Genomic DNA, 72,089 nt, shown 5'->3' on the forward strand with positions numbered 1-72,089 from the left:
CTTTGAGAGATAAAGTGTGCATTTTATAGGAGAAGACATCAATTCGTGCAAGCTCTTGGTATCCATCATTTTTGGTGTGGCTTTCCACTGAGCAGGTACCATTTTAATCTCTGATTTTGTTTTGAGTTCTCCTATGAAAGATGGCAAAGTCTTTAGAGAGCGTTGTTTACTCTCTTGATATGCGACAGACGCAGCATCCACATATAAAGATCCTATATTATTAGGTAAATTTCGGACTCACAAAGGGGCGTTTTAAGGAGTTTGACTTTACCTCTCTATACCAAAATGGGTGCATGGATAAATTTTTGCAAACAAACTCCAAAGTTGGCGGAGGTTTGACAGCTAGAATGTCCTCTTCAAGCTCTATCTACTACTGATATATAGCACGCCATGAAATTCCTCATATTTTAGAAGATTCTTTTTTTAATTCATTAGATTCTGACAGAGGTTGTCACATCATAGATCAATAAAAAAAGAATCTTCTAAAATATGAGGAATCTCATGGCATGCTATATATCAGTACATATAGCTTGAAGAGGAAATTTTAACTGACAAACCTCCGCCAACTTTGGAGTTTGTTTGCAAAAATTTATCCATGCACCCATTTTGGTAGAGAGAGGTAAAGTCAAACTCCTTAAAGGGCCCCTTTGTGAGTCTAAATTTTGCCTAATGTTCCCTGGGAAAAATTCATGATCCATGTTTATCTCAAAGATAGCTCCTGTCTTTAGTGTTACACTTCTATCTTTTTTGTTTCTGATCGATTCCCACAAGGATTGTGGCCACGGTCCTTTTACCTCTGGAATAGCCATCACTGCTTGTGAACCCACCCCATCTATGGTATTGGCTACTTCCCTTGTATTGATAGCCGTTTTTCGGCTCTCCGTAATCACCATAGTGAGTTACCTCACCCTACCAAAATCACCTAAATACTGTGGCTATTCTTACCTTTTCACTGTACATAGGCGTGTGTGAGTTATGGAATTTTTCCCATATCTCTTTAAAACCCCCAGCTAACTAGTAATTTGGGCTAGTTGAGCCAAAAAAATTTAAATAAATTCAAAAAATAAAATATATTATGGTCTAATTGTGTGTAAATATTGCATTGTATATAGGGCCTAAATATAAGGAATTTTCATAATTATTTTGGTATTTATTTAAATATTTCTACCTAGGTGTGCGTTATTTACCTATGTATGCTATATATATTGACTCAGCATTACCACAAATTTCTTACCATTTTGCATACTATTTATTCCATATAAAAATATCTTCACAAAAGCTTCTCTTATTTTTGGTGTGAATCCACTCCAAGGCAAAACTTCAAAAATACCTTTATTTCTATTTCCTAGAGGTATTTTTTCTTATCTCTTGTAAATAATATACTTCAATAAAAACAAATGAGGGTCCCCTCTGTTGGGGTATAAAGCCCAATGTGGTCGCCCAGGTAAGTGGACGGGCCGCCAGGTATGTACACATATTCTTTTGTAAAAACCTAATAAGAACTCACTATGCTCTACACATTACAGTAGAGCGAGTTCACCATATCGTCGTGCTCTTCTTCTCGCACTCTCTCTCGCGTCGCACTTCCGCTCGTACTCCTTCAACTGGTATCAGAGCTCAGATCGAGGCTCGGGGCAGCACTGCAGGAGGCTAGAGTCATCAACTCAGATTGGAGTGAAATTCGACAGGCAAAGACACGGCCCCAAATCCTGTGGACGAGCCCGAAGGGCTCGGTGTTCTCAGAATTTCATTCTGAGGTCATCTCGGCCACCATTCGGCTTCAACAAAGGTCTGTGCAGGCCATTTTCAACTACGTGGTCTCGGCGGGTGCAGATCCGACTCTGCAAATTTGGGGTTTTCGGCCTACGACTGCAGGTGCTGAGGATATCGACACTCCCAGAGTGTTGATTTGTGGCTGTCTACACATCGAAGGACGGCTCACAATTCTTGGAGGCGTGTCACATACGACACGGGCGCATCTACACACAGACTGTAGGTGACATCCACTAGTTCATCAGGTTGATATTGGTTCAGAGGTCAGTTTACAGGGGAAACTCTGCCAAATTTTTCCCAGAAAAGTAAACTACTATGAAGCGTAGCTATGGCTGGATCATAGGACACTGCTCTTTACAATATCCAGAAGCTGGATGGAACCAATTTCCCATTGTGGAAGAAGCAGATTTGGCACGTGTTGGTACAAAAGAAGCAAATAAAACCTATAAAGCTCAAGGGGATAAAACCAGAAGATATGGACGAAGATGAATGGAGCGAAATGGATGAATTGGCACTTTCTACCATTCTGCTGACTTTGGCAGAAAGCGTTTACTTCAATGTAGCAGACGAGATGTCGGCTTATCAAGCATGGTTAAAGCTGAGTGATCTTTATGAGAAGCAGAGTGCAGCTTCACAGGTATACTGGCTTAAGAAGCTTGTTGACTTGAATATGAAAGAAGGGACACCTATGTCCAATCATCTGAATGAATTCAACACAATCTACAGTCAGTTGTCAACTCAAGGTGTCAAGTTTGATGAACTTGTTAGAGCTATGTTCCTGTTGATCACATTGTCGGAAAGTTGGGACACTTTTCGCACAGCTTTGAGTAATTCTGCACCTCCAGATGGTTTGAACATAGCAGGTGTAGAAGGAATTCTGCTTACTGAAGAAACCAATAGAAAGAAAATGGACAAAGGCAAAGGAACAGCCTTAGTTGTCAGGGGAAGGACCAAAGAAAAGTACAAAGGTGGAAAGAGGAATCAGTCTCGTTGCAAGTCCCGCAGTGCTAAAGGCAAGAGTGACATAGAATGCTACCATTGTGGCAAGAAGGGTCACATGAAAAGAGACTGCAGAGAATGGAAAGTAGAAAAAGGCAAAGAGAAAGCTGAAGACCATGGTGAGAAGAACAAGTCCTCAGTGAAGATTCAAGAAATAAATGTGACAAACACTGTTGCAGAGGATGACAGTCTATTATCAGGAGACATCTACTGCTTCCCTCTTATGTGCCCACTAAAGATCATGTTTGTCTAGGCAATGGGCAGACATGTGAGATCTTAGGTGTTGGAGATGCTCAATTGAAGTTTCAGAATGGCTCTTCTTTCACGCTGAAGAATGTGAGACATGTTCCCGCAATTACAAAGAGCTTGATCAGCACAGGTTTACTTGATGATGCTGGCTACGTCACCACTTTTGGTCAGAACATGTGGAAGATATCCAAGGGTTCTATGATAGTAGCACATGGAGTAAAGTCTGGAGGACTTTACATGATTTATGTATCAAATGTCTCTAAAAATGTAATCAATGTAACCGAGCAGCCGAACGTTTCTTTGTGGCATAGCCAGTTAGGACATATGTCCAAGAAGGGAATGGAAATCTTGTCTCGTTTTGGTTATTTGCCTGGCTTTTCATTTAATGATTTTGAATTCTGTGAACATTGTCTGTATGGTAAGCAAACACAACAGCCACATAAGCATAGAAGCAGTAGAAGAGATACACAGTTGGCACTTCTTCATAGTGATTTGTGTGGACCTATGCCTAACCTATCTCTAGGGGGAGCTTCTTGCTTTATGACATTTATAGATGATTACTCGAGGAAAGTATGGGTTTACTTTCTCAAGCACAAGGATGAAGCGTTTAGTGTTTTCAAAACGTTTGTGACACTTGTGGAGAATCAGAGTGGCAAGAAGCTTAAATGCTTACGCACTGACAATGGTGGAGAGTATGTTTCAAAGGCCTTTCAGGACTTTTGTGAGTCAAAAGGTATAAAACGTGAACTTACTGCTCCTTACAATCCTCCTCAAAATGGTGTTGCTGAGAGGATGAATAGGACCATACCAGAGAAGGTTAGAAGTATGTTGTCTAATGCACAGCTGCCAAATGGGTTTTGGGCTGAAGCTGTATCAACAGCTGTTCATCTTGTAAATAGATCTCCTAGCAAGGTTTTGCAGAAGGATTCAGTGCCAGAGATGGTATGGTCAGGCAAAATGCGCTCATACAAGCATCTCAGAGTCTTTGGCTGTGAGGCATATACTCACGTTCCAAAGGAATTTAGGAACAAACTTGAGCCAAAGAGTAGAAAGTGCATCTTTCTAGGCTATGGTAATTCTGGTGAGATGGGGTACAGACTTTGGGATCCCGAATCCAGAAAGGTTGTCCGCAGCAATGATGTTCACTTTAATGAATCCAAATATCATTCTAAACCAGAGAGGGTTGAGGAGATTAGAAGAGTTGTCTTCCAAGAAGATGGACCTGCACGTGCAAGACAAAATGTCAGAGCTCAAGAGGAGCAAGGACAGGATAGAGTGGAACCACAGGTTGTGGCTGAGCCTGAGCCACCTATTGTGCGTAGATCTGGATGTGTCACGCGACCTCCTGATAGGTTTGTTCCATCTATGAATTATGTCATGTTGACTGATTCCAATGAGCCTTCATGTTACAAGGAAGCAGTGCTGTCAAGGCTAGGGACTTGCTACGCGCCGTGTGCGAGCCACAAAGGCTCCTAGCACACAGTCATACAACAGACAAGCTCACAAGGAAGAACGGTGTGTCACTCACCTTCCTGCGTAGTTGCGAATGAAGGATTCCCGCGCCGCGAAGAAGAGGGAGACGCCGCTACGCCACGCTCAACCGCCTCGCTGCCGTCGTGCCGCCGCAACGCTCGATCGCACACACACTCTCACACACACTCTCTCTCTCTCTCTCACACGCACACACACAAGGAGATGGTGAAGGAGAAGGTGGAGATGGAGCAAGAGAAGCTTCTATTGCACAATGAGAGAATGACTCAACTTTAGGTTTAATTGGCTTTTATGTGAGCTCACCCCATTCACACTTGGGCGCCCATGCTTAGCCAACTAACCCTAGCATGTTCGTGTTAGAGTGCGCCTCTCATCGGCGATCACTCTACCTTTCCCTATTGGACCGACAAGCCCGGTGCCTGACTCTACTTAAATAAATAATACGGTTACGGTGTCCGTCGTAGTCGATAGGGTGTCCGTGAGCCACGAGGGTTAACATTGCCCCCCTTCCTGATGTAGATTCCGTCCTCGGAAGCTATTGAGTTGAAGCTTGGTATGTCCATGTTGTAGAGCATCTAGATTTGAATCTGCAAGGCAAAGTCACTGTTTTAGCAAGCGGAATTATATTGCCATAAATCATGAGGGGAATGTAAAGTACATGTGGAAATGAGTAAATGCAAGATTTATGAAATGTTAGACTGCCATTAAGGACAAATAAATTGCGCTTTGAGTAGATTAATTAATCAAGAGTTTTGAGCTTATGGGTGAGTCTATCAATTAGTTAGCTATGACTAAGGTTAAAACAACTACTCTAGTACTAGCTAAGCTAAGAAGATTATCTAAATGCAAGATTCCCTAATTATGCTTTTCAACTTTGATTAGCCAACTCACTCTCACAACTGCAAACAAAAGCTTGAAATGTTAACTGTAAGCTCAATGGAAGTCTTTTAATTTTTCTTTTTTTGTTTTTACTTTGGGTCACAATCATGTGACGTGTGTGCTTATTTTGTATGTCCGGGGTTTTTTGCTTCTCAAGGAAAAGCGCCCACACTGGGAACCTCTAGGGCTCTAGTACCATAGACAATACATGTGAGTGAAGTACCAATTCCAGCGAGGATTTCTCTTCCAGCGTAAGATTTTTCATTTGTGGCACTTATGTTGTTTTTTTTTTTTTTTTGCTTCCATTTCTTTGGTATTCGCACTAGTGTTTTTTGTTGTTTAAGTGAGCAAGCCTTTCTCTGCCTAAAACATTCCTAAGGTCTCAAATACTCGGATAATTTTATTAGCTAGGCCTAGTGGTCAAGTAAATGAGTTAACCTAAAGTCACGGTCTCCTAATCTCCAGGCTCATCCAAAAGATTAAACTGGAGTTCAATCAGCTTAAGCAAAGACAAATTTATACATCTATAATGGCAGATAACAATCATAACTATTGCACTCAAACAAAGAATGAAAAATCATTATTAGCAATTACACATATCCACCAACATGAATCATGGAAAGTAGTACACCTGGAGGTATGGAGTGGCTCATTTTGTTGAAGCAGATGTCCTCAGCCATGTGGATGGAGATCCATATAAGTCCTACCTAACACATCCAAAAACAGGCACTATACCTCTAGGAGGCATGTCAGTGTGAAAAATTAAAACTCCTAAAAAACAAACTCAAAACACAATCTAGGCACAAACTCAATGAGAGCACCATAACCTACCTATCTGTCACCCCTTTTAGAATCAAGGAAAGAGGATATTATATAAACCGGGTGGCCACCCTAAGGCTAGGCCTCTATCCTCATCATCTAGATAAATAAAATCGTTGTCCGTGAGGCCATAGTCTTCCTCGGTCTCTATTAGTTCCTCTTCATCATCCTCTTGTACAAGCATGCTAATCAAGAACCTCGCAATGCGTGGATACTCATCTTGTGCAAAAGAATAAGCATGTGCCATTGGAGACACATTCGCTACTGGGTAGGGATCACTAGTTAGCCATAGACGTATCAGCCATTCTAACTCCTCAAAATTTCTCTCACATGCAAGGCTCTCTATCAAATCCCATTCGCAAGAAAGTATAGGGTAGCATACGTAGAACACTTGAGGAAAAGACAAAGGGTACCTTTCATCAAAAATAGAAGTGCATGCCTCTGGTGAAGTAGCCATTTCTGACAAGACAGATAGATTTGGTTAGGCCTTTAAAACATAAGAGTTGTTTTTGTGTGTTGCTTGAATTGACACGGTGAATTTGGACTTATATGTAAGATCTGATAGGGTGCTCTCTCGTTGCTAGTCGCTCTTGCTCTTTACTATTTTTGTTTTTTGTGAGTATAAGGCTATATATATACATTCCCTAAGATTGGAATTGAGAGGTCAGGGACGAAGGTTGAGAGGGGAGCGAGTGAATGATTGATGTTAGCAAACACTCCCCCCTTCCTTGGGTAGATCATACCTTTTGGAATGAGGTCGTCACCTTTTGAAACCAATTGTTCCAAGTTGTTATGGGTGAAGGTTTTAACCAATAGTTTTTGACCGCCCTATGCGTTTCATCTAGTTGCAAGGGTGGTAAGGTACTCTCCCATGATTTTATTTGCAACGTTGTTGTAGGTGGTGAACTTACCCCGGGAGGTGCAAACTGTTTTGTGCTTGTATGGATATGTACAGTGGTAGGTGGAGGTTGTGTCGAAGCTTCTATTTGCGTATAGGAACTACATGAAGAGCAAGAAGCTTCATTTGATTTCCCTGTTCCTGAGCTAGGTGGAACAAATCGTTCTTTCTTTGGTACCCAAACTAGCTCTAGAGCGGGTGTGTAACATTCCATGATTTTTTCCTTTCCGCGATTTTCAATTTGTTTTGGAGCCACAGGATTGGGTTTACATGGGCCAGGTGACAGGTAAGAGTACACTTTACGTTTGGGAACCCAGATTTGATCATTTCCTTCATAGTATCCTTGGGCTTCCAATAGTTGTTTAGGAATCCAACGCAACGTTTCTTTACATTTCTTGGAGTGAGTGGGACGGTTCTTACGAGGTTTCCGTTTTTTTGCATCAACCATGCTCACTACAGAAGCTTTAGGGACCCACTTGTATGTTTTCTCTGTTATATTAGGATGGTTCTTGTGTGTCTCAAGCTTTCTTTCAACTGAATCAGTTGAAGCTCTAGAGAGTTGGGCTATGGGGACGTATGGTTCAACCTCCTGGACATGCAATGTCTTGGGTTTTATTTCCTTAGGCAATATCTCAGGGACTATGGCTTGAGTGGTAGGGCTAAGAGTTGGCTTTTGCATTGTAACACCCCTAGTCCCCCAATCAATAGTGCATTTGGTGGCTATCATCCACGTGCGGCCTAGGTTTATATTACCCTCCATAGTTCCAGTAGGCATGACCAAAAAGTCTTGAGCTACAATTCCATTGTCATAACTGACAGAAGTGTGCCAGATTCCAAAAACCGTAGTTTTTTTCTTGTTGACACCCTTGACTTGGATAATACTCTCAGATAGAGGTGGCTTCCCTAACTGACACCACACCCCATAGGATAGCAGATTATATTTAGCACCCGTGTCCAATAAGGCGTTATATAGCACTTTTCCATAGGCACTATTTAACTCAATAGGGTATCGTAGAGGTGTGTTAGAGTCCAACCCATCCTCTTCGATTTCCACGTGGAATGCATTTGTGACTCCAAGGTTAGCCTCTTGTTTTTGTCTTATTCGTTGTTGTCGCTCCTTAGCCTCAGCTTGAGCTTGTATCTTGTTTAACTCGGTTTGTGCTTTGGCGGCCTTCTTTTGATGAATGGCCCGTAGTTCTTCTTGGCTTAAAGGATCATAATATCTTTTGAATTTACTCCCATTGAGGAATCCAATGGTTTCAACTCCATCAAGAGTTTCCACACGAAGGGTACCTTGTGGGGTAATTTCATGGTCCTTTACCAACATATTTCAACTTTTTCTTCTCTTTACATACTCCATACATAAGGACTTTATCACCAACTTTGATGTCCTTGTCCTTCACATGGCGATCAAACCACTTCTTTCTCCTATCCTTTTCCACAAGAGCATTTTGCACAGCCAACTGTCTCTCTTTGTCTAGTTTTTCTAAGATATACAAACGCTCGGTTAAGGGGTTAACATTCCATCCTTCTTGCGATGCTACCCTAAGACTAGGAATGACAAACTCCCAACAAAATTGGCATTTGAACGGGTTCAATGAGATACGATATAACCTACACTTTTCAAACACCTTTCGCAAACATGATAGATGTTCTTTCCAAGAAGAGTAAACACAAAGGTCGTCTAAGAAAGCTTCACAAAACTCTCTCAAATATTCTTTAAAAGCAGTGTTTATTAATCGTTGGAATGTAGCAGGGGCATTTGTTAAGCCAAAAGCCATCACACGAAATGCAAACATGCCAAATTCCGTGATGAAGGCAGTTTTAGCTTGGTCCTCTAGCGCTATCGTGATTTGGTTGTAGCCTGAGTACCCATCTAGAAAGCTATAAGCTTCCTTGCCTGCAACTCTTTCGAGTACATGTTCGGAATATGGTAGGGGGTAATGGTCTCTTATAGTAGCTGCATTAACTTTTTTGAGGTCCACGCACACCCTGAGTTTCCCATTCTTTTTTGGCACGATAACTATTGGAGACACCCATTCAGAGTGTTCAATAGGATATATGAACCCACATTTGATAAGCTTTTCTAGTTCTTCTTGAATGATCTTTGCGTACTTAGGATTCATCGGGTAGGGTCTTTGTTGTACGGGCTTCGCAGTGCTAATCATAGGGATTGTATGTTGGACCACAGAAGGTGGAACACCTTTCATATCATGGTATGTCCAAGCGAATATGTCCTTGAATTCCTTGAGAAGATCTTTGAGGGCCGCCTCTTCAACTTCTGTGAGGTCTTGGGCAATAAAAACAGGTTTTGATTCTTCACCGGGGTCGGCTAATTCTATTTCTTTAACTATTGCCGGACCATCATAGATTCCATTATTCCCATCGATAGGTATTCTTTGGGCTTTTGTGTACACAACCTTTGCTTCCCCTATGGTGTAAGATTTGAAATGTTCTGGTGCAGGATGCAAGTCTGTGGATTCTGGTTGTGCTTTGGTTTGTGCTTCCATTTCTGCTTTCTTGTGTTGTTGAGCTAACTCTTGGTTTTGACGCCTCCTTGCAGTGCGGCTCAACTTTGGCTTGTCTATGATCTCTAATTGGGCTATGTCATGGGGTCGTGGTCTACACCACATAACATTTTGGAGATATTCACCCCAATTGTCTACCAATTTTTGATGAGCATCACATGCTCCTATATAACTGAGCCATTCTGCTGAGGATCTCTTCTTTTTTATCCTAGCACGTACATTGGCTCGATATCGACGCCTCTTAAGGTTTTTCTTTTTCTTATTTGAGACCTGCTTTTGATTTGCATTTAGATCTGGCTCACTAAAGGAGTCCTCGTTGGTGTCCTCTTCACTCTCGGAGGAGCTATCATGGGTTGATGTGCTCGGTCCTTCCGAATGTTTTGACTTTGAACTTGCTCCACTCTTTAATTCATGAGATTCCGAATCCGTTTCACTCTGGAAGTCAGTGTCTGAGTCGTGTTGGTTAAAGTCTTCTATTGAGCTATCGGTGTCACTGTCAGATTGGTCCACAATTGCCTTGCCCTTAGAAGATGCATGTATGGCACTTATCATGTTCAAAGGTGCAATTTGTGGTACCTCTTCCCCCTCTGGTGTGACCCAAGTGGTTCCTCTATTTCCCCAGGTATCTATGGTTGCAGCTAGGTGTACCCAGTTACGTTGTCTGATTCCGTCATACCCGGTAACACATCCATGTAAGGAGAATCTTGGCCAATGTCTGTATCCTTCTTACAAGTGTAACAATATTGTAGTGGGGCCGAGTGAACTGTGGTGTCAGAGCGATGATCAATAATGGTTTTACTCCCTAAGGGGTGTACCTTACCAGTCACCAAATCCACTCTAAGGACAGAGTCTTGGAATTGCAAATAGACATGATTTTTAGACCAATCATGAACCATTTGTGCTTCCCTCATGAATGGTCGTCCTAAAATCATTTCATATGACATAAGGTGTTTAGAGAAATCCATTACAATGAACGTATGTCGTACCTTGTGTCCTAGAACTTTGATCCTAAGATCCTTGAGCATCCCCATAGGTTTGGCTATGGTACCATTTGCAATCTTTACCACAATGTTAGTAACACTGAGGCGGGGTTTTCCCATGGATTCCAAACAATCTTTTGTAACGATGCTAACTCCCGCACCACCATCAAGAATTCCCTTTATAGTTAATCCCTTGGTAGTGATGGGTAGGGTCGCATTAGACTCGTCGCCTTCAAAATACTGCCCTAATTCGTTAATGGGTACCTCGATCACAGACTCGTGTCCATCTAAGTCAAGTGATTGCACATGATTTTCCTCATCAATCATAATCGAGTCATGCCTATTTGGTTGCGCAAACTGCGGTAATCCCGTTCGTAGCTCTCCGTTAAGGAATGCTCGAAGTGCAAGGAATAACTCATGATCTCCATACAGCTTTGCTATGATCGTGGTTCGGACCTCAGAAGACATGAAGTCCACTAGTTTGGCAACATTCATTGGCATTTTGCAGGGTGTAGGTCCTTGACTAGGAACTGGTGAGGATGGAATCTCATATTCCTCAATGGGATCAGGTATTCCTTCGTTAAACATCCTTTCCAACAAGAAAGGTGTATGCTCACTTTCTGATGTCCCGTCCTCACTCCCTTCTTGGATGATACTAGATATGGCTAACGGTCTATGGTTCATGTGGGGTGGATGAACTTGCATGGGAAACACTGTGTCATGAATTTTGACATGCATGGGTTCTGGTCCTAGTTCCCCTTGAGTCTCCTCCACTAAACCTCTTAGATGTTTCACCTGCTCAATCTCGTCTACTGGGTTTGGGTACGTCCCAATCTTCTTTTTACGATTCTTCCCTTTTTGCCCCTGCGGTTTATCTTGGGGGTCTTGGATTGGATTTGGAAACACTTGTGGTGTTTTCAGAGGCTCTTTATGGTTTTCTCTTATTCGGTTTTCATTTGGTTACATGTTACGGTTTTCTTTGTCGGTCTTTCCTTTTGTGGTATTGGTTCTAGTCTCCATTGTCTCGATTGAATCTGAATCATCCTCGAGGTCATTCATATACACGGGGTCATCTCCTGTTCCTATGTTTGTTTTGGAACTTGGCTTAGAATTTCCCGTATTCTGCGACCTCTTCCTTCGTGTCTTCTTTTTCTTTGCTTGGATAACTGACGCGGTATCTCTCTCTTCGAGGATATGGCCTAGCCCTTGAAGCATGGACCGTGTAATCGCATAAGCGGGTGCGACGGGTGGTATTGGCGATGTCACACTAGCAATTTCGACCAAATTTAGGGGTGTGATTTTAGGTGCATTTGGGTTATAGGGGCATTGGGCAATCAAGTGATCTATGCCACAACGATTACATGTGAGTATTGGCATTGCAGACGTGCTCCCTTGATTCATTTGCATCTGTGCAGCATTCTTTTGCAGCCTAATAGGGCACTCCGCTGCCCGATGTGGTCCACCACACTCGTAGCATTGAAGAGGTGGCCTCCTAGCCTGGGTGTTGATATTTTGACCTCTGGATGCGAGGGCAGCAGCTTGATAAACCGGCTTGACTTGTCCCCAACAATCTTCCATGTAGTATATAGGACACTCTTCCAATGTATCAAGTCCGTAGGCAATACTAGTGTCTATTTTCTCCTCACAGCCATCTGCATAAGCATTAGATGGCTCGCAACCCACTTGATTCATAGGGGCGACTCTTGGATGCGGGGGCTGCGGTCCTAGCACAGGAGGTGGTAGCGGTGTAGCTTGTACAACATTTTGAGATCTAGGGACCATGTGTTGCGGTAGTTGCTCAGCAAGTGGAGCAAGCATCAATACAGGAGCTCGAGGCGCATCCGTCCAGGCTACAGGTGGTCTATTTGCCATCATACGTTTGATCATTAAACAATCCTTAGCTTGGTGACCATACCTACCACATGCGTTGCAAGTTCCATTAAATTTTACTCTAAACGTAGGGCACTCACTAGTGCTATGTGGACCTAAGCAAATGGAACACCATTGTTGCTCCCTTCTTGGATACATGTGACTATTTTGAGGGGGTCGATTATCCTTAAGAGACTCTTGGATTGCCTTGGTGAGGTCTGTCAAGAATGTCTCAAATACCTTTGGCTCATTGGCAATGGGCTTTGCAGTCATGGGTTCATACTCAATGGCTTGTGAGCTAGTCGTGTCAGTAGACACCCTCATGCCTGCTATCATCAAGTTGTCCTCTAATTGGATTGCATTGGCAGTGACATCTTCCCAGGTTGTGATACCTCTAATCACTAGTCCATTATAGATTCCTTCATTCCTCAACCCTCGAATGAATCGATCAAGCAGTTGGTTATTATTGAAGCGCTCATTTACAGGGCAGCGAGAGTTTAAGTGCTTTAGACGACTAATGAAGTCCCTTACTGACTCTCCTTCCTTACGTTCGGCCTTCTGTAGTTGAGATGCTACACCCCAAAGCACACCTTCTCGTATGTACTCCTTTAGAAACAACCTTCGAAGGGTAGGGTAGATTGTTTTCTCGTCCACCCTTAGGGTTCTATACCAATCTCCAGCCTTCCCACTTAATGTCAAGCTTAAGGCATTGCACTTATGTAGTTCGTTGCGTTCCCCTAAGGAATCACATACTTGTTCAAACACTTCAATGTGTTTTCTAGCATCTTCGTCCCCATTGAATTTTTGCGTGAGTTTGGCAATTTGTACTGCCTTACTTCTAGGCTCTCTATCAGATGCAAGACGCATACTTTCCGCGATAGATCGACCTATGGTTTGAGCAAACGCTGCCAAGTCACCTATGTGAGGAGGCAAGGCCGGTGGAGGTACTCTTGGAATCATATGTGGGAGAGGGACAGGTACCGGTCTTGGCATATGTGTGGATGAGGCAGGATATGGAATATAACCGAGCATAGGTCCACTCGGATAAGGGCTAGGGAGCGGCACTCGAGGAGCATAAACAAGTGGTACAATTGGAGGTGTGGGGGCCATGTGTGCATAAGGGGCTAGAGGCACATACAGTCGAGGCCCCATATTAGGTACTACGACACTAGGTAGTGGCACTGCGCTAACCGTAGATGTCATCGGTACATTCTCTGTCAGGCTTATCCCTGGAGTGAGCACTGTGTTTTCCTTAATAGAGGGTTGAGCCAAGTTAGGGAAGCTAAAGTTGTCGCTCGGAGGGTCAGATTGCATAGAGACCCCAGGTGAAATGATGTAAGATGGGTCCATGGGGCTCATTAGAGGAGTCTCCATTTGTGATAGAGTAGGCTGTCGAGCCTTGCTCGTATCCAGAAATCTCATGGGGCCAGTTGAGAGTATATTTACCCCTCGGTTTTGCCTTTCTGATTGAATAATGCCATGGATAACATTACAGATCATTTTCTGTTGATCTTCGAGGCTCGTGGCACTAGAGGTGGATCGTACAATCTCTATCCATCCTACATGGTAGGCGTGGCTAGAGTGTAGATCCGTCAACACCTCAGTGTGGAGGTCGTATGTCCAATGATCATTAATGAACAATCCTTCTAGAGTCGACGTGTTAACGGTTTCTTGTGAGGTAGAAGCAATGTTGCTCCCCGTGGTTTTACTTGTTAGCAACGGTACTCTAGAGGGAACTTCTGAAGGAGGTAGCTCAACAGGGCCTTCTTGGTAAGAAGTTGGCAGGATATCCACATGGACACTCTTTGGGGGTGTGGGGTCCACGTGCGATGTGAAAGGAGAGTCCACTTCCCCACCCCCTTCGTGTGCTTCATTTGCATCAGGTTCCGAGCGAGTAGCTCTACCTAATGTTTCCATGAAACGGCTAAACATACTAGTACTAGGCTGTGGAGCTTCGGGAGGTGCATGGCCTTCTCTCTTAGTGTTTTGGGTAGGGTATGCTTCCATGATTTCTGAGTCGGAGGAGGAATCACTAGCGGCTATTTTAGGGCCTTGGGTGGTGCTACCTTGTGTCCCCGCTGAGGGTCTAGAGCCTATCGTGGATGGGTAATGGGTGTCCGTATGAACAGAGGCACCCTCAATATGCTCGTGTTCTAGCACCCGCCCAAAGCGTAAGTGCATGTGCTTTTGATACCCTAAGGTGTCAAAAAGCTGCTCTCGGAGGCCTTGTGACTAGTTTTTAGCGTGTTTTTTGTTTGTTTTTTTGCTAGATTTTTTAGAGCGTGTCGTGGAATGGGCCGCGTGATAGCTCGAACCGAGCGTATCGCTAGGAGGGACGCGCTGTGCTTTACAACCCACCGTTTGGTTTTATTTTGCTCCAGAAAAGCCCGAAACAGTCTTTTCCTAGCTGGGGAACTAGGCTCCAAATAGCAAGTCTAAGGGTGCAAGTGGGAAGAGAAGGGAGGAGAGTGGAGGACTTGTCCCACATGCTCTCATTCCCTCTTGAGGAGGTAGGGTATATATATAAGAGTGAGTCTAGTATATATCATAAGACTGAGGACTGAGGCTTGGGCTTGGGGAAATGATCCCGATCTAACTTTTATACAAACCAACCCGTCCGTTTTTATAACTCACGTTTTTTATTTTCGAAAATCTAACCTCCCCCTCGCTCACGTTTTTTTTTTTCGAAAACGATTTTTTTTTTGAATTTTTATTTTTATTTTTTTGAGATATTATTTGGTACGCGTTTTGGTGCGCGTTGACCTCACCTAACTGTTTACTGTCCCACCTACCTACCGACCTGCTAATCAGTGGTTCACCTAATTACTAACCTGCTTAATTAACTAACTGTGCGCCTAATTGTGCACAAACCAGAAAACACAGAAAACACAGAAAATGCAGAAATTGAAACTTGACAGAACTGTGCAGTGAAAACACAGAAAATGTAGAAAATGCAAAAACGCAAGAAATGCTAACTGTGTAAGCTGAAATCTGAACTTAATAGAACTAGCAAAACAGACCTTAACAGAACACAGAAAACTTGAATGCAGACAACAATAATCAAACTTAAGCCGAGCCTTTCCTGCATAAAAAATAGCTTCAATACAATTTACAGGTCGCCATTGGAGCTTCACGCGCAGCAGCTCCCCGGCAACGGCACCAAAAATGTCAAGGCTACGGACTTGCTACGCGCCGTGTGCGAGCCACAAAGGCTCCTAGCACACAGTCATACAACAGACAAGCTCACAAGGAAGAACGGTGTGTCACTCACCTTCCTGCGTAGTTGCGAATGAAGGATTCCCGCGCCGCGAAGAAGAGGGAGATGCCGCTACGCCGCGCTCAACCGCCTCGCCGCCATCGTGCCGCCGCAACGCTCGATCGCACACACACTCTCACACTCTCTCTCTCTCTCACACACACGCACACACACAAGGAGATGGTGAAGGAGAAGGTGGAGATGGAGCAAGAGCAGCTTCTATTGCACAATGAGAGAATGACTCAATTTTAGGTTTAATTGGCTTTTATGTGAGCTCACCCCATTCACACTTGGGCGCCCATGCTTAGCCAACTAACCCTAGCATGTTCGTGTTAGAGTGCGCCTCTCATCGGCGATCACTCTACCTTTCCCTATTGGACCGACAAGCCCGGTGCCTGACTCTACTTAAATAAATAATACGGTTACGGTGTCCGTCGTAGGCGATAGGGTGTCCGTGAGCCACGAGGGTTAACAAGTGCAAATGAAGGACTCCGGGAATTGGCAATTGGCCATGCAGTCAGAGATGACAGCTCTGCATAAAAACAAGACATGGAAGCTAGTTAAATTACCACAGGGCAAAAAGGCTCTACCTTGTAAATAGGTTTACAGGTATAAGATCACCGCTCATGATAGTCAGCCAAAGTACAAAGCAAGGCTTGTTGCCAAGGGCTTTAAGCAAGAACAAGGCATTGACTTTGATGAAGTCTTCTCTCCGGTGGTCAAGATGACTACATTGAGATGCTTTCTTGCATTGGTTGCCATATTAGATTTGGTGTTGCACCAAATGGATGTCAAGACAACGTTCTTGCATGGTGATTTAGATGTGGAAATTTACATGCAGTAGCCAGAAGGGTTTGTTGAGAAAGGCAAGGAAGATTGGGTATGCCAGTTGTTAAAGAGTCTTTATGTCTTAAAACAATCACTGAGGGCATGGTACCATAAATTCCACAAGTTTATGCTTTCTCAAGGCTACAAACGTAGTGAGTTCGATCACTGTCTATATACAAAGAAGGCTAAGGATGGCAGTTGGCTGATCCTTATTTTGTATGTGGATGACATGTTGATTGTTGGCAAGCACTTGGAAGAAATTTCAGCTTTGAAGTCAAAGATGGAAAAATCGTTTGACATGAAAGACATGGGTGAGGCAAGTCATATACTTGGTATGCGCATTGAGAGAGACAGATCAAAGAAGTTGATTTGGTTATCTCAAACAGAGTATATTGACAAGGTTTTGCAACGTTTCAATATGGAGAAGGGAAAGGCATTGAGAGTTCCATTGCCACCATATGTGAAACTTAGCAAACAAGATTGTCCTGTGTCTGAGGAAGAACATGCTGAAATGGATAAGATTCCATATGCGTCTGCAGTGGGTATTTTGATGTATGCAATGATTGCTACTCGCCCAGACATTGCATTTGCAGTGGGAGTAGTAAGTCGATACATGTCAAACCCAGGCAAGAAACATTGGGAGGCAGTGAAAGGAATATTGAGATACCTGAAAGCTACAAAGAGTATGCGTATATGCTATGGGAGTCAGGAGCTAAGTGTAAAGGGTTTTGCAGACTTAGATTATGCAGGTGACTTAGACAACTGAAGGTCTACTTCAGGGTATACCTTTACATTGGCTGGTGGAGCAGTATCATGGCGTTCTAGATTACAAGATTGTGTTACTCAGTCTACTACAGAGGCTGAATATGTTGCAGCATTAGAGGCATGCAAAGAATCAATTTGGCTTAATCGACTAGTAACAGATTTGGGAATCAAAGAAGAGATGCCTGTGTTATATTGTGATATTCAAAGTGCTATACAATTGGCTCGCAATCCAGTTTATCACTCAAAGACAAAGCATGTGGACGTGAAGTATCATTTCATCAGGGAAATGCTCGAGGATAAGAAACTTCAGCTTGTCAAAGTTCACACCACAGAAAATCCTGCTGATCTACTTACAAAAGGACTTCCCTCAGAGAGCTTTGCGCATTTTCGCAAGCAGTTAGGTGTAGGGTAGTACATCACTTCTCTACATCTCTTGTATATTAGCTTGTATAGTAGCTTCTCTCACACTTAAAGTACCACATTGGACTTTAAGTGGGAGGTTGTTGGGGTATAAAGCCCAATGTGGTCGCCCAGGTAAGTGGGCGGGCCGCCAGGTATGTACACATATTCTTTTGTAAAAACCTAATAAGAACTCACTATGCTCTACACATTACAGTAGAGCGAGTTCACCATATCGTCGTGCTCTTCTTCTCGCACTCTCTCTCGCGTCGCACTTCTGCTCGTACTCCTTCACCCTCATTTCATTCCTTATATTTTCATATATCTCTTTTTTCCATTTTATATTTATATATAGCTGACACTACTCTAGATTCCATAAATTGTTTATATATACTAGCCCGTTTTTTTCATCTTATCCATATATTATATTTATGCATAATCCACAACCATACATATTTTCAAACCTTTAAGAATCACTTAGGTCATGCTCTCATAGAAGGAGGGGCTCACCTTTGGAGCCATAAGCAAATTCAACAAAAGGGGGGCCACTGAAGACTTTTTTTGTGAAGAAAAACAGGTAATTTTGGTGGGATTTTTTAATATCCATCTCCACTCCTAATTTGAAGTGGTGGTCAAAAGAGAAAATGTGGACCAAGAGCTGAATAATCACCTCAAACATTTTGGTGATTTTTGGAGCAACCACCGGTGAGCTAGGATTTTTTGAGTGGGCCCCAGTCTGCCCACTTTTCTTACAAGTAGCCCATAGTCTTCGCTCACCTCTTTCCACACTTCTACACACACACACACACACACACACACACACACACACACACACACACACACACACACACACACACACACACACACACACACACACACACACTCATTCCTCTCAATCCCTCACTCAAACCTGCACCTTTCATGGTTTCTCTCACCTTCTTCACCATTAACCTTCCCTCTTACTTCCATAGCTCTCATATGAGCTCTACATGTACATACACCGTCTCTATGCTTCTCTCTATTACTTCCAAAATACAATTTTATCTTACCCCTTCTCTATATACATAAAATTCAGCATGTAAACCATGCTTAACCTCTACAAATTGAGAGATCTCATCAAACAAATTTCCATTTTCATCGTGATAATCAACCTTGGCGGTGGTTGTGTAAAGAAGAGAAGATGAAGAAGAGGATCGATAGTCATTTTGGGAACCTACATAAGTTAGTCCAAAACTTCTTCAAGCTTCACCATCACAAGGATTTCCTCACTTCATTCAACCATCTTACTTCAACCATCCACCTAATTCTACCCATTTTAAATATAGCATTAACTTTCTAGTGATTACTAACACTAACTACTAACATACTAACACAAAATAGCCATTGACCTAACCATAAAATGACACCTCACCTCAAGACATGTGCATAGTAACTCTCTCTCTCTCTCTCTCTCTCTCTCTCTCTCTCCTTCTTCAAAACTCTACTTTCACCTTATCTACCATCAATAATGCTCTCTTTTGAGCCCACATCCATGACTCAAGCAGACAAAGAAGGCCCGCAATGTTTTGATTTTTTAAAAAAATCATAATCCTAATTTGTTACCTTGTAAATTAGGATTTCCAATAATCTTAATGAGGGGTCTTCAACCTATAAATAGGCCCCTCTCCTTCTTGTAAAACACCATGCAATATCTCACATAACACCCCAACACCCTATGCGTGAGGAGAGACTTAGACGTAGCAACCACTTTGTAAGCTTCACTTTTAGTGTGAGAGAAGCTTTCAAGCTACACATTACAAGTAAGAGAGCATGAGTTCAAAATCTCAAAACCACTATTGTATATGTTCCTCCATCATCAATGAATTGAGGTTTGGTGTATCAAAACGTGATTCGACGTTCAAATCTTCGTCCTTCCACTTGTGCAATACAGTTTGGTGAATTCAAGGTACTTGTGTATTTTGAATTTCTATCATTTGATCTTGTTTTAGAAAGTGTTTTAGTGTGTTTTCATTGCCAATGTTGTGTCCATTGTAAGAGGCTATTGTGGTGAGAGGTCTCCCACACCCTAAGAGTGTGTGTGTGTGTGTTGGCAATGTTTATCATTCACTAAGCATTGAGTTAGTTTTATACAAGCTCTACGATAGCATCATAACAAACCATATCCATTTGCAAGTCATAAATAAGGTATTATGCAAGATCCATTCCTCTCTCTCTCTTCCCTTTTCTCTAGCTCTCTCTAGTCCATTTTGTGTGTGTCTTGGTGTGAGGGTGCTTGTGTGTTTTTTGTGGTGCATCTTCTTGGTTGTGACAAAATCTCTCTTGCATCCTAGTTCACATACCATAACTAGGTGGTGCCCCTATCTTGCTTGGGTTTGGCTATGGGTTTGTTGATGTGTTTGTGCTTGTGGTTGCCCCAGCCTCAAGTGAGCAGCACGGGAGCCTTGAAGGGTGTTTAGAGGTCGCCTCTCTTGTTGCCCGCCCCATACTGCCTCAGTATCTAAAGGTGCCTCAACTCTCGACTCTTCTTGGTATCTGTTTACAATACCCTGGCTCTCCAATTGCTGGAATTTATTTCCGATTAGCACCTCTATTTTTGGAGCATTTAAAACATGTGGTTCCATAAGAGCTTGGGCCTTTTGGATGAGCTCCTTGCACATTTGCCACCTCTCTTTTTCATACCTTGGATGAGGATACGTTAGTCATCTATCCGATTGGGTTTGGTTGACCTTTAACCTAGCATCATAAGCTTTCAAGATCGCATCCAAAGGTTCAAAGACTTTGTCGACCAAGACTAAACCTCCCGAGTTAGTCTTTGACTCTTTAGGTCCCTTTGCGTTTTCTTGCTTTGTTGCTCTTGTCTAAGCTGTTCTTTTGTATGGTTTAGTTCAGTTTCCAAAGCAGCTTTCTCCTGCAGCCTCTTTGCTTTCATTTTGTCTCGTTTGGCCTTTTATAATTTTCCTCTGAAATTTCTCACCGATATGTTCTCAATTTCTATTTGAACAGGCAATGTGGCTTCTTCAGCTGGTTTGTTTTGGCAGCTTCTTGATGTTGAGCTCAAATCATCACGTTTAAAGGAATGGTGGGTTCTACCTCTGATTCGCTTGTAGAAGGCATTATTCCTACAACGTTCATTGTTGCTTTCCCTCTGTAGTTTGGATTTTTAGCGTAGATGGTCTATCCCATAGTGCTCATGATTGGCTATGAACATGAGCGTATTTGTATCCATGGAGTACTGATTTCTCGTGGGTTGTGGAACATGCATTGGTTGAGCGTAGTTGACTACTACTCTACCATCACTCTGAAGATGCGGGTGTTGCCCTACCACACGTTTTGGCTTTGGCTAAATGCTACACCATGGAGTGGGGTGATCCCCTCCACAAGTACTACATCTCCTCAATTGAGGTTGTCGTACAATCGGGTTCTGTATGTAGCCTTCATTTATTCTTTTAATCACCCCCTCGACCACTTGATCAATGATTGGTTCCCAAGGAGTTTGAACATCTCTCTTTGTTGTTGGTTTGCTCTTCGGAGAAGAGGCACTACTAGTCGCGTTGTCTGTATCTTCAGTCACCTCTCCGTAGGCCTTGCAATTGTCAACTAGATATAGAGCTTCTCTACTGACTTGATCGAATGACGTGCATCCCTTCAAATGTAGGTCCTTTTTGAGAGTTTCATTACTCAAGCCCTCTATAAAGAGAACTGATAATCTCTCATCTTGTGGTAGCTCTCTCACAGGACATCTCTTGATGTATTATTTGAAGCGAAGCAAAGCTTCCTTCACTCTCTTGTTTTTTTTTTTCTTGAAAGTGTAGATTTGGGACAATGTGTTATGTTTGATTCCCCTTTTCAAGAACTCCTCCGTGAATTCTTGCAAGAGTTGTGCTATGTTTGGGAAATCATCTTTGTTCAGTGGTTGGAACCAAGTCAAAGTTGTTCCTTCTAATGTCAATCCAAATCCCTCATACTGAGTACGGAAATCTGCAATCTGTTCAGCTCTCAAAACATGTTTGAAGAGTGAGACATGAGCATATGGATCCTTTGACCCACTGTACTTTGCCTTGATACATTGAGCCACTTGATATGGTCTTAATTGTTTTGGTTCAGTCACCAATCTAACCAACTTGTGGTCTCTTGGAAAGATGTCTCTCGCTATCTGCTCTAGTCTTGCAGAAAATCCCGGTGGAATCGTCTCTAATATGTGCTCTGGCATTGTTTTGGCTGGAAGTCAGTAGAGATTGGAGTACCCTTGTACGTGTATTATTGTAAGTCAATTGGATCTACAAGTTTGTACTCTGTTACATACTTATCTACCATTAAAATTTACACTCCGTTGGCATCTGTATACGTGAATGCATAGAGGTTCTTATGGGTGGTCATCTCCCGAGCATAGGGCTCTACACACTTGTAGAAGATATATGGATCCCCGTTTGTGAATCTATATAAGCCCTCATGATCGTAATCTGTAAGCACTCTCATGGATTTATTGGCTTTGATGAATCTCACGTTTGGTTTGTTGATCAGAGAGGATGCCTCTCCTCTAGGTATTCTCCCAATCCCATTGTTGTAAGCATTGCATCGTTTTTCGTGTCTCTGAGTGGAGTAGAGAACCTTGGTGATGGATGATTGATCATGTTTAAGGCTCACTCCAAACTCTAAAGATAGTCTCTTACAAGCCCACTTTGGCTTAGTGCAACTTAAATCCCTTTTTGCCCATGATCAGATCTCTCAGAAGTCTGGAATTTGGGACTCCTTTGGTCTTTGAAAGCTAGTTTTGGGTACCCAAAAAGTTTGAAATTAGGAAACCTAGGAAAATTCAGCTCCAAAACCAAAACTTGATTAGTTATAGAATCCAAGCGTGCGAGTACTTCACATAAGCATAAAGAAATGGAAGGGAGTCATAAAGGAAAAAGAGATATTTCACTAAAACATGGCAATTGCCAATGCGTTTCAACTTTATTGAGTCTCATTAGGGCATTCCATGAATACAAAATTCTCTCTTTAGGCTTATGGTTTTATAAGCACTTTCAGAGGAAAAAATTCTAAGACTTTTGGAGGGGAATGTGGGTAGTTGGGCATTCATTGGGCTTGAGTACAGCTTGAAGAGTTTAAATGGTGATGGATGTATCCCAAGAAAATAGATTGGCTTTGTTGGGCTTGCGTACAACTTCAAGAATTTAAAATGGTGGGTGTATACCACAAGAAAAAAGGGGGATTGGCTTTCTCTAGTTGGGCATTCAATGGGTTTGTGTACATCTTCAAGAGTTTTAGATGGTGATGGATGTATACCAAGAAATAGATTGGTTTTGTTGAAAGTTAGTGTAATATCTTGGGAGTGGGAAAAAAATTTAAGGTGTAAACTTCTGGCAATGTTAGAAAGATTACATAAAGTGGTACCAATGGCTAAGGGGTTTTGTGAAGTACTAGAATCCTTGATAAGGGTCATCTTAAAAGTAAGATTTCTCCAAGAGATTTTGTTGTAACCCCTACTTTGTTATACAAAATTGAAGTCTTGAGCTGTGCAACAATGCATGCAGTGTACATGGCTAGCTTAGATTAAGGTTTGGGCCCAGAGTGTGCTGGAAGGTTAGGTTGAGTTTTGGTCCAAGAGTGTCGTGGAAGCAAATGTTTAGCTTAAAAGAAGCTTGGGGTTGTTTTATGGGGACAAGTTTAACTTTGCTCAAGATTAGAGTATTTATGAGGGCAAGGCTATCTTAGTTCCAGGCACCAACTTGGCGAGACAAAAAGCGGTGACAAGCTATAAAATTGGTGCAATTAAGGCAAGACTGATAAAAGAACTTGGAAGGGTTGCACCTCACCTTATGATTGTACAACGTGGGGCTTGGGTGAAAGAGGCTAAAATAAGGGTAGTAAGTAGATAGCCAAAAAGAACATACACATAAAAAGTTATGTGAATGGAAGGAGAGTATTTGGGTTAAGGAAAAAGAAGAAAAAAAGTTCTTTGAGGGGTTTTGGTCGGCGGTTGGTCGTTTTGCCAAGGTTTAGTGAGGATTCCACCATTTGGATGCCAAGGGACAAGTGCCTAAGAGTAAAGAGATTTTCAAGGGTGCTAGGTATCCAATAATGTGGATGCTAAGGGCTAGGGAGCTTGATGAAGAGGGATTGCCAATGGATAAGTAAAAATATCTACAAGTGGATGTCAAAGGCAAAGCGGCCTCAAGCAGATAATGTATTATATGAATCAAATTAGGCAAGGTGCTTGAAGGTGGGAAAGTGAGGTCTTCTCTGCTCCTGGGTTTGATGGAAATGGTGGTTTCTTGGCTTGGGTAGTGTGAAGCAAGAATATAAATGAAACAAAAGGATGTTTAACTAAAGCAAGGACAAAGGAATAAGGCTTGAGCTAGCTACACTATAGGTCTCAATACCAAGAGAACTGGTTGGACTTGATGTTTTTGCAAGGTCAAGGGACCTATATCTGGCATGGACCTTCAGTGGTGGAATAAGGGAAGTCACAAGACCCAGGATCATCACTTGTGGATGGAAGTTTTGGATGGTTCAAACACATTAGACACTCCAACTCAATTCTTAGCACTAAGGACACAAGCTTTTGATCTCTTTAAGTAGCTAAAGTTTGTTGGCTGGTCCATCTTACTAAACTCTTTCCAAAGCATACTCATTGCATCTACAAGCAATGTAGGAGATAATGATTAGAACTTGATGATTAGCTAAAAAATAAAGAGAAAGGGCAGGTGGGGGGAAATTTGTAGGTTGAGCATGTTGTAGTGTTTAGCCTCCTGTTTCTTGGCTCAAGTAACTACTCAAAAGCGTAAAGCTAGGGAGATAACCATGGAAAAGATTCCTTTACTATCAAAAGTAAGGTATAGAGGGAGATTTGGCAAAGGCACTCTACAAAGTAATGGGAATGGGGCTTTGGAGAGGGAAATAAGGTATTATAACTTGGGTCAAGGCAGATGCACGAGTATACTAGGACAAAGTTAGATGAAGCATCCACTAATCATGGGCATCGCATTATTAGCTGGTAGTATGTGCTCTTTGAGCAATCTAGACAGCAAGAAAAGCTTGGGAGAGCAAAATAGCTTGTGTCAAGCCGGAATTGTGGGTATTACAGGCCAATGTTGATGAAGCATTTCCATTGATTATTGTGAAACAAAAAATGACCTGCTCTTGTGTAATGGAAGGCCATGGAAAGGGATGGCCTACACATTGCAGGCCCCTTGAAAATGAGTATCCCTATCATGTTGAAGAAAAAGTCCTTTCTCTCGGAAACAGATCCGCAGAAAAATGGGTATAAAGACCTCCCTACAAGCCATAGAACTTTCAATAGCGGATGTCGTAGCTATCCCAGTTTCAATGTTTGAAGGTTGCAAAAAGCAACACAGCAACATGAGGGAGGTGGTGCTGTTGTAAGCTTGATATGATTGTTTTGAGTATAAGAAGCAGTGAAAGATCTTGAGAGGAAGCAGGAAAGGGACAGAGGGAGTGAGGGCAAGTGGCAACACTACCTGTTTTACCTTTGTCTTACTTGATGTGATGGATGCAGGGGTGTATTGGCATCCAAAATCCATGGCTTTGATGGTTGTGGCACAAGGTACAGGGCCAAAGGCGGGTTGGGAAGTGGGCAAAGATGCACAGAGGGCACTGTTATGCTCTACGACAAGGAAGCCCATAGAGTAGTATCCACAACTGGCCAACAATGGGGACCTGGTGGTAAGGTGATGTGTTGCGTGCAAAACTTGAGAAAGAAGGCACTACAGAAGGTGAAGATTAGCAGGATGAGGGTCAATCGATGTCCAAAAGGGGTAATGGGGAGGGAAAGAAAGGGCGTTGAAGGCTGGGATTTTCCAAAGATAATAAGAGCATATACATAAATGGCGGATCTAAGCTCAGAGAGAGAGAGATGCAACATAGGGTTTGCAAGGCAAGGGATGAGGATGAGTGGGGAAGGGAGTCTTTGAAAGAGGGGTTTGGAGAGGGACAAGCACTAGCTAAGACAGGTGTAGTATGAGAGTCAATATTCTGTCTCCAAATCATCAAGTTCGCCTGAGCTTGTTTGTTTAAGACTCCATTGAAGGCATGTGCACCAATACAGCAGCACACGCAAGGGGGGGAATGGGCTTAAAGTAGAGAGAGAAACCAAAAGCTAATATTTAGGAGAGGGTATCAAAGTAAAACCCTGAATATTGAATTGAAGGAGGAGAAAGAGAGTTAGTAGGGATAGGATGAAGGAAAGTGTAGCACCATAGCTGAACTATAAGGTTTTTTGATTGGCTATGGAAAGGTACTAACGCAAGATTGATAGGGAAGCAACAAGGGTGTGAAAGTAGTAGCGCTTATATTATCATAGAAAAACTTGATTAGTTATAGAAGCCAAGCGTGCGAGTACTTCACATAAGCCTAAATAAAGGGAAGGGACTCATAAAGGAAAAAGAGAGATTTCACTAAAACATGGCAATTTCCAATGCGTTTCGACTTTATTGAGTCTCATTAGCGCATTCCATGAATACAAAATTCTCTCTTTAGGCTTATGGTTTTATAAGCACTTTTGGAGGAAAAAATTCTAAGACTTTTGGAGGGAAACATGGGTAGTTGGGCATTCATTGGGCTTGAGTACAGCTTGAAGAGTTTAAATGGTGATGATGTATCCCAAGAAAATAGATTGGATTTGTATGCTATTGCCCGCAAGCTTTCTTCCTAGCTATACCTGACTCAATTTGGAGTTGTCTTTCAAAAGTTAGAGCACTTTTAGTGAACTGCACTTGAAACAGCACTCAAAATAGTTCCAGAACACAGGAACTTTGGCTTGTATATTGATCTCCAGAAGGTATTTTTAGCTCAAGCTTGAGATTTGGGATGTCCTCAAGTATGTTTACAAGATAACCAAGTAAGTTACCCCTACTATGCTGAGAGGTACATGGATCACGATCCATGTTCCCTGTCAAATTTTTTTCTCCAAATTTTTCCAAATTTTGACTGTGTGTAGACAAGGTCATATGCAATCTATGAACCAATTTTTTTTAATCAATTTCTGAGGTTGAGGTACATGGATCGCGATCCATGTTCAACCACATCTGGGCTTTATCTCTTAGGAGTTTTTTTCCTGACTATGTCCACAATCTAAATCTCAAATCTTTTTGGATTTGGACTTGGTTTGATAGGTCAAATAGCCAATACTAGGTCTGCACTGTGGTTTTTGGTCTGTCACCTGCTTTTCTCTCTTTTCACCCAAAATTGCTTAATTTTTTCCAAAACTGGACTTGTGGATATGTTTCCTTATGTATGCACTACTGATTTGGAAAGTTTAAGGTCAAGTTTTCACTATGGGTACACGGATCGCGATCCATGTTTGGAGCCCAATTTGACTTCTCTTGGTATTGATAGCCGTTTTTCGGCTCTCCATAATTGCCATACTAAGTTACTCCACCCTACCAAATTCACCCAAACGCTATGGCTATCCCTACCATTTCACTGTACATAGGCGTGTGTGAGTTAGGGGGCTTTTCCCATATCTTCTTAAAAACCCTCAGCTAGCTAGTCACTGGGCTAGTTGAGCCAAAAAAATAAAAAAAATAAAAAAGTAAAAGTATATTATGGCCTCTTTGTGTGTAAATATTTCATTGTATATATGGCCTAAATATAGGGATTTTTAATTATTATTTTGGTATTTTATTTAAATATTTCTACCTAGGTGTGTGTTATTTATGCTCTGTACATTGCCTCACCATTACCACAATTTTTCTTACCATTTTTCATACTCTTTATTCCATATAGAAATATTTTCATGTAAGCTTCTCTTATATTTGGTGTAACTCCACCCCAACAAAAATCCAAAAAAAACTAGTTTTATTTATGTGTATATTTTTTCACTATTGTGATTTTTCCCTTCCTACATCTATTTTGTTTTTTTTCTAAAAAATTAGAACACCAAAAATATTTATCTTTTTATGATAGCCTCATAATGAGAGAGATTTCTTTTGACCCCTTTATATTTTTTCCACTTATATTATTTATATTTGACATGTACATATTTTAGACCCCTCAATATTTGATTTTCTTAGTTGTACTATTCACTTATATCATGATCTCAACAATATCTTCAATTATAGACCTACCAAATAAGGTCAAGGGTAGGTGGCATGCATACATGCACTATGGAGGGCTCACTCTTGGAGGTATTCAAAAGAATCATTCAAAGAAGGACCCCACAAGGACCTTGTGCAGTGGAAAAAAACGGTCGGTTTTGCTGAATTTTTAAAGTTCACTTGCTCTCCGAATTTGAAAAGATGATACAAACAAAAGTTGTATCTCGTGGGCTGAACTTTTGTCTCAAATTTTTTCATATTTTTTTCAGCTACGAGCTGTGAGCTATGATTTTATTAGTGGACCCCAGTTTTCCCATGCTATGCAGCCACACTCTCTCTTCCACTTTATCATTTTCCTCTTTCACACACACTTCTCCACTCATCATCCCCACCTCTCTCACTACTCCTCTCTGCACCCTACTCACCTTCTCCTCAACCTTGAAGAATAAGAGAAACCATGGTGAACTCATACCTCCCACACACAATTCCATTCCAAAATTGACCACCTAGTCTTATTTTTCCTCCTCCAAATTACCCATATCTATCAAAAAAACCACAAAATTCAGACTCTTCTCTTAAAAGACAGCATCATGGTGGTTGATTACTCAGCTTCAATTACCTTGTCTCTCAAGGAAGGTCAAGAGTGGAGAAAAAATGTACCGTCAAAGCTAGTGGACTGTCAACAAGCGTCAAAATTGGCCCTACTCAAGACACTTGGAGCATCAACCTTGTAAGAAATCCACCTTTTCTTACCTCTTAAGAGTTTTTCTTCCTTATTTGTATCCTACATGGATACTCCCATTGTAAATATCCAATTCCATTTGTAAATTAATACTAACTCTACTAACACTAACCCACTATGAAAAGTCCTATCACCTCCATTTCTCTCCTCTCTCTTTCCCCACCAACTTCTTGACAATTCCAAGCAAAAGAAATTAGATAAATTTCTGAAAATCTAACCCATCCATGGTTAGAGGAGTAACCCTAGCCTTCAAAATTGCTATAAAAGGAGGGTGTAGCTAGCACAAAAAGGGGGGGGAGAAGAAAGAGCACTATTCTATAGCTTGAGAAGCCAAGCTCAACCTCTTGAGAAGGAGCTCTTGAGTGGAATCTCATTGGCATTAGGCATGTGTATGTGTTGTATTAGGGGTGATTAGCAAGGGAACTCTATGCCATTGTAAGAGAGAGTGATCATTAAATTGAGACTAGGAAATCTATCATTTCTCCTACTAGAGTAAGCCCAACACTTGCTGAATCAAGGAGGGTGAATTTGGACTAAGCATGGATACCTTGTCTCCCTTCCAACGTGAAGTCATGGACAATAATGATGTGTAAGTGTCTTGGTGTTTTATTTAAGTTCTTGATAGCTTGTCTCCGGGTATTGTTATCAATTTAGCCATAAATCCCACATGCTGTAAGAGGGCGACAGGGTGGAGAGGACTCCCCTGGCCTTAAGACAGTGATTGGGGTGGCTTTTTTCTTGTGATGTGTTGTGGTGTAATTTACTCAGGCTATGTTGAACAAATACTAATCTCACTTTGATTGGTCATGACAGATTGGTAAGAAGGCATTAGTGCAACAAGCACCCCCTTCCCCCTTCTCTCTCTTTCTTACATATATATATTTATGTTTGCTTGATCATTAACGATACACTTCAAAGCAGCTCGAGCACCATCTCTCTCTCTCTCTCTCTCTCTCTCGTGTTTTAGTGTGTGAGAGTGTTCCATTGGTGTTAGGGTTAGTGTAAATTCCTTGCTTGTTTGTGGGTTGCTCTAACGATTCTCCTCTTTTGCGTCCTAGTTTGCTCTTAAACTAGGTGGTGCCCCTTGTGTAGTTGGGATTTGGATGGGGGTTTGTTGTTTTGGTTTGTGTTGTGTTGTGCCCCAGCCCCATTGAGCAGCATGGGAGCCTTGAAGGGTGTCTAGAGGTTGCTCTTCTTGTTGCCCGCCCCGGACATCCTCAGTATCATCAGATTCACCATGCTTAGGAGGTCCTATGGTATCAAATTTTTTGAAAATGGACCTCTAGATTGGAAGTGAGGTCCATTCTGGCACTTGCACAGAGTACTTGGCAGTTTAGGGCTTTTGGTATCCAAATTCACTTTTGAAAAGACCACTAGATTCCTTGTGATGGGCTCTAACTATGACACAAGTTTGGTATCAATCTGTGACGAAGGAACATGGATCGTGATCCATGAACCTATGTGTCAGATTGCTCTAAAACTTGGCACACAACTTCCCCTTGGTCTCCTTATCTCTACTATGTGGTTTTTGTGTGATTTGGACTTGTTTAGGTCAATGTGGGATGCATGTCTAACCTCACCACTCTATCTTATTGTAGTATTAGCGAGAACCACGATTAATTTGTCAAACCATGTGACAAAACTGACTCGCCTTTTGCACAGAGGCTACAAGAGTGTAAGGTCTCCGACCCCGAGCTAAAAGAGCACCATTGTACCATGAAAAGATCATAATGAAAAAAGTTACTATTTTTAGCAGTTTTTCGAATTCTGTGAGTGCCATGATGTTTAGAATGTTTTAAAGCTTCGAAATGTGAATTAAAATAATTTTTATAAAAAAATTCCAAAAATAGTAAGTTTTTGATCACCTGACCTGTCCGGTTTTGATCGTCTCGAAAAACTGCACCCGTACCCCGAATTTGAAAAAAATGCATTTTCGGACGCCGGTGGATGATAAATATGGCAGGTACTCGAGATTATGCACCTTAGTTCTAGCTTAGCATAGCAAGTTTCGGCATCAAAATCTGATTAGAATTGTCCGTCTAGGATGAAAAAACAATTTTTTCCTAAGGTTGTGCGGGGAGGCACCGGGGCCCGGGTATTGTGCGGGAACTGACTCCAGGGCACTGCAGACCCAATCTGGAAGCTAGGGGGCGCCCTCTCTCACAAGTACAGCTCGTGCGGGCTTATCCATGCAAGGGAGAGAGAGAGAGAGAGAGAGAGTGAGTGAGTTCTGGAGCAAGTTGGACACTTGTTAAGTGTATAACTGAAGCTGCCTTGCATGAAATGAGTGCTCTCCAGATGCATACAGAAGCACAATTCGAATTTCAGCTTGGAGGAGCCTATTTTAAGGTGTGCTCACACACACACACACACACACACACACACACACACACACACACACACACACACCTACACACACCTTGGGGAGGTGCTCCCGATACACACACAGTTTTTGAAGGAGAAGCAAGGAGGGAGGTGCTGCCGAAATTCTCATCTTGAGGATTCATTGGATCAGAAAAATCAAAGGAGTCTCAGCCCCTAATCACGTTAATTATGGTTAATTCCGGCTCTTCTTAAATCTCATCATTATTCTCCCGTATTCTTCGTCTACTATGCCTGCTTTTAGCTATAATTCCCAATAGCTGCTCTCTAAGTTTATATAGCTATACTCCATTACATAATCATCATTCAATTAGCTAAATTATGCAACCATTCATCATTCTTAATCAATGATTAATACATGATTAGGAGAGATTTCTCTCTCTAGGCAGCATAGTAATTAATTGTCAGCTAGTAATAATGTAGATTTGATGAAATTCATTCTTTTACCACTCAATAGTGTTGTAATTAAATTAGATTCAATTTTCTCACACATTAAGATGTGATTAAGGAAAAATTAATCCGTCATTAGGCCAATAAGAAGAAAGTTTTCTATCACATATGCATGCGATAATTTTGCATCTTCAAATTACACTAGGAAAGTGATTGAGCTGCTTAATTCATCTCTCTTGTAAATTAATTAGTAAAATTCTGAAATTCCTTAATCATCTAAGCAAGTAATTAACTTTAGAGCCAGTTCCCATAGGATAAGTAAAGTATTACCCATAAAATTGCTAGGTCTTGAAGGAAAAATCTAAACCCTTCAATAAGAAGGACCCTTCAATGATTCTAATCTGCCATTTGGTTTGTTATGATGCTCTCGGACCTTAGCTTTTTTTCTTCAAGTTTATCATTTAAAGTAGTGAGTATAAAATGGACCCGATTAAGAGAACTCGCTTCGGTGGCTCCCACGACCGCGAGGCGGGAATGAGCAATGTGAATGGAAAGGGAAAATTTCCCATGGACGAACAAGCACCGGCCATCTCACGAGCCATTGACGAAGAATTAATTAAAGTTGTTTATTTAAACATTGCGCACGTTTAGCTAGGAAAGGACATATCCCTAAACATGTTGGAGAAATCCGACGGAAACCTCGGCATTTGAATTCAATTGTATATTTAATTTAAGTACGAAAGAATGGTTGATGGATATACTGTTTGCAATAGGAAAGAATGTATGCTAGGGAAAATTTAGCTCGGCATGTTCATTCTATTTCCAATGTTGAACTAGTCCTCATCCCCCTCTTGATCTCACAAGGGGCAGAGTTCCTGGTTAAGGGCTCTTGAATGCACGTCTGCTGGTTAAGCGGTGGATACCCACGTCTGTTGGTTAAGTGGTGGGAACCCACATCTACTGGTTAAGCGGTGGGAATGTCCATGTTGTGCTTTCTATGCGGTGGACATAGCTAGTTGTATGGACAGCTAGGCGACAACGGGAGGAGTAAACTGTCGCTGGAGGGAGGATGTTGTGCCTCCAGAACATTGGAATTTTAATGAATAAGTTTTAGAAGAATTTTTACTAGAATACTGTCTTGGTGCCGCTTTGTAATACTGATTGAAGGGCTGAAAGCATGTTAACCTGTCGCGCTTTTTGTGCTAGTTAGCAGTTTCAAGTTAGCACATCTTCAAAAAGTTGGGCGTCCGGTAAATTTTTTACAAATAATATCAAAATTTGTCGGAGGTTGTACATTTGGATTCCTTGTTTCAAGTGCTTTCTATTGATATATCATATGTCCAAGATCTTGGAGATGTAGCTCAAGTTATTGTACTAGTTAGCATATGTCAAAATTGTTCTAGTTAGCATTGTCCGGGACATGAAAAAGCATGACAGGTTAACATGCTTTCACCCCTTAACGAACATTGTGATTCGGAATCTAATCAAGGAATGTTTATGTTGAACAACCATTGTGGTAGTAATTAGGATACACAAGGAAGTGTGAGTGTGGGGGTGGAAAGTGGGGGCTTGGCTCAGGTTGCCAATGCCTATGAGGAGGGTGGTCCCGATTGGTCGGGAACTCTGTGTCCCCATAGTGTTCAATTCGATATTAGTAATACTCATTGCCCCTAGAGCGGTGAAATCTCGAGAGTACGTGCCTCTGAAACATGGGGAAAAAGGCACTCGGGGTTTCTCTCCTCTTGGAATGTGGGTCTTAGGATCGCTAGATAGTTTAAGTACGCTTCCCCTGTGAGGTGGAGCTAGATCTCATTGCTAGTAGGCTCGAACTTGACTCACTTTGTGATGAGAGATCGTCCGCTAGTTGAACCCTGAACCACTTTGTTTGCTTTCGCTATAGATCTAGTGGCCACCTGGTTCACCATCAGACCCGTCGTTTGATACGGGGGGGTGGGGACCTCACACCTGGTATCAGAGCTATGTTTACGAACTGGAAAATGATGTTGTTTGAAATTTAAAACAAATAAATAAGGGATAGTAGGATAGCTCGTACTCAAAGCTTGAGCATGATGTTTCCCAGAATAACGACATTGGATTTGTCTAGTGGATTGTCTCTTGAGTGATGTTAAAGAGTTTTACTCGTTGAGCTTGTTGGGATTCAGTGGGTTCCACATGATGTTTTTTTTGAGAAGTCGTTGGTGCGACTAGTGTTGTGGGTAGGTAGCCTGTTGATGCACATAAAGTTATAAGTATGGATCAAAGCTCTCGAGTAAAGTTTTTACCATTATTTATCGGAAAATTTTGGATGTATTAAATGAAATTTAAACTAATGGTGGAATGTTTAAATCCTTTGTGATAGATGTACAGATTAAGTAGGCTGGTTAAGCCCAAAAAGTTAAATTTCTTCTTGAGTATGAAAAAGCCTAGGTTCATTTGAGAAGAGTAATATAGTAATGAGTTTTATACCATTGGATAGGCACCACATGCTGCTCTCTACTCGGCAGCGCAAGAGATTCAGAAGCTCCTCCTTAAACAAGCCCAGCCTCCACTCTTTAAGGGCGAGGGGGCAAATGTGGAGAGAGATACGAAAGTGTGGATGGAAGCCATGGACGATTACTTTGAAGCTGTGGGAACCCAACCCGTGAATCAGACCATGCTTGCGATGTCCGCTTGTCTGACGATGCCAAGATATGGTGGAAGCAACATTGCAGGGACTTGGATATTAAGGGATCTTCCCAATCCTGGGAAGACATCAAAGCTGCAATAATGGGACATTATTTACCACCTTCCTATAAAACCTTGAAGATGAATGAGTTCTTTTCACTTCGGCAGAATGATTTCATATGTCGAAGAATATTATGCAAAGTTTGTCACTCTTCGGAGATATGCTCCTAAGATGACCTTGAAACAACAGGTGGCGAGGTTCTGCCAAGGGCTAATCGACCCTTTGAATACGCGGTTGGAAGCTCTCAGGCCGACAACACTACAGGATGCCTTGTTAAGGGCCAAGCCGTTAGCTAAAGAGATTCAGAGGGCTACCCAAGATAGTCAATACTATTTGTCAAAGAGGGCCAGGATAGAAAACTGGAGTAACAGACCAATCAACCCAGCATATGACCATCGTCCTGTAGTAGCTACTACGGTAGCTACCGAGTTTCCCAATATAAAATGTTTTGAATGCCACGAGTATGGACATTACAAAATTCGATGTCCAAAAAGGATCTCCCAAACATCCGGTGCTAATAATGTACCTCTGAACGTCAACGGGAGAGGTCAACCAAACGGAAGAGGAGGCTGAGGAAGAAGAAACATAGAACAAGGAAGCTGAGCTTTCGCTAATGCCGCAGTGAGACAACAACCTGTGGGTGATGAAGCTGATGAGAGAGCAGCTTTGTATGTTGCAACTGCTAATCCTAGTAAGAAATAATTCAAGCACCAGGATCTCATCAAAGTTCAGCAGAATAAGACGCATAAAGCTAAAGACCATTCTATTATCAAAGGATGTCTTTACTTTAGACAAAGGATATATGTACCTAAGTAGTTAGCATAGAGTTTACCCAGATGTATTCTTGAGATGAGGACATCTCAAATTTTTCACGTTGGGGAGGATGTAAGGTCTCCGACCCCGAGCTAAAAGAGCACCATTGTACCATGAAAAGATCATAATAAAAAAAGTTACTATTTTTAGCAGTTTTTTGAATTCTGTCAGTGCCATGATGTTTAGAATGTTTTAAAGCTTCTAAATGTGAATTAAAATAATTTTTATAAAAAAAATCCAAAAATAGTAAGTTTTTGATCACCCGACCTGTCCAGTTTTGATCGTCTCGAAAAACTGCACCCGTACCTCGAATTTGAAAAAAATGCATTTTTGGACGTCGATGGATGCTAAATATGGCAGGTACTCCGGATTATGCACCTTAGTTCTAGCTTAGCATAGCAAGTTTCGGCATCAAAAGCTGATTAGAATTGCCCGTCTAGGATTAAAAACAATTTTTTCCTAAGGTTGTGCGGGGAGGCACCGGGGCTCGGGTATTGTGCGGGAACTGAGTCTAGGGCACTGCAGACCCAATCTGGAAGCTAGGGGGCGCCCTCTCTCACAAGTACAGCTCGTGGGGGCTTATCCATGCAAGGGAGAGAGAGAGTGAGTGAGTTCTGGAGCAGGTTGGACACTTGTTAAGTGTATAACTGAAGCTGCCTTGCATGAAATGAGCGCTCTCCAGATGCATATAGCAGCACAATTCGAATTTCAGCTTGGAGGAGCCTATTTTAAGGTGTGCTCACACACACACACACACACACATACATGCTCTCACACACACCCAGTACACACACACACACCCCTACACACACCTTGGGGAGGTGCTGCCGATACACACACATTTATTAAAGGAGAAGCAAGGAGGGAGGTGGTGCCGAAATTCTCATCTTGAGGATTCATTGGATCAGAAAAATCAAAGGAGTCTCAGCCCCTAATCATCGTAATTATGGTTAATTCCGGTTGTTCTTAAATCTCATCATTATTCTCCCGTATGCTTGCTTTCAGCTATAATTTCCAATAGCTGGTCTCTAAGTTTATATAGCTGTACTCCATTACATAATCATCATTTAATTAGCTAAATTATACAGCCATTCATCATTCTTAATCAATGATTAATACATGATTAGGAGAGATTTCTCTCTCTAGGCAGCATAGTAATTAATTGTCAGCTAGTAATAATGTAGATTTGATGAAATTCATTCTTTTACCACTCAATAGTGTTGTAATTAAATTAGATTCAATTTTCTCACACATTAAGATGTGATTAAGGAAAAATTAATCCGTCATTAGGCCAATAAGAAGAAAGTTTTCTATCACATATGCATGCGGTAATTTTGCATCTTCAAATTACACTAGGAAAGTGATTGAACTGCTTAATTCATCTCTCTTGTAAATTAATTATTAAAATTATGAAATTCCTTAATCATCTAAGCAAGTAATTAACTTTAGAGCCAGTTCCCATAGGATAAGTAAAGTATTACCCATAAAATTGCTAGGTCTTGAAGGAAAAATCTAAACCCTTGCATAAGAAGGACCCTTCAATGATTCTAATCTACCATTTGGTTTGTTATGATGCTCTCGGACCTTAGCTTTTTTTCTTCAAGTTTATCATTTAAAGTAGTGAGTATAAAATGGCCCCGGTTAAGAGAACTCGCTTCGGTGGCGCCCACGACCGCGAGGCGGGAATGAGCAATGTAAATGGAAAGGGAAAATCTCCCATGGACGAACAAGCACCGGCTATCTCACGAGCCATTGACGAAGAAATGGAAGAGGTAGGTCACAATTTTATTCAAGTTGTTTAATTAAACATTGCGCACGTTTAGCTAGGAAAGGACATATCCCTAAACATGTTGGAGAAATCCGACAGAAACCTCGGCATTTGAATTCAATTGTATATTAAAGTTAAGTAGGAAAGAATGGTTGATGGATATACTGTTTGCAATAGGAAAGAATGTCTCCTAGGGAAAATTTAGCTCGGCATGTTCATTCTATTTCCAATGTTGAACTAGTCCTGATCGCCCTCCTGATCACAGGGGGCAGAGTTCGTCGTTAAGGGCTCTTGAATCCACATCTGTTGGTTAAGCGGTGGATACCCACGTCTGTTGGTTAAGCGGTGGGAACCCACATCTGTTGGATAAGCGGTGGGAATGTCCATGTCGTGTTTTCTATGTGGTGGACATACCTAGTTGTATGGGCAGCTAGGCGATAACGGGAGGAGTAAACTGTCGCTGGACGGGGGATGTTGTACCTCTAGAACATTGGAATTTTAATGAATAAGTTTGAGTAGAATTTTTACTAGAATACTGTCTTGGAGCCGCTTTGTAATACTGATTCAAGGGCTGTCTTAACGAACATTGTGATTCGGAATCTAATCAAGGAATGTTTATGTTGAACAATCATTGTGGTAGTAATTAGGATACACAAGGAAGTGTGAGTGTGGGGGTGGAAAGTGGGGGCTTGGCTCAGATTGCCAATGCCTATGAGAAGGGTGGTCCCAATTGGTCAGGAACTCTCTGTCCCCATAGTGTTCAATTCGATATTAGAAATACTCATTGCTCCTAGAGCGGTGAAATCTCGAGAGTACGTGCCTCTGAAACATGGGGAAAAAGGCACTCGGGGTTTCTCTCCTCTTGGAAGGTGGGTCTTAGGATCTCTAGATAGTTTAAGTACGCTTCCCCTGTGCAGTGGAGCTAGATCTCATTGCTAGTAGGCTCGAACTCGACTCACTTTGTGATGAGAGATTGTCCGCTAGTTGAACCCTGAACCACTTTGTTTGCTTCTGCTATAGATCTAGTGACCACCAGGTTCACCATCAGACCCGTCGTTTGATACGGTGGGATGGGGACCTCACAAAGACGGTGTCAATCTCTCGAAAAACAACTAACAACTCGCATCTAACTGAAGCTACACTCAAGTGACTGAAATCACCAAAAGCCAATCGCTCATCGGCAAACAAATCACATCCGTAAAAGCCAAACGTAATGAAACTTCTAGGACATGTTTATAAGACCTAAGCACACATGTTCATGGTCTCAAACCCCACTTTAGGTCAAGTTCCAAAATCGCGATTATTTACAGCAATGGATTTTTGACCTAGTCGTTTTTTACCCAAAATGCATCTAAATGCGTAGCAATGATGCCCCAATACCCCGCCTATGCTTAGTTTTTTATTTGAAAGTGTAAATTTCTAGTTATGATAAAATTAGGCCATGGGTTGGCGATGCAAAAGCTACGAAATATTGTGAACTGCTTACGTTAATGCGTAGAGCTCTTACCTGCGGTTGCAATGCAACAAACGCGACTGCAATGCGACAACCGGAGAGGGAGTAGAAAGCGCGAGAAGGAGAGGAGTGAGCGTCATTAGCTCACGCCGTGTATTTCTTATCCAAAAAACTTACAAAAATTGGCTTTTATACCTTAGCCAAGGTTTTTGGGTGGCCAAAACTAATAATCTGGAGTTCTACCAAAGCTAGGTAATGACTGGCTGATACAATCTACAAGCTTGTAGCCCCGGCTCATTAATTACAGAGTTTATCCGAGAAATAGGAGTTATAATATTCTCTATTTATCAAAATAATAATTGTTTTACAAAGAGAACTCCAAAAAATGGTGTCCGTGTTAGCTTGCTGCAAACATTCCCCCCCTCCTCGCCTGTGTCGTCCCTAGACACAGCTTTATGGGCTGAACTAGTCTTCGGGTTGACGGCTGGCGATGCGATCTTTAAGCGCATCCAGTGCTTTTTAGTATTTGATTTTTCTTTCTTTGTTTGGAACTTGCAGAAATTGCATGGTCACTCTATTCTTCAGCTCCACCGCTGAGTAGCCTACAAATCTGGATGTGAGGTTGCTGATCACTGGTGCAAAGATCTTCATTCGCCAAGTGAAGAATCCAATGTAGAAAGCTTCCTCGAATGCCAACATATTGCTCGATGGTAAAAATATACATCTAGCATAGAAGCCGTAAAGTAATTCTTTGGAAGGCTGACTACTTAGATCATAGCATAACCCCTTGTTACCTTCTAAAAATGACATCCATGGGGCTCCTGCTTGCTCAGGCTCCTTAAAAAGTTGGATGCATGTGAGAAACATTCTGTAGATTTTAAATAGCATTGCGCATGAGAGATTTGGTAAACTCTTGAAGAAAGACATGGCGCCCGTTAGGGTTTTCACCATGCATTCCTCTGTTTCTTGTCCTCTCCCTAGAGCTGGCAGTCTGGGGTAGTTAAGCCAAGTTGGCCTCTTCTTTGTCAGTGCTTCATGCTCTTGCCATGTCCTTACTCTGGATACAGGACAAAAAGTTGGATCTCTTTGAAGGACTGCAGGTGCTCTTGTGAACAGAATCAAATACCGTGGATTCTTGTTTAGCCAGCTTAACCTCCACTTTGGGTGGTCTTTATGTGTGCCATCTTCTTGCATGTCTTTGTAGAGCCTCTCTTTTACCTGTAGTAGTTTCACTTTGATGAGAGTGTATGGCAGGTATTGCTGATGCCATTGAGCATTGATATGGTTGGGAGTGAGTTGAGTGACATTGACAGAGTGTAGAACTCTCAACTCCCAATCCATTGCAGCTTTCCACTGCTTGTCCACCTCTTGGGTGATCTTATCTTTCAATGCGTCTTCTTTAGCTTTTGACAGCTGGACCATAGGCATTGTTTCTGCATCTGTGATTTTAATCTGAAAATCCTCTTCACCACTCGGCTCTGTTGTGGACTGTGTCTCAAACTCAACAAATGAGACTGAGGGTATGTCTATCTACGGCGGCCCTGAAGTGCCTGCCTCATCCTGTGGTTTTGCCTTTCCATCTCTGAGAAGTTGGTTAACTCTTTTGAGCTCTTCTATTTCTTTCAGGAGCTCTTCTTCTCTCTGAACCCGCATCAATGCTTGGTCCCTGCGCTGTGATTGCTCCAACTTTTAACATCAACTCAAGGTCCTTCTTCTTCTTTTCTAGTGCCTTGTACACTTCATCAGTCCCTTTGATCGAGGTCACAACTGTATTTTCCCTTATTTGTTAGGAAATAAGACGTAACTAAATAGATAATTGAGTAGATTACTTAATGGAGAGAGACAGATTTATATACACGAGATTATAGAGTAGAGAGAGAGAGAGAGAGAGAGAGAGAGAGAGAGAGTACACACGATATACGTGGTTCACCCAATGTGGGCTACGTCCACGGGAAAGCAGCCACTTAAAGGCTTTAGTACTTCAAAACAAGAAGTAGTTTACAAAGGGATTATACCCTTAATGGAGCTCCCGCCTTGCTTCACTCTCACCACCTCCAACTCACCTTGTTGCATCAACTTCACACTATGAAATGTGTGTAGAAATGGCCTCCTTTTATAGGCCAAAAGGGCTGCCCTCTCTTATGAGAGACAGCCATGTGTAGCCGCCCTTGTGCGAATAAGTCCAAATCAGACCCTCCAATCCGCCCATGTGTGGCCGCCCTTGAGAAGACAAGTCCGCTTTTGAATTCGGCCACCGGCCATTGACTTCCGACCACCGGCCATCGGCCATTGACTACCGGCCACTGGCCAACCGATCGGTTGTTTTTCGACCACTTTCCGGCCGCCGTCCAGCCATAATATTCCGGCGAAAAAAAAGTCTCTGGGGCCTCCGCCCTTGAGGCCTTTAAAGTTGCCCCTGATTCTTGTCCGTGAAAATTTTGGTTTCCGGTGAGTGATTTTCCTTCATGCATGATGGCTTCTCCTCATAATGGGGGCCTTACAAATGTGCGCTTTTACCACAAAAAATTACAAGGGTAAATCAGGCTCCATACTTAACATTATTTGCCATAAGAAGATTGCCCAATCATTGATTTTCTATTCAGAGTACTGTAAAGAGAGATTTGCAACATCCAATTACACTTGAAGTTTTTGAGCTGACAGGGATGTCGTAAGAAGTTCATTTGTAACTTTTGTCAGCTGCTCATCTTTTGCTTTGCAAGCATCGTATAATTTGGTGAGAAGATCACCTAACTCCTCCATTTCCTTTTGCTGTCTATCTCTATCTAGCTATTGCTGTTCAGCTTCTGCCTTCATCTCCTACACTTGCCTCTGAAGATCAATGATGACAATCATCCTGTCTTCTAACTCTCCTTGGAGAGCGTCAATCACCATCTCAAGCTCTTTGGCCTTTGTGCTGCGGCTAAGTGCTGCTCAATGGAGTCTCTCCGTCATGTCTTGCATTTGCCTTGTATATTCGTTGACTTGCAGTATAACCTCGTCATTTGGCTTCCAATCCTCTTTTCTTGCCAGCTAAGATGTGTCTGCAGCCTCATGTGTGTCTTTCTATTGCGTCGTAGCTACTGGTTCTTCTTGCATGGAGGTAGAGGGTTGGTCCTTTTTTTTTTGTCACCTTGAGGCCTTGTTGCCTTGATGGTTTCTGGCTGAGTGGAAGTAAAGGGTGTTGGCCCAGATCTTGTTGTCTCTTCTGGTGCCGGACTCACTCCCTCCTCTTGCTTGGGTTCTTTCTCTTGTGCAATGGTAGCCTCTTTTTTTGGCTCTGCTTCTTTATCAGCCTCTTGTGCAGATTCACTTGCCTTTTTCTCTTCAAGCTTTTGACTAGCTTTGACGGTGTCAAGAAATTTGCGGTCTTGCATGGAAAGCACCGGACTTATGGCTGTGAGAGTTTATGAGAGAACTCCAAAAAACTATATGAAGGAGTTAAACCATAAATTCCATGAAGACTAGGGTTTGGAAAGAAGTGCAATCAAAGAAGCCCTACCCATTCTCTCTTGCACTCACACGCACAAAGAAAAAACACAAAAGAGAATGTCAAAATAACACAAAGATGAAAACATCAAGGCTATGGTCATATCGTATCATGGGTAATATGAAAGGGTTAATAGATAAGTTAATGGCATTCACTGCTTGGCTTACCAAATAGGCTACGAATTGTTCTTTGGAATTGTAGTTTTGTGATTCCATAATATATATTTTGTCTAGTGATTGGGATTAATTGTGTGTACAAATCCTCTTGGTTCATAGCAAGATAACTACGCTTATGTCAAAAGAAAAGTTATAGTCTATGAGAGGTAGTATAATGGGATCCGGTGATAGAAGTATTTCATTGAGCCTTTCTGGGCCAAAGAGAAACACTATACATTGTTGAAAGTGTATTTTACTGCTAATCCATACGTTAATTCTAATAGATCGTACAGAGTGAAAGCGATATAAATTATCATCATGTGGATTATTCATCTAGGATAACTCTAGTATGTGGAAAATGTAGATATGAGAGAAGACAAGGGAAGAGAAGAGAAGAGAGTTTCCCTCCCAAGCCCTATTCTTGCCCGTAGTAGGCAATAAGGATACTGCGGGGAGAGATGTACCTGTAGCGAGGAGAACCTAAAATTTGTAGAGAGGATGAATTACTAAGAGTGAGAGAGATAGGTTTGGTTAAGGAGACGAGATTAGATATATATATATATGCTGGATTAGAGATGGAAACGAAAACAAGAAGAGATCAAGAAAACATCAATGTAGAACACATCTTACTTGAAAAACCCTTCGGCACCATTATTGATGGGGAGAGAAGGAGAGGGGAGAATTCAACTTTGATTGATATGCCAAGTCCAAGACCTTCTTTGATTAGAGTTGATCTTCCAAGGATTGCGTGCAAGAATGGCTAGTCCTCCTCTAGGAGAAAGTGGAGGCTTATGCTTATGTTAATGGCTAAGTACAATTTGGCATTACTACTCACTCCCTCATGAATTCCTCTCATCAATGGCTTGAATGCTTGAGTGGTTTTCAAGGAAGAAGAGGTCCCCTTTTATAGGTGAAGGGAAACCCCAAGGGTTTACACAATAAGAGAAGAGCTAGTGTGAGCAGAAACTGGAAAAGTTGGAAATGAGTTGTCCCTGCATGATGTGGGCAGACTGGGGTCCAGTATTTTGATCATATCTCTTAAATCATGGCTCCAAATTAAAAAATAAAAATATGGGAAGAAACTTCAGCTCATTACCTACAACTTCCTTTGTATATAGAGTTTCCAATTCGGATTGGAACCTCGTGTAAAAAAAACATCAAAATAGGGTATAGTTTTGGACGCAAAAGTAGCCTAGACTTTTATTTGATTCCAATGGACACCTCATGCCATATGAAAGCATGACATTGCTCCTTGACAAAGTTTTGTAATCATGCTTACAATAATGCATTGAAATAAGTGTATCTTTGAAATCATGCCACCTAGTGTCCCACTAGGATTTGATTCCCTGCTAGTAGCTATTTAAAAAGAAATATAAGAAAAATATTAAAAATACATAGAATATATATAGATTGGAAATTACCCTAGATATAGGATTTAGATAGAGTGTGATATGATAATGAGATAGTAGAAATAAAGAATCAATACTTTTTTGCCCCAAGTTAAAGAGGCGGAGCTATTCACGCTTTTCCCATAGTATTTTTTGATGGTAAAATAAGAATAGGTTACCCTTGAGATAAATAATAGGATGAGATAGAAAGCATATTATTATACTTAAATATGCATATGTACATTATAGGAGATTAATTATGTATCTAAAAAGTTACAAGATAACTCTTGTAGCAAGCGTTCCCACTATGTACGTGTCACAGCATGCCAACGGCTTCCTCTAAACCTACACATCCTCCGGTATGTGCCACATTGTCTCTTTGTAAGATTAGCCCTCTTGTACATCTTCCTTGCTTTCTTCTTCACTGGATGATTCCAAAGCTTCATCTTCACTTTGATCTTCACTTGTGTTTTGCTCTTCTTCCTCAGCAAGATCTTCTGGATCATTGTCTCCTCTTATCTTAAACATTTTGATCCTTTTTCCTGCAATGGGAATTTTTACTTCTGTACCATCTAGTTCAGACAAGCTCTAAGTAGCATTTTCATGCACATGCTTTACAACATATAGTCCAAAAAATCTTTTTGAAAACTTACGCATGACTGTGTGCTGGTTATCAAGGCTACTATCATATACTAAAACCCAGTCACCTTTGTCAATTGCTTTCCTCCTTAGCCGATGTCGCTTATCAAAGTAGTCCTTGTTTTTCAATCTTTCTTTTTTGAGCCGTTCTTTTGTAGCCTCAATGTTTCCAGGTCTTCTCTATAGTTGCTTTATGCGCAATGCAAGGAGATCTTCCTTGCTAAGCCCCTCTTGCCAAGGTAGTACATTCCGATGTGGGAATTGTATCTTCAATCATCATCACTGGCTTTTGACCATACATTAGCTCCGTAGACATGTAGCCAGTTACTGAGCTATGTGTTGTACAATCAGCCCATAAAGCATATGGTAACAATTTTGGCCACTCACCAACTCTTCCTTCGCAAGCCTCAGCCAAAGATTTGATGATAGGAGGATGCCCTCTTTCACTCTTTCCATTGCCTTCAGGGTTGTAAGCTGTGGTAAGAGAAATCTTGATTCCTAATCTGGTAAAGAACTCCCTTGCTTCCTCAGCATCCAGCTCACCTCTATCTGCAGTGATCTTTCCCACACAACCATAACGACAAATTACTTCATCAAGAAGGAATTTGCACACAGCTTCTGTGGTTTTAGCTCTTAATGCTCTTCCTTCAACCTGGTTAGTTAGGAGAAAGTGTAGGCTTATGCTTATGTTAATGGCTAAGTACAATTTGGCATTACTACTCACTCCCTCATGAATTCCTCTCATCAATGGCTTGAATGCTTGAGTGGTTTTCAAGGAAGAAGAGGTCCCCTTTTATAGGTGAAGGGAAACCCCAAGGGTTTACACAAGAAGAGAAGAGCCAGTGTGAACAGAAACTGGAAAAGTTGGAAATGAGCTGTCCCTGCATGATGTGGGCATACTGGGGTCTAGTATTGTGATCATATCTCCTCAACCGTGGCTCCAAATAAAAAAGTAAAAATATGGGAAGAAACTTCAACTCATTACCTACGACTTCCTTTTCATATAAATTTTCCAATTCGGCTTGGAACCTTGTGTAAAAAAATCATCAAAATAGGATACAGTTTTGGAAGCAAAAGTCTTCTTGTGGTCCCCTTAGCCTAGACTTTTATTTGATTCCAATGGACACCTCATGCCATATGAAAGCATGACATTGCTCCTTGACAAATTTTTGTAATCATGCTTGCAATAATGCATTGAAATAAGTGTATCTTTGAGATCATGCCACGTAGTGTCCCACTTGGATTTGATTCCCTCCTAGTAGCTATTTAAAAAGAAATATAAGAAAAATATTAAAAATACATAGAATATATATAGATTGGAAATTACCCTAGATATAGGATCTAGATAGGGTGTGAGATGATAATGAGATAGTAGAAATAAAGAATCAATGCTTTTTTGCCCCAAGTTAAAGAGGCGGAGCTATTCACGCTTTTCCCATAGTATTTTTTGATGGGGTAAAATAAGAATAGGTTACCCTTGAGATAAATAATAGGATGAGATAGAAAGCATATTATTATACTTAAATATACATATGTATATTATAGGAAATATAATTATGTATCTAAAAAGTTACAAGATAACTCTTGTAGCAGGCGTTCCCACTATGTACGTGTCACAGCACGACAACGGCTCCCTCTTGTTCAGGCTTTGCTTCTTTCTCTTTTTGTTTCTCGTGCTGGTCAGCCTCTTGTGTAGATTATGTCTCTTTCTTAGGCTCCGCTTCTTTATTGGTTTCTTTGCCCGCAGGTGATGGTGGTGGGCTAGGCATTGGATGGTCCTGTTGTTCGGTAGGCGGTAAGGTGGGTCTGGGAGACTCGTAACCTTGTTCTTGTGCTTCTTCTCTAGCCGTCTCCTCGGCTTGTCTCTGTCCTCCACCTCTTTGGCTTTTACTTACCGCGTCTTCTGCTTCCTTTAGCTTGAGGGCTTTGTCTTCTTGGTAAATTTTTTCCAAACACTCTGTCGGATCTTCACCCTCTTTTCTTGTATGATGCTTTATTCTTGGGCCTTTAAGTCCAGTAGGCACCCATTTCTCTGGGTCCTTCCCTTGTGCTTGTCTACTACGCTGGTAGGCCTATTTCTCTCTTTCAAAGCGTGCTTGTTTTTGTGAGGGCTCTTCTTGGTGGACAGCCACAAATTTTCTTTTCATTTCTTCTCTATGAGCTCTCTTTTCCTCGTTATTAGAGCTCTCACTATTGTTCCTTTCCGGCGAGCTGTCAGCTGATTCTTCATCGGATTTATACTATCTCTTTCCTGATCTTGTAGCTCTTGGAGAGGGTTGTGCTGCCAATATCCATGTATTTTGATGAGGAGCAGGTGGTAAATTGTCAGCCATTCCAATGGCTCGTTAAAACTTTTGGCGTACCCAAGTAAGTGATCTTGCCTTCTTTCTTGGTGTCCTTCAAGGTGGTCAGGACATACTGCACGTGGCCCACTGGTTGCCTGGTTGTCGACTTTAGAACTTGGGTAAATGTGGTGGCAACCGTGTGATTTAGCATAGTGTACCTTGGTGGCCTTTTTGCCAAGAAGTGGAAGTGCTGATGGTAAAATCTGGCTGGCTCTTCCACCTGTTTGTGAATCAAATTTGCGAAGGTAGTCGCGGCTGTCTCTTTGGTAAAGGTTCTTGCTGTTATCCTATCTCTTGCTCTCATGGTCATTCCTTCTGTAGGCAGTCTGAGTGCCTCTGCCACTATCTCTTTAGTATGACCACTTCAACCTTGTTGCCATGAGTTTCAGATATCTGCGGGTTCCATCTTCTTTAATTGTGGATAGAAGCTCGTAAGCTTTCTGAAAATCCACTCCGCAAAGCTCCTGTTCATAGAAATCCCTGAATCCCAGCCTGCGATTAGCCTCTTTGGTCTCTCATTTTGCGGCTACATCATAGACTTCCTTTGGTAAGAGTTACAACTCCACTTGATGTCCCTCTTCACTTTTGAACCTGCCGGTGAAGACAGTGGTATGATGCTCTTCTAGCTGCTCTTTAGAGAGGTAAGCTGCCTTTGCGAGTTTGACATTCTGGATCCAACTCATATGCGGGCATTTCCTGTAGCTTTTCCTTTTGGTTGATCTTCTTCTTGGCCCTCTCTGCTGCTTGCATGGCTCCTGTTCAATGAATAGAGTGCAAAGTTAGCAGAATTGTCTAAATTTTCTTTGAAATGTCCTTTAGTATGAAATGCTGACAATTTTGGTCCAGTTTGCTTCAAATCAAGTTTTGAACAAGCATAGATGCATAAAAACATGCAAGGAACAAAACTATAAAGTAAAAAAAGAAAATTACAACCAAAGTAAATAATCGCGATTATTTACAGCTACGCAAAATTTTCAACTTTTTACAAACTTCTTTATAGGTTTGAAGTATATGCCAAATACATGCTCTGAGTGGAATATGGGCTCATTTGGATGCATAGGGTGAAAATGGTACCAGATTTTAGCTTTAGGTCTCTGAAACAATAGATATAAACAACATTTGAGATTTTTTTCAAGCAAAAATGATGCAAAAGTAAATAATCCTAATTATTTACAACAGTGACAAATTCTTTGAAAAACTTACAAATTTTGACCTAGACATATTCTATACACCTAAAACAAGTCCTAAATTGAATTTGGTCAAGTTTGGTCATGCCGGCATCACTTTATGCTTTGTCGACTCTGAAATCACCGTTTTCTGTGACTACACTGCCTGTTGGGTTGGTCGGTCAACTTTGAGGACTTGTTCGCAACATAGTCGTGAAGCAACCTGTCCAATTTTGCCTCATTTGGAGTCAGTTTGACCCCGTATGTCGAATTTGATGCTTTGTAACCTTCGGGTCATTTTCTGCTTTTCGAGGGCTTTGCTTGATGGATTTCACCAAACCAATCATATACATTGTATATGGACCTCATAAGCAAGCCATCTGTGGAGTCAGATCGGAATTCTGGCATTTGCCAAAAACCTAGCTTTTCTATTGTGGACCCCCTCGACCCCTGCCGAATGGTCATCTGATGATATAGAAAGGTTTTATTATGTTAGGACATGCTATGGTTCAAATCCGCTATGGTCAGTTTTTGGTCGTAGGTCTTCGTGCACTGCTCGATTTCTAGGGTTTTTTCTAGGGCTTTAGACTAGCTACCGGCCATACAAAATGGATCATTGACGAGTAAAGAACTTATCCCTCATGTCTTGTGTGAGACAACACTGAAAATGGTCAACTGTGGGCTCCAGAAAAGTCGCGCGAAAGAGGCCGAAATCTCTCTCTGCAAAGGCTGCAAGTGAAAATGAGGTGTTTTTAGCCTACCTTGGATATCTATACCCCGACTTCCCGAACCAATTTTCTCCAGATTCCCGCGTTAGTCCTACTAGGCCGCGAAATCTATGTTTGACTCAAAAATTTCCTTGATCGGATTCCTGTAGCTCATTTTGCAAGAATTTTACAAAAGTAGGCGTGACCGCCTAATTTAGGCTTCCCGCTTCTATCTTCTAATTTCATTGAAAATTTTTGTGCTTGTCTGCTTTGTATTTTTGATCACCATCATGTCTTTCTTTTTTCCATATGAGCTTCCCTGCTATTTATTATTAATTTTTGACCTGTTTATTTGAAAAAATCAAAGAAAATAGCAATTAAAAAAATTAAGAATAGCAATTATTTGAAACAATTTAGAAAATTAATAAAAAATAGCAATTATTTGAAACAATTAAGAAAATCCATTGAAAAACACAGCTTTATTGTTTTTTTGTTGGATTTTTCTATTGTTAAGCCGTATTCTCAATAAAAATGATGAGAAATACCCAAAAAGTGACTATTTTTAATGATTTTTTGATAGTGTATACACTATTTACACTCATCGGGAAGATATTCTCAATGAATTTTCCCTTGATGATGAATTATAAGGGTATTGTTAGGTATTTTTGCAAAAAATCACACGTTAACATAAAAATTTTTCCTCCCTCTTCAAACATTGCCCTTAATTACTTAGTACTTAATGCCCTTCCACCCCTCCTAGATGGCGTACTCCGGGACGACTGTGTGCATGGGTTGAACAATTGTGTCTATGCATAGCCGTGGTTGGATCTACCATGCTATGAAGACCAATGCAATTCAAGCCAATATGTTGTGCAAGAGCTGGATCTTGAGTAATTAACTCAAACGTTTTCGATGTCGAGGTTTGCTGTTGATGTCTTCCAAAGAGAAAATCTTGTAGCTTGTGTGCTCTATGTTTAATTGTATCCTCAGGATGCTTTAGCACACTGATTGCTTTAGCTGTTGGTAGCACTTCTGACTATTGTCGAGCTTTTTCTTGCCATTGGTAGCTTGGTTTGCTTGGTGCTACATCTTGTGGTGGAGTCTTCTGAGCCTTAACTTGCCATTGCTTGATTGGTTTTACGGTTTGTGGAGAGGGTAAGTGCTCCTTTTTCTTCCAAACCATTTCCATGTTAGGTTCCTTGCTCTGAAATGCTTGTCTCTATGTTTTAGCCCTTGGAACCTTCTTTTTTTTGTCGGTGAAGTCTTAGGCACCTATATCTGAATTGGTTTATCCTTAAGCTGTGCTTTTGGTACCCAAATTTTCCTGACTCCTTACATGTAAATTGTAGCATTTGATTGTCGAGGGGATGGAGAAGATTGACTACTTCGTGGTTTGGTCTGTTGATTACTTCTTTTCCATTTCTCCTTGCTTGGTGCAATTGGAACAATGAGTTTCCCTCCTTTAGGTGATAGCTTTAACTAATTTGTATCCCAATCTGGTACTGCTTTGTATGTTTGCATCCAGGTAATTCCCAAAATCATCGTCTCATTTATGTGTTCATCTGGTGAGCATACAAACTAATGAGTACATGAACATCCATGTACTATCACGTTCAAGTTGACTACTCCCAATGTTGGGGTTGGGTTCTTGTTGCATCCTTTGATTATCGCTACTCCTGTTGTCAATGCTTGACTTGTTGCCTTCTTGTATGTGGAATAACTGACTGCATTTACTCTAGATCTTGTGTCGACCAAAGCATTGGTGCTATGATTGTTGAGCTGTACTTTGATGTGCAGATCCATTCCATCTTACCAGTCATCATCTGTTGAAACTGTGTCTTTAGGTAATTCCCATTGTCGATCATCTATTTCCAGAGTGTTGATGGGAATCGGTATCTGTTGATTCTTGAGAGCAGCTTTCCGCTTGAGTACCCAAAGTCGAGCTTCCTCTTGGGCTTTATCAATAACCTGCTGTCGTTCGATCTTTCTTTGCTTGGCTGCATGCATTCTTTCTAGCAATTCATTGGTTAGTGGCAAATTGTATTTCTTTAAACGACATCCACTAATCCAATTAGCCATTGGTTCACCATCTAGGGTGGACAATTTTACTGCTGCACTTGGAGATACATCTTCAATGATAAACTGTCCGTTTCCTTTTTTGTTAAACTTGGGAATGTGTTGCTTAAGGGAATAGACTAAAACTAATTCCCCTTTCTTGAAGATTTTTGTGATTAAGTGGGAATCAAAAAACTGTTTTTGTTTCCGCTTTTGTCATAGATATGAGCTATAGCAGTTAGCCTTTGCTCATCTAGTTTTTCCAAATCTTCAAGTCTTTCTGACAATTCATGTCCAGTCCACTCAGGATTCTGTGCTACCCTTAATGTTAGCAATAGAAATTCTATTGGAAGTATGGCATCAAGACCATAAACAAGGTTAAAGTGTGTCTCATTTAAAGCTGTTTTGAATGCGACTCGATAAGCCCATAGAGCTGCACTTGTTCTATAATAGGAATATACTCGTCTTTATTTGCACAAAGACACAAATGTTGATCTTTAGCTCTCCGATACAATTGGTCCCCAATAAGAGCATAGTCTCTTGCTTCAGTTTCAATTGCTCTTTGACGGCATTTACTCATATTCTCAGGATATATTCGGCTCAATAAGTATGTAACTAGATAGTTACTCCACTTAGGAAAATTTGACATTTGAAACAATGTTACATGAGGTATGGGTGTTTGTTTTTGACATTGAGGGCAATCCTTTACAAAAGATTGAACATCTCTCCTCATAGTCGGCCAAAATACTCCAAGTCTCAAGATCCGTTGCATAGTTTGGTCTTCCGCAAAGTGAAGTCCTACTACGGTAACATGTGCTTGACTTAGGTACTGTTATTTTTCCAGGATTAATGCATAAGAGCAAAATCCCGTTTGGATTTCTTTTGTATAGCCTACCAGCTAGTAATTGATACATAACCGATTTCTCGATAATCCGATTGTGATAGGAAGTGGTATTTGTGAATCCACTTGAGCAATTGTCATCAATGACACAATGTTTTCCAACCATCTAGGTATCATTTCCACAGAGAACAAATAGGCATCTGGTAGATCATCGTCTACCCCTTTAGCTGATTCTGCTGAAACAATCCTTCACAAATGATCTTCTTGTTGATGTGTAGTACCCTTTTTTACAACCACAATGAAATCAAATTCGAGAAGAAGGATGAAACATCTCACTATTCTCCATGTGCTGCATGGATTGTTGAACAAATACAACAAAGCTTGGTGGTCCACAAAGAACACAAATTTGTTGGTTGATTGGTAATGTCTATACTTTTTAATGGCATAGATCATTCCTAATCCTTCCCTTTCGATGGTGGTGTAATTATTTTCCGCCATGTTCAATTGTCGGCTAGCATAAGAAATAGAAAAGTCAATTTTCCCATCTCCTGGTTGAGCTAGTATACAACCGATAGAAAAATTGAAGGATCTACATGTATGTGGAATACTTTATTCCAATCTGGTGCTTTCAATATTGGAGTTGAGGTGAGATCTTGCTTAAGCTTCATGAAGGATTCTTCACATGCCTCTGTCCATTCAAATGTGTAATCAAGCTATACATGGTTTTGCAATTATAGCGTACATGTAGATAAACCGTCGGTAATATCCACAATGCCCCATGAAGGCTTGTACCCGCTTTACTATTGTTGGTCTAAGCAAATCAACAATGACATGAATCTTCTCAATATCAATATCTATGCCATATTTAGACACTACATGTCCAAGAATATTCCTTGTCTACACATGAATGTGCACTTTTTAGGATTTAAGCAAATCCTATAAAGTCTACATTTCTTGAATACCTTTTTGAAGTGTTCAAAATGATCAGCCCGGATTGATGAATGGACGCATAGATCATCCATATATACTTCTAAGAATTTCCTAAGATATTCCTTGAAAGCATGACTCATCAACCTTTGAAATGTGGCTGGAGCATTAGTTAACCCAAACGGTATCACCCGATTGGAAAATATATCCCATTTTATTGCAAAAGCAGTTTTATGCTGATCTTTTGGGTCAACCAAAAGTTGATTCTATCCCAAAAATCCGTCTAAGAAGCTACAAGCTTCTGTTCCTGCAACTCGTTCTAAAACATGCTCAGTTATTGGAGGAGGAAAGTTGTCTCTAGTGGTAGTTGCATTCACCTTTTTGAGATTAACACACACTCGTAATTTTCCATTCTTCTTGGGTACTACCACAATTGGAGACACCCAATCTGTGTGTTCAATTTTGTAAATGGATTCATCTTCCTTTAGTTTTTCAATCTCTTCTTTTATCTTTCTGGAAAATATTTCATTATACGTGTATGGCCTTGGGTCTACTTGGTTTCACATAATCTCTCATGGGTATGGTATGTTGATAGATTTTTGATTCAACACCCTTGAGATCCTTGTAAGACCAAGCAAAGATATCTCGGTATTCATTTAACAAGCTTAGAAAAAGCTTTTCTTCTTCTCTGCTAGGTCATTTGCAATGTAAGCAGGTCTAGGCTCTTCTCCTGGTTCAACCAAGTCTATCCTTTTAGCGTTTTCAGGTCCTTCATAAGACTCACCCTGTTTCTGTAGTTCCCTTACAGGTTGTTCAACTATGATTTTTCGATCTTGGAGAGTATACTTTTTGTAATGGGATGGAACATGAATTACATCCTTACTATCCTCTTCCATGGTTTCCATTTCGGTTGTGTATATCTCCTTTAGAGCTTTTTTCAACTCTTGATATTTCTTTTTCCGCTCGACTCAAGTCATGAGTGTTTTTTTATCCTGTGATTTTGCTTGAGTATCCTTCCTTGTTTTTCTGAATGTTTGAGACATTTTTGAGTTTCTGTTTGAAGAATATCTGCTAGTGATTTTGTCCTTGACACAATCATTTGCATCTATCTGCATCAGGAATTGTGTTTTACTGGAGACTGATGGCATAGGTCGTGTTTTCACAATTCTAGCGTCTCTCTTTCGTCTATACCATTTTTGTCTTCTTGATTTCTAGTTTGGAAAGTCAAAAAAATTTTCCTCCCCTCCTTTTAAAAGTAGCTTAGCTCTCATATGCCCTTTTTCTGACCCCGAACCTTCTGTGGTCGCTGAGTGTTCATCTAACTCATCAGTAGCATCGTAATAGAGGTTTGACAAGACTTGTTAAGCTTTCACTAAGTCCTTGGGTTCCTCACCTTTGTCTTTCATAATGAGGGCTGAAATCATTTGGATGGGAATTATGTCGTAGTCATCCTCATTGCAAAATTGAGTAGGCATAGACGTATTCACACATACATCCATTGTCTCTAAAATTTGAGTCCACTCAAATGGATCAAACAAATACTCAGGAAAGGGTTCAGGTACGTAGGCTTCGTCTGTGCAGTCCCTTTCTAGGATACATTCTTCTCGTCTTAAGCTTTCATTTTCTGAGGCTCCACACATCCAAATAGGAGTGTCTTTGTTTAACCAGGATGAGAGTTTAGTTTCAGCCGAAGAGATTGAATCAGAATCTTGGATGGGTGTTTTCAAGACATCTCTATAAGTGTGATCTTTTAGATTGACTCTTGTTATAGATCCCACTTGCTTCAAGTACAGCTAATTGTTTCCCCAATCTTGGATAAGCTGTACCTGTCGCATGAAAGGTCTTCCCAATATGATTTCATTGTTGAGTTTTTTCCCAAAGTCTACTATGGAAAAAGTGTGTTGATATTCAATTCCACAGGAATTGACTATCACTTTTTCAAGTAGCCTAATGGTCGCTTAATGTGTCCATAACCAACTGCAATTTCACTCGAGTTTGTCTAATGGCTGGCTGTCCCCAAGATTCCCATACTGCTTTAGTGGCTATAGCTATGCCAACTCCACTATCCAATATCGCCATGGTTTCAATGTCATTATATTTCACTGGTAGGGTGGTGTTTCCTTCCTCTCCTTCATAATATTCTCCGACTTTGTTCATGGGAATTGATCGAATCTCTTTGTTGTCCATTTCATTTTTCAAATTTCCCAAATTTTTTGAGATTAATTCCGTTATCCCCACCTTCTCTAGGGTTCTCTGTAAATCATTCCATAAGTATGGTCTGAGTTTTAACAGTTCTCCAAGGTAAGAGTGCATTGGATGGGTGTAGACATAATTGAATGAATGTTGTCTACTTCTAGGGTCTGTTCAACTCTTTTTACTTGAGTGGTCTTACACACGATGGATTCATCTTCGTTATCTCCCAAGTAAGAAGGTAATGTTTTCAAGGTCAATGGTTTTGACATTCCTGAAGCTTCCGATCCACAATCCCCATACAAGGATTGTACATCCATGTTCATGTCAGACGGTAGGTTATCCAACCATACTTCCTCTATAGGAGCTGACTTTAGAGTTCATGTCAGACGGTAGGTTATCCAACCATACTTCCTCTATAAGAGCTGACTTTAGAGTTAGGCTCCCATCATTGATCTCTCTTACTTTTTCCCATAAGTGTCCTGCCTAGTCTTCCTCTACGAATGGAATTCCGTCTAAGGCATCTTTGCTGTCAGGCATTATAAGCTCTGGTTTGTTTGGTTCAAGGTGGGGTTCTGCCACCACATTGGATTTTTCTTTTGTTTCTTTTACCACAAGCTCCTCCGGTTTTGCAATACTTTCAAGCTTGGGTTTTTGTTTCTCCAGCATTTTCTGCGTGATTCTTACCAAATTTTGATAAGCTTCCAGCTTTGCTGCTTCCATGTCTAGAGAAGGATAGTTTTTCGATTTGTTTTCTATGTTTTGGACTGCTTTAAGTCCTGCTTGGTAGGCTTCCAAGGTGGCATTAATAGACTCAAAAATTTTATCAACCAAAATGGATTCTCTAGATTTCACAGTTGTTTCCTTGAATTCACTTGTAGTTTCTTTCAAATTTTCTTGGAATAGCTTTTTTGCTTTTTCCTCAATTTCTACCCGTTGTTTTTGTTTTCTCATCTCATATCTTTTGCTTCTGCTCCTTTTGATTCTTTGAGAAGAAACTTTTGTATTTTCCGAATCATCAGAGGAGTTGTGTTTCTTTTTCTTGGCCTGGGCTCTAGTGATTATCGTGATTGGGACAATCAATTCACTCTTTGATGAGCTACAAGGTATCACTTGGACTTCGTTTACTACGGTTTTACCCTTGTTCAAAGGATTTTTTGGACAATCTGCCGAAAAGTGTCCTCCCTTTTTTACAACATTGTATGCAATAGGCTTCAATTGGTTTGAGGTTTTTGTCAGGCTCTGGACATTCATTTTTTCAATGATCATCAGCACCACAGTTATGACAGTTTCCTGTTCTTGGCTTCATCATGGGTCTTACCATGGAAGGTTTGACACCTTGATTAGCTACATAATACATTGGTGCGAGCTCTGGTGGAGCATAAGTCACCGTTTCTTCCATTGGTGGTGGATGTGGATTATACCAATCTCCTTCTACCATTACTGTAGAGGAACTAGGCTCTGCATAGGGTGTAATAGGAACTAATGCTTGTTCATCTATGACTCCTTCAGAGTGCATGTACTTTACATGCACTGCATTATGTCTTGGATACGTAGTTTGTTGTCCCAACACAAGTTGAGGTCTTTCCATACCCATTGGTGGTCTTTGAGCTTGGGCCATATTAAGGTGATATCTGTACATGGGTTGTCCTTGTGGCCTCATGGGCACGTACTGAACATTCCCATCATACTTTGGTCCGAAGTAGCACTCGTGGGTCTCATGGTTGGTCCATTTACACTCAATTGAACACCATTTTTGTGGCCTAATTGGTTGTCCTTGTGGAGGTATCCCTTGTCCCAGTCCCCTCATATGTTCTTTTTGCATGTTGTCCATCATGTTGTTCATACTTTTTAGCATATCTTCAATAGCTGAGAGTGGTGCTGCAACAGCCGTTCCCACTTGTGCTGGTTTAGTGGATATTGTTTTCTTGCTTTGGTTATCCTTAGGGACATCTTCTTCATTGAAAATTTCACAATTGTCTCCTAAGTCAATAGCATCTAACACACACACTTCAAGGGTTGTATGCTTTTTACTATAGAGTATAGCATGAAGTTCTTTATTTAGCAGTCCCTCCAAAAGCAAAGATACAAGACGTTCTTTTGTAGGTATCTCCAATTCTGGGCATCTGGCAATGTATCGTTTCATTCCAGTTGCACAATCCCTAATAGACTCACCATGTTTTTGTTTAAAGCTGTAGATTTGAGCTATCGTATTATGTTTGATCTCTATTTTGGAACAAGCCGCTACAAATCCTTGAGCTAATGTGTTCAAGTCATGATTGACCTTGGTGGAATATTTTGGAACCATGTCAATGCTTTTCCTTCTAATGTGATTCTAAACCCCTCAAATTGAGTATGGAAATCGAATATATGCTCTGCTCTTAGAACTTGCTTAAAGCTGGCTAAATGGTCGTATGGATCCCCTGATCCAATGTATTTTTTGACCCATTTCTGAAAAGCAACTGGTCTTAAGCGTCTGTTTGGTTCAACCCCCGGTCTTCTGGCAGTTGGTCTTGTTTCAAGTTCCTCAAACCAGTTTGTTGGAAATAGTGACTCATGTCCTTGTCCCAATATCCAATCCCATATGGAATACCCTTGGTATTTGGTTTGTTCTACCTCCTCAATAGTCATCATAATAAAGTTGTTGTTATAACAATCCCTAAACAAATAGCTTGGTAGGTCCGCTGATGCCTTATCTTTGATCTTGAAGATATAGATGATCTTCATGGCCGTTAGTTGTCTTGGTTTGGCATGCGAAGTCCACAGAAGATCTTTTATGTTTCTATCTTTCCAACAATAGACTCCGATCCTAGGATTATCCGTACTAAGCCGTTTCAAAGGCTTCAAGTCTACTTGAGCATATCCCTCAAATTCTAAAGTTGGTGGTCCTTCTTTTGCTGACATATCTGGGATTATGGTGTTTACTTCTATCCCCCATTTGTCTATCACATCAGGGTTTTTGACTTGTAAATACTGAGTTCCATTTTGATCCACGTACATTTTTTCTTGTTTGTTTGCGCTAACCTCTTCTTCAAACTCAATACCATGGTCATCAATGCGAATAGCATACTCTTCGTTAGGGTCCAAGTAAACTTGAGATCCATGATGGTTAGTCTTGTAAAAAGATAGTATATGCTTATAACGCACTGTCGTTCCAGTTTTCGAGTGAGTCGAGTAAAAAGACATTTCGGATATTGAATCTAAAAAAGTGTCTGAGACTTATTCAAGAATTGTGTGCAAGGAATTGCCTTGATTCACGCTTTCTTCGGTGGATACTCTACTGGAGGTTTCTCCAAGTATACCCTGATTTCCTAGTACATGACTAGATCTAAGGTTCATATAGACTTATGAAGCCCTGGATAGAGTACTCACCTTTAGATTGACTTGTCGTCAATTTCCACTTGATTCGATTGCAACTTTCTGTCAAGCCACTGATTCCTTGTCTGCAACCTGATTCCTGTACAAATTTGATCAAGTTAGCTATTCTCCTATAAAGACAGTAGAGTTTTTGTTGCTCACGTGATAGGTCTATATGTGTCACTTCAAATCGAGCTATGGGAGTCAAAATTTGGCTTTCAAATTTGACTTAGCAAAAAATCAAAGGTTTGATCTGCAACCCGAAAACTGAGTGTACATGTACCAATTTTGATCCGATTAAACCCAAAATTGCCCGATGGCTTTATATTATGTTGGGCTAACACTGTATAAGTTCAAAAGTCAAAATTGGTGTTTCTGGATAGCAAAAGTAAATAATCGTGATTATTTTCTTTTGTCAAATTTTTCACTTTTTGGATTGGTTTAGCAAGTATACAACTTGTTAAAGTCTCTGGACAAGTTTCAACAAGTTGGGACAAAATCTGATCAAGTTTATCAACTGTTTTGTGTCTGCAAACTCTGATTTCAAGAATCTGGCTTAAGTCTCACTTTTGGGATCCAAATTTCACCGAAATAGATTTGTGAGGTTTACTTTTTATGCTTGACCTTGTGGTATACTCAAACTTGCAAATTTCTCAAGTTTTGAAGCAGATGTAAATAATCACGATTATTTACTCTAGCTATATTTTTGTAACTTTTTACCCCAACTTTGACATAGATCTGTTAAGCACCTTAAGTTAAGGTCACTAGCCAAGTTTCATCAAGTTTGGACAATTTTTGGTCAAATGGTCATCAATTATCTGTCCGCAGACTAACTTTACAAATTTGGTCACAATTTTCAATCCAGTGATCCAATTCTTACCAAATTTGGTTTGCGGGCTTATTATAACTTGGTCAAAAAAGTTGAAAAATGGGGCAGATGTAAATAATCGAGATTATTTACTAACTGATAAATTTTTGCATCTTTTTGGTCAATTGAGCATGTATACATGTTTATCACATCAATATAAGCCTATGAATCAATTTTCAACAAGTTTGGATAATTTTTTTTCAAATTTACACTCAAGATTCAAAAAGTCAGTACAAACTTTAGTTTTTACCCAGTTTAGTGATCCAAATCTCTTGGGTCTTTACAAAAGTTATTTGTACACATGCAATGAGTCAATGGCATGAACCTTGGTCAATTTAGAGTAGAAACTTAATAATCACGATTATTAACCTCAGGCTTGAAATGAACACTTTTTTGCAATTTTTTCAAAGACAGTCCTTATATGAGCTATTTCAAGCCTATGAATCAAGTCAAAACTTAATTTGGCCTAAAATGTCAAGAAAAAGTAAATGATCTGAGTTTTGGTCAATTCTTGAAATTTTTACCTCAAAGTGTCTTTGAGCTTACCAACTGGTTCAGACAACTTTTAGGCTTACTCTCCAGTCGGATTGAGTGGTTTCAGTCTTTTCGAGCTATTTCTAGCCGTAGACCTAAAATTCTGCAACTTCCAATAACAACTCACACTTGATTCTTTCAGAGAGAGCAATTATCTGAAATCCACCTCGGATCCTACTTACCCTACTCCTAAATTCTCATGCAATGGGGTTGTGGAAAGTGTCTATAAATACTCGTTTTCTTGTGTTTTTTTATGTTTTTCTGAGCTCTGATCTTAAGACTTGTTTCGTCTACCAATCATTCTCAAATCCCTAATCTATTTCTAAAATCCTACAATCCTAAAGGCACTCAGCAAGTATGATTACTTCCAAGCTATCTCTACACAGCAAAAGACGACAATCTTAAGCTATGTGGTGTCGGGGGATTTGTGTTCGCTACGTGAGCCGGGTAGGCACCGGGCGTCTAGCTGTGGGAGGTGTGAAAGAGAGAGAACAAGAAAAACAGACACTGGCAACCACCACAATCATCAATTAATTGAATATTACCTTGAGTACAACTTGGTCCTTAGCCAAGGCGGGCTGTTAACAGCACCGTCACTTGGATCAGCTGCTAGGCTCCCATTTACAGGATTAACCGGGCCGTTAACGACACCGGACTTAACAAATTTCTAATTCAATCTCTAATGAATGACGGTGACGAAAAATTCCTCTTGTCGTTTTATATACTTCATCTGCCCTTAGATTCTGCAATCTTAAATTCTGCTCACTGCTTCAATTACCATCAGTAAGTTCCAGACTTCTGCTTTTATCTTTGCTTAGACTCCGGTTCCGGCTTCAACAACTACGACTTCTACTCCAACTCCTTGAATTGCCTATTGTGCCGTCAAAGCGGGATAAAGAGAGATATTTCTCTTTCTGCTTGATGTTGAGAGTGACAAAGATAGCCTTTGCCTTGCCTCTCGATGCTTTGTAATAGCCAACGATGAGGCGAGAGCGATAGAGATAGCCTTTGCCTTCTGTCTGAGAGTGAGAAAAGCTTCCCTCGTTCCTCTTTGTTCTCTCCTCTATTACCCTTCTGCCTTCCTCGAACACTCAGATTTATATGCCCGAGAGAGAGAGAGAGAGAGATAGAGAAAGAGGGATCCTCCTCCTTGACGTCGAGAGTGAGGTCGAGAGTGAAGATGGGGAGCCTCTTCTCCCTCTAACTTCTTTGTGTAGAGTGCGCAGGTGATGGAGAAGGTAGGAAAGAAGACTACACACACACACCAACACACATCGAGACACACACACACACAATCGTTACCCTGCAGCAGCCATTCAACGTACTGCTCTTCTCTTCTTCTCTCTCTGAACTATTATCCAAAGTATATTTACAACATAGTATAGTCAGTGTCCAGCCGCCCATAGCACAATGGACATATTCTTTAACATCATATTCTTTAACACTCCCCCTCAAACTCAGAGTGAGCTTGCATATGATGGATTCCCAATGCTTCACGAAGGTAGCAAAACTTCTCCTTTCCAAGAGCTTTTGTGAATATATCCGCAACTTGATCATTTGTCTTCACATACACCAAATTAATCTCATTTGCCAAAACTTTTTTTCTAATGAAGTGATAATATACCTCAATGTGTTTAGTGCGAGCATGGTAGACTGGATTCTTTGCCAACATGATGCTGCTAATATTGTCACAATATATAATGACACTATCAAGATAGTCAAAACCAAAGTCTACCATAAGTACTCTCAACCGTGACTCTTCACATGTTGCCAAAGCTGCTCCACGATATTCAGCTTCTGTACTTGATAATGCTACAGTTGATTGCTTCTTGCTACTCCAACTTATCATACCATTGCCAATGGAAAATGCATAACCACTTGTAGATCTTCTATCCATAAAATATCCTACCCAATCTGCATCTGTGTAACCATAAAGACAAAGCTTCCCATTCTTTTCATAAAACATTCCATAACTGACAGTGGCTTTCACATATCTCATAATCTGTCTCACTGCATCAAGATGACTTTTACATGGATTTTGAACGAATTGACTCACAAAACCCACTGCATAACTCAAATCTGGCCTTGTTATTGTCAAGTAAATAAGGCTTCCAACCATCTTGCGATACATAGTGACATCCTCAATGTAATGTCCATCATCAAACAACTTCACATTTTGTTCAAGAGGTGTATCAACCGGTTTACACGCTGTCATTCCATACTTCTCAAGCATATCCAATGCGTATTGTCTTTGTATCATCCAAATTCCTGATAAAGTATTGACAATTTCAATTCCCAAGAAATATCTCAACTCACCAAGGTCCTTCATGTTGAATTCTCTCAACAAACTCTTCTTGACATGCAAAATTTGCTCAGCATGACTTCCAGTGAGAATCAAGTCATCAACATAGATAACAATAACGACGATCTCTCCATCAATATGCTTCAAAAATAATGAGTGATCAACAGTAGATTGTTTAAATCCAATCTTCTTCAAGAATCTGGTTATCTTTTCACACCAAGCTCTAAATGCTTGCTTCAAACCATACAATGCTTTCTTCAACTTACACACATAATTTGGAAACTCTGGATGTTGATAACCCTCTGGCTGTATCATATAAACTTCTTCTTCCAAGTCACCATTCAAGAATGCATTATCCACATCCATTTGTCGTAACTTCCAACCGAACATACTTGCCATTGCTATCACCAATCTGACGGTTGTCATCTTTGCAAGTGGACTAAATGTCTCATCATAATCAAGACCTTTTGTTTGTGCATAACCTTTAGCAACAAGCCTCGCTTTGTATCTTTCCACACTACCATCTGACTTGCACTTGACTTTGTATACCCATTTTGAACCAATTGCTTTCTTTCCACTTGGCAAGCGAACCAAATCCCAAGTATCATTCTTCACAAGAGCATCCATCTCATCATCCATAGCTGACTCCCATTCTGATTTTCCAATTGCCTCTTGAAAACATGTAGGCTCTTTATGTTGCACACGTGAAACCATGTATGCATAATGTGTACGCATGTAACCATTGTATGTCAATCTATCAACTGGATAACGCACCCTCTCTGATCTTCTCAATTGTGGTGCACTCTTCTCTTCAACTCTTGCATATGGGGGTACATATTTCTCAATATGCTTACTGCCAGGTGTCCTCAAATGTGGTAAATCATGATCTTCATTGAGGCTTTCATCTCCAGAACTCTCTTCAACCATTTTCTTCTTGCCTTTCTCATCTTGCTTCTTATCTCGCAAACGACCGTTCAATGGGTTGACACTTCCTGTACTCTCCTCTGCCATATGTGGTCCTGAAATAGTTCTTGTTGATGGTCCTGGCTTATCAATAACATGATGCACATTCTCTTGCTCTTCATACTCATCTTCTATCATCACTGGCTTTGGTTTATACCATGGTTCATGCTCACAAAATCTGACATCTCTACTGGCATAAACTTGTCTTGTCGTAGGATCATAGTACTTGTAACCTTTCTTTTCAACTGGGTAGCCCAAGAATATACACTTCACTGCCTTTGGATCCATCTTCTTTCTTGCTTCATTTGGCACATGAACATAGCAAACACATCCAAAAACTTTCATGTAGGAAACTGTTGGCTTGATCCCATAAAGTCTCTCATAAGGTGAAATTTCATGAATGACAGCTGTTGGTGTTCGATTCATAATGCGTATTGCTGTATGAACTGCTTCAGCCCAATATGTTAATGGCATATTCATCTCATTCATCATGGCTCTTGCAATCTCTGCTATGACTCTATTCTTTCTCTCAGCAACTCCATTTTGTTGTGGTGTGTATCTGCAAGTAATCTATCTTCTTATGCCTTGTTCACGTAAGTAATCATCAAAACTGTGTGACATGTACTCTCCCCCTCCATCTGTATGTAGGCATTTAATTTGACAACCATTCTCTTTCTCAACCATAACTTTGAACTCCAAAAATACTTCAAATGCCTCTGACTTTGCCTTTAGAAAGTAAACCCATGTCATTCTGCTGTAATCATCCGTAAATGTGATAAAATATCGACAACCATTTGGCGTAGCATGATCACAAGGTCCCCAAATATCTGAATGAACAATTTCCAAAGGACTTTGGCTAATTCTCCCCCTCTTTGGAAATGGTAAACGAGATTGCTTTCCAAATTGACAAGCTTCACAAACATGATCAAAATTCAATCTGCCAAACTTTGGTAATCTACGTACAATTTGATTTGATTGCATATGCTTTAATCTTCTAAAATTGACATGACCAATCCTCTTATGCCATAACTCTGCCCAATCATCTTGAGTGGATGATTTGTTTGCATACATACCAGTGTGTAAACATGGATCTCCGGCTTCCAATGAGAACAAGCGACCTTTCTTTCTTCCATGTGCCAATATCTTGCATGGTCTGCCGTTGTGAAACTCCTCTATGAAGCAGCCATAACGATTAAAACGGACTTGCAACCCTTGATCTGTCATCTGTCCAACTGATGCTAAATTCTTTGTGATTGAAGGCACATATAAAACATCTCCCAATGTGTTGTATGTCCCGTCTTTTTCTAGCAATGGAACTGAACCAACATGTGTAATCCGATGCATAGTATCATCACCTGTAGCGACAAACTCATCCTCTTCTAACTTCTCTTTTCTGTCAAACCATTCACCATGATATGTCATATGATTTGTGGCACCACTATCTAAATACCAATCATCTGTATGATGTGGCTCCACCATGCTTCCAACAACATGCTCCATAGGAAATAAATGTCCACTCGACCTATTGTCATAAATATTTTGATCATGAGGATTGTATCCAACAAAGTTTCCTCCATGTCTGCCATAACCTCGGCCTCTTCCACCACGATCACGATTTTGATTTAGCCTTGTGTAACATTCTCTTTCAAAGTGACCATAAATGCCACATCTGTTACAATATCCATCTCTTTGAGGATGTACAAATCGTCCACCTCCAGGTCCACGAGTTCGGGCTCTCCCCCTGCCTCTTTGGCTATAATCATTGTAACTTTGACTTTGTTGTTTTTGCCATTGACCTCTTCCAACATTGTCTCCACGACCATAGTTTCCTCTTCCACCTCTATTGTTTCCACGACCTCTAGAGTAAAAAACCTGATCTCTGGAATTGTTATTTGATGTAGAAGGACCTGACTTGCCTAACTTCACCTCTTCTTGCAAACAAAGGTTTACTAACTCTTCAAAATCAGGCATGTGTCCTCGAACAGATATAGATGTATCCAATGACTTGTATTCCGGTCCCAAACCATTCAATGTCACTGAAACTAAGTCATCATCTGGAACTTCAACATTAATGCTCGCAAGATCTTCCTGTATGTGCTTTATCTCTGTCACATAATCTGATATGGATCTATTTCCTCGCCATACACAATGTAACCTTTGCTTCAAGTGAACTTTTCGTGGTTCTGTATTGGAGCTGTTCATTCTTGCTAGTATCTCCCATGCTTCCTTTGGAGATTGAACCTTCTTCACATGTGGTATAAAGAAGTCACTAATGCATAGTGAAATCCAATGCATCACTTTCCTTGAATTCTCGATCCACTTCTTGTAAGCTTCTACTCCTACTTGCCATGTTTTATGTGCTTCAACATTCTCTCTATATGGTTCCAAACCAACCTCCGGACACTCTTGTTCACCTGTAATATAATCCCATAAACCTTTGCCCATGATAAAGTTCTCCATCCTGTAAGACCATATGCTGTAGTCCTCTCTGGTCAGCTTCTCTCCAACAATCTGTGTGACTTGAGTTGAACTTTTTGCCATCTTCACTCTCTCAATTTCTTCCAAAGGATTTTGACAAAATTTCGGCAGAGTTTCGTTTGTATTTGGACAATATCTCAAGTGACAATCTCAACCAAAGTGCTCATAAACACTGACAGAAAGTCTCTCACTGCCAAGGGAAAATCCGCTGACTCACTTTTCCACAGACTGACTCAGTACTATGCATAAATACTCTAAAACAATGTCCACATGGACCTGTATGCAAATGCAATCCATACGCTGTCCTGTACCACATATCCATACATCCACCTTCTTCCCATAGTCGTAAACGACATATGAGGTCTTTCGCGGGGCTAGTCGGGGGTTCGCTCTAGTACCTAATCCACCTTGCCAAGGTACCAAAGCTCCCAAGGCAAGGATTCAAAAAACCTCACTCGGCCCTCACAAAGGCTGCAGTTTTCCAAAATACATTGACCGCATATCCATACATAACCACAAAGTACTCAATCTGACAATATAACCGCCTCAAATTCTTCCCACAACCTTTCTTACATAGGCGGCTGTCCATAACGGACCCACAACAACCAAACATAATCTTCGATAACACAATATCATGATGCAAAAGCTCTATGTCGCTCTCCAAAACCTGTGTAAATGCTGAATTCTTCACCTGTAACCTGTAAATCTACTGCCGAGTGCAAAACTGGACATCTCCTATGCTTGTGTGAGCTGGCTGTTTGCTGCAGAAAATTGCAGATTTTGGCAAATCTGAGTATGCCAATGCGTCTGGAACGCCCAAAAACATAAAGATAGACTCCTGGATCACTGTATTCCGAGTTCGGGTGAGGGAGTTATGACCAAAAAACCTCTCTTTTTTGCTGTTTTCCAGAGCTGCGGAAACCTGTGTATTGACTGTAGCTCCTCAAACTGAGCTCTGATACCACTTTGTAGAGTGCGCAGGTGATGGAGAAGGTAGGAAAGAAGACTACACACACACACACACCAACACACATCGAGACACACACACACAATCGTTACCCTGCAGCAGCCATTCAACGTGCTGCTCTTCTCTTCTTCTCTCTCTGAACTATTATCCAAAGTATATTTACAACATAGTATAGTCAGTGTCCAGCCGCCCATAGCACAATGGACATATTCTTTAACACTTTGCATGCCCTACTCTCATAGAGTATTCCCGCCTCCGGTCTCCTTCGTCAAGTTGAGGTTACCTCCTTCTCCTCCTCGACTTGCTCTCAAGCATGAGAGAGAGAGAGAGCCATTGCTTCCTCCTTGTTCTTCCTTCCGCCCTTGCCAAAACTCCCTTCGTGTCCTCGTTTTCCTTCTCCTCTTGTTCTAGGTTGCCTCGCTAAAAAACATTGCCTGCCATCCCATTAGCGATATCGCTAATGGGAACGGCTTTTTGATGACATGGCAACCGCGGGTCGAGTCGCACCAAATCCGCGGGGATCTGGACCAAAACCCTACGCGACTACGAGCTGATGTAGTTTTGCTTCTTGGTCAGTGGTGTCTGAGCCTCCCCTGGCTCGCTACGAGCTCCTCCCCTTGCTCTGTGCCGCTCGCCACTGATCATGCCATGCCTTGTTGTTTTTCTTTAGCTTTCCCACTTGCCCTTATTTTTCCCAGTGGGCGGGCGGTTTTTGTTTTACTTCATTGGACGGCCTTGTGCCTCATTGGGTGGCCTTATTAGCTTGAGTGGGCGCCCGACCATGCCTTAAGTGGGTGGCCTTGCCTTGGGAAACCCTTGGCCCTTGTCAGGAACCACACCTTGCATGCACTTGTTGAACAAAGCACATTGCCAAGCACGACAACTTCCTCCAGTAGTCCCGTAGTCAATGCATTCCACGAGATCACATTCCGAACATGAAGCTCTTCAAGCACTTTTTGTGTCTTCGTAACGACACCATACTAGGTATGCACACCAGCCATCCTCGCCAATGCTCTTATAAGCCCTAAACCGGCAATATCATCGTGAATTATACTACCCACTCTAGTGTGTTGGATGGCACCATGGCTTCCAAGATGCAAGTATCTCTGTCCGTCAAAGCTAAGTGTATGATAAAAATGCTCCCAGATCGGCCCATATTTGGCATACACATCGGGCACCGCAATACATTAAGCCAGTTGGATGACTTATTAGGGTGACCAGGGTGGTTTGAACCCGGCCCCCGACGATACTTAAACTAGCCATATCTTGCCAACCGCAATCCCGATCACCGATCTGAAAAGACCGACGCGCTCCACAAAGTGAGCACTTCAAGCCGATGCATTCATTTCATTTTTATTCCTTCAGCTGTGCTGTTGCTCAATCTAGCACGGATGTGCAATCGACTTGAACTTTAAACTGCCATAACTTCTTCATCGTAGCTCCAATCGACGAGCCGTAAAGATAGGCCGATAGAGCACATCGAGCACTGTAGTTCTAGGGCACAATATTCCATCCATGTTCACTTCAAGAATAAAACTTTTTAGGATCATTAAGGCATGTGTTGGCCCTTTCAACCGCATTTGACATACATTCATCTTTGAACTCGGCTTGCAGCTAGCCCTTAATTACTGTTCATTAAACATATAAGCTTCAAACAAACTTAATGTGCATTTTTCTGGCATCTTTCTCTTCATGGAAGCGGAGCTGCACGACATCCACCCCCTCTGAACCTGCACAGCCTCCGGTCTATGCCAACAACACTTCAATCTGCATCTACTACGGGTACCTTAAGCTCTTGCCATCATCAGACTCACTTAACAGGTAAACATATGAAAAATGAAATAAGGATTATACCCTATCATCAATTGTTTAGCTTAATCATTAGGTAGCTGCCATCAAAAATCTTTGAACCACATCTGTCGTATCTTTAAAGCATGCAATTATGAAAATCTGTTTGGTGAACCTTGCCACACTCAAATGCTCCAGTTACTTATTCACACAGCTTGACCATCAGCTCTCTTTAAGGAACCCTGTCAAGCTCAAGTATGCCTTACTATGTCTGCACACGGAATGGCCGTCAAGTCCTTTACCTCAAGTTCCGGTAACAGAACCAACTCAAAAGATATGAAGACACTTCATCAATTGTCCAAAGAAGTCAGCTGGAAGCCAGCCATGTAATCTTTTTGAATGCATAACCAAAACTATTCTGACTTAGCATAATCTAGAAAACAAAACCTTGTACCATGCAACCTGCTACATCAGATAGCTGGTACTCTTCAAATCTACAAAACTGGCACTTTAGTAGCCCCCGGGATCAAACGGGAACCCAATCATGTGCCCCATTATGAGCATTCCTTTAAAAATTTTGTACCATCCTCCAGGATCATAGGGAAAGTACAAGAATCTCCAATCATTACAGCATAAACATAAATTAATCCACAAATCTTTATACAAACCACCTGGATCATATGGCATATAAGTCCATTGCCCAGGACCATGCATATATCTGTCACCTCCTGGGTCAAAAGCTTACTCAAAATCCCCTATATCATAAGGTAACATCAGATTTTTATATAGCATCAGGTAGCATCAGATATTGCCATATCCCCTGTGCAATTGGCTCATCCAATTGTCGATCATCAATCACAGGTAAAAGCATTGACAGTGCACCTTCACTCGTGCTAGTATTGAAATCTCGATCATGCATATCTGAATACATCAAGTTTCTGACAAAAATCTCTTCATTAGGCCCAAAAGATGCATCAGAAAACAATTCCCTATCTTGTAGAGGCTCAAAATCAAGTAGAGCATCATCTAACAACTGCATAAGGTCATCATCTACTGCATCTGAACAAACTTGTTCATGCATGAATCTAGATTGATCGGTATCCTTAGCATCTGTGTCTGAGAACCCTTCCAAAGCTTCATCCAGTAAGCACATAAGATCTAGGTCCACCGCTAGAGAAGGTTCCTTCATCTCGCACATCTCATGCTACTGCAGTAAACCAAGATTTTCACATATGACATGCATACTAAACGCATCTGCTGCACACTGCTCTTTAAGTCTTTCACCCTCATCCATATATCTTTGCACTTGTGTAGCACAAAGTTCAACATGCACATTGAAAATTTCATCTACTGCCCTGTCTGTATCATCGGCACAATGAAACCAATCATATTCATCAACAAGATATTGCACTTCACTATGCACCTCCTCTGAATCAGCATCATCAAGTTGATGAGTGTGAGCCCTGTGTCACAAATTCTTGATAGAGAGGAAGTTTGCTCTCTCTCTAAATCACCATCATCAAATTCAGGACCAGTCTGCCAGATGTGTAGCTCTAGGTCACAGAAACTTATCAAAGGAGTTTGCACCCCCTCTGATTCAACATCATCACATTCGAGTTCAATTTTACTCTTTGGTAGCTCAGCTTCACAACGGCTTTTCAATGGAGTCTGCGTCCCCTCTGAATCAACATTTTGCAGATCTTCAAGCACATACTCTTGCTTAGCCAAGTCTTCAAAATCTGGTACACCCAAATTCAGTAAATTTGGTATACCAAAAACCATTGTCCTGCTGCTCTCAACAGCAGCCTTGTTTTGACCTATGACATCTGCATCATTAATCAACTCTTTGGCAAAACCTGTATCAGTATCATCATTCACCTCTATGATAGAATTTGTACTAGAAAAACTTTGCTCTGATTCTGAGTCAGTAGCAAACATATCAGTTGTAACCGAATCTTCATGCATGTCTACTTGAATATGGCTACACTCTTTCACCCGCACGATTTTCTCTTGAGCTTTAGACACTTCATTGTTTTGATTTCCTGGTCTCTTTTCCTCTTGTACTACAGGCATATATTCTTTGCAAAAATCAACTTCTGTATCTTGAAGCTGTAAAGCCTTACCTTCAAAGACGTCTACTTCATGCGCGGCATCTGCAAACCCCAACTTTTCATACATAGCTTTGACTATGTCTTCATCATTAGCCTGTAAGAAGGTAGCATCCTGCACAATAAACTCATCAATCATAGCTTCTAACTGGGATCGTACTTGCCCTCGGATATCTGCGTACTCCAGTAGACTTTTACTCTGTTCCTGATAGCTTTCATACTGCTCATAACTTGCTTGCACAATAGCTTTTTTGAAATACTCCCAGTTTCCGCTGCCGGCTCTAGTAACCTCTTGAATCTGCTCCTTCACATCTGAACTCACTTGCTGCTCAAAATATTTGACCATCAACTCTTTTGATATCCCTCTTACCTTGGTCTCTAGCTCATAGCACTCTAGGTATCCCCTTGGATCGTATCCATCAAAGAGTCGTCTCTTATCGTATATTACATCCAAAGCTTCATCGATTTGATTTTTCTTCTTTACGGTCTCCACTTCGAGCAGAGATCCTTGAACCAATTGAAGCATCTTCGAAAATTCTGAAACTGATGGCTTATCATCAAAACCGTTTGCACTTAATTCTGTAATAAACTTCATCATCTGCTCTAAGTTCTCCATCTTTACCTCCCACCCCGGCTCGTTTCGCGTCGGGTTCACCAAAGATGTCGGGGGATTTGTGTTTGCTACGTGAGCCTGGTAGGCACCGGGCCTCCGACGCTGTGGGAGGTGTGAAAGAGAGAGAACAAGAACAACAGACACTCGCAACCACCACAATCATCAATTAATTGAATATTACCTTGAGTACAACTTGGTCCTTAGCCAAGGCGGGCTGTTAACAGCACCATCACTTGGATGAGCTGCTGCTGACTAGGAGTTTAGGCTCCCGTTTACAGGATTAACTGAGCCATTAACAACACCGGACTTAACAAATTGATAATTCAATCTCTAATGAATGACGGTGATGAAAAATCCCTCCTGTCGTTTTGTATACTTCATCTGCCCTTAGATTCTGCAATCTTAAATTCTTCTCACTACTTCAATTACCATCAGTAAGTTCCAGACTTCTGCTTTTATCTTTGCTTAGACTCCGGTTCCGACTTCAACTACTACGACTTCTACTCCAACTCCTTGAATTGCCTATTGTGCCGTCAAAGAGGGATAAAGAGAGATATTTCTGCTTGATGTTGAGAGTGACAAAGATAGCCTTTGCCTTGCCTCTTGATGCTTTGTAATAGCCAATGATGAGGCGAGAGCAAGAGAAATAGCCTTTTCCTTTTGTCTGCGAGCGAGAAAAGCTTCCCCCGTTCCTCTTTGTTCTCTCCTCTATTACCCTTCTGCCGTCCTCAAACACTCAGCTTTATATGCCAGAGAGAGAGAGAGAGAGAGAGAGAGAGAGAGAGAGAGAGAGAGAGAGAGAGAGAGAGAGAGAGAGAGAGAGAGAGAGAGAGAGAGAGAGAGAGAGAGAGAGAGAGAGAGAGAGAGAGAGAGAGAGAGAGAGAGAGAGAGAGAGAGAGAGAGAGAGAGAGAGAGAGAGGGATCCTCCTCCTTCAGGTCGAGAGTGAGGTCGAGAGTGAAGATGGCGAGCCTCTTCTCCCTCCAACTTCTTTGCATGCCCTACTCTCATAGAGTATTCCCGCCTCCGGTCTCCTTCGTCAAGCCGAGGTTACCTCCTTCTCCTCCTCGACTTGCTCTCAAGCATGAGAGAGAGAGAGAGAGAACCGTTGCTTCCTCCTTGTTCTCCCTTCCGCCCTTGCCAAAACTCCCTTCGTGTCCTTGTTTTCCTTCTCCTCTTGTTGTAGGTTGCCTCGCTAGAAAAAATTGCCTGCCATCCCATTAGCGATATCGCTAATGGGAGCGGCTTTTTGATGATGTGGCAGCCGCGGGTCGAGCCACACCAAATCCGCCGCAATTTGGGCCAAAACCCTACGCGATTATGGGCTGATGCAGTTTCACTTCTTCGTCGGTCGTGTCCGAGCCTCCCCTGGCTCGCTACGAGCTCCTCCCCTTGCTCTGCGCCGCTCGCCACTGATCACGCCATGCCTCATTTTTTTCCTTTAGCTTTCCCACTTGCCCTTATTTTTCCCACTGGGGGGGCGGTTTTTGTTTTACTTCATTGGACGGCCTTATTAGCTTGAGTGGGCGCCCGACCATGCCTTAAGTGGGTGGCCTTGCCTTGGGAAACCCTTGGCCCTTGTCAGGAACCACACCTTGCATGCACTAGTCGAACAAAGCACATTGCCAAGCACGACAACTTCCTCGAGTAGTCCCGCAATCAATGCATTCCACAAGATCACATTCCGAACATGAATCTCTTCAAGCACTTTTTGTGTCTTCGTAACGACACCATATTAGGCATGCATGTTAAGTATGGAGCCTGATTTACCCCTTTGTAATTTTCTTTGGTAAAAGAACACATTTGTAAGGCCCCCATTATGAGGAGAAGACATCGTGCGTGAAGGAAAATCACTCGCCGGAAACCAAAATTTTCACAGGCGGCCAAAATTCAGGGGCAACTTTAGGGGCCTCGGGGGCGGAAGCCCCCGAGACTTTTTTTCCCCTCGTCAGAATATTCCTTTTTTGCTGGAATATTATGGCTGGACGGCGGCCGAAAAGTGGTCGGAAATCGACCGGTCGGTTGGCCGGCGGTCGGAAGTCAATGGCCGGTGGCCGAATTCAAAAGCGAATTTGTCCACACAAGGGCGACCACACATGGGCGGATTGGAGGGTCCGATTTGGACTTATTCACACAAGGACGGCTACAC

Source organism: Adiantum capillus-veneris, chromosome 7 (assembly GCF_014529385.1).
Source record: "Adiantum capillus-veneris isolate H3 chromosome 7, ASM1452938v2, whole genome shotgun sequence".
Lineage (NCBI taxonomy): Eukaryota > Viridiplantae > Streptophyta > Polypodiopsida > Polypodiales > Pteridaceae > Adiantum > Adiantum capillus-veneris.